Source organism: Gavia stellata, chromosome 3, assembly GCF_030936135.1.
Source record: "Gavia stellata isolate bGavSte3 chromosome 3, bGavSte3.hap2, whole genome shotgun sequence".
Taxonomy (NCBI): domain Eukaryota; kingdom Metazoa; phylum Chordata; class Aves; order Gaviiformes; family Gaviidae; genus Gavia; species Gavia stellata.
Window position 1 is genome coordinate 13355141 of NC_082596.1, and position 60948 is coordinate 13416088.

The 60948-nt window shown below is 43.6% G+C and overlaps 1 protein-coding gene and 1 pseudogene across 1 annotated transcript; both read right to left on the minus strand.

The window, feature by feature from the left end:
* Positions 1 to 8443: 8443 nt before the first annotated feature.
* LOC132322102 (protein N-terminal glutamine amidohydrolase-like) lies at positions 8444 to 23851 on the minus strand. Its single transcript, XM_059836325.1, has 5 exons — positions 23834 to 23851; positions 23049 to 23082; positions 19020 to 19191; positions 18559 to 18683; positions 8444 to 8744 (listed from the first exon to the last, which is right to left on the minus strand). The coding sequence occupies exons 1-5, from the start codon at positions 23849 to 23851 to the stop codon at positions 8611 to 8613; spliced, it is 483 nt and encodes a 160-aa protein (XP_059692308.1). The 3' UTR covers positions 8444 to 8610.
* Positions 23852 to 25280: 1429 nt separating this feature from the next.
* LOC132322103 (ATPase family AAA domain-containing protein 2-like) lies at positions 25281 to 58894 on the minus strand (annotated as a pseudogene).
* Positions 58895 to 60948: the final 2054 nt, after the last annotated feature.

Here is a 60948-nt window from a genome sequence, read left to right on the forward strand (position 1 = left end):
GATGGGAGTTAAAATCACTAGGACTGTGGTAAAACATTGGCCTAAGAGCCTCAGAAAGGAAAGGGCCTCGATTTATCCAGATTTACTTGCCCGTGCTCGTGCCAGCAAGGGAGGGAGCGGAGCCCTTGCAGCCCTTACACCCAGCCAGGTAGCAGCAGCCAAGGTGTGGGTCCTCCTCAGGAAAAGCCAACTGCTAACAGGAGCGGTGAGGATATAATTTAATGCCGCTCATTGCTAATGCCGAGGTGAGCTTAGCCAGCATGGGAGCCAATACCCACTGCAAAACATGCTGTTGTGAAAGAAGGCATCTATATACATATGCATAGAGAGACACACAGGCACGCAAGTGCAGACGTACAGACACAATTAACAAAAGCTGTCTTTCAGAAGCCTTGCTCTGTAGGGTAAGGAAGGTCAATAATTTTCTTGTCAGCAGCAGCTTTGCTTGAAGGAGAGGCTTTAGGACGTGGCTCATCCTGTGGTGGGGAAGGAATGTTTCTGCATTAATCACGAACCTCTTTTCTTTTTTACGTGAATATATTCTGCCTGATGTAAGTATAGCCTGCCTGCCTGTCTAACACAGCCAGAAACAGTGTTTGATTTATGGAGGAGGTGGAAATCCGAATAGAAAAGGATACAGATATCTCAAGGGTCCTCATTTTGGTCCCTCTCCATGAGCACACGTTACGCCTGAGGTCTCTTGGCATTGGAAACTGATGGAGGAACCCCAAAGCTCCTCTTGCTGGCCAGGATGGGTTGCTGTAGTACCCTCTCTGGTATCTCAGGAAGCCACTTTTACCTCCAGCCCATCCTCAGGTTACCAGATGAACTGTATCAGCTGGGATCTTGCATCCCACTTAATATTTAATTACCCTTTGCCCTCATTTTCTTAAGTTGGCAGTGAAACCCTAGCTAGCCTGCGTGCCACAGCACAGCAGTATTTTATTACAGAAAGTTCAAAACAAAGCTTCCACTTGCTAATCCAGCCATGCTAATGGTCGTACCACTGGAGCTCCATAGATCATTCTCCAAACAGCATTAAGCAGCAGCAGCAAGTAGTTAATAACGTTATTTGGGAGTATACTGCATACTGCAGTATGCAGGCAGGGCAGAGAACCTTACTGCGAGGCACAACGATGCCATGTCAGACAAGACCAAGTGACGGTGAAGACGGTAACGCCTCTTTTGGACCCCACGTGTGTGCTTTTGTCATTTGTCAGGCCTCAGATGTCCTCAAGGCTGGACAAGCTCCACGTGTGGGTTTTAGCCATGGCCTCCACCTGCTAAGGCAGGGCATTTGCTCATTGAATGAGCACAAATAATCCCCATTTCTGAGGATTTCAGTAAACCCAGCAAGCATCCTGAGTGGGGTGGTAAAGTCCTGCCACCTCCACCGCCTGCGTTGCCCCTGCAGGGAGCCAGTGACAGGGACATGGTGGCCCCTGGCAAGGACTGGGGACCTGCACCTGCGTGGCCAGGAGTGGGCTGAGCTGTTCCACAAGCGCTGGTTTCCACAGCAGTTCAAAGCAGCGAGGCCGCAGACAGCATCGGCAGAAAGGTTTCACTCGGGCTCTGCAGCTGTCAGGGAGGGTGACTGCTTCGCCCCTGCTCATGCAGCCTTTGGCAGCGGCTCAGAGGAGGCTGGGGCTTTGCCTCTGTGCATGGATCCAACCTCTGTGCATGATGTGAGCCTGCAGAGGCTGGCAAGCGACAGGCTGCTGGGACTGTGTGTAGGTCCTGTTTGCTGGGAACGGAGCCCCTCACTTGGCCATTCAGATAGCAAAAATACCCAACCTGTTTTTTTAATTGAATAATTATCAAATCAGTTAAATGAGAACAAGGATTAAGGAAACAATCTTCCCAGTAAAACACCTCTGACAAATACGGCAGGTAGGGCACTGCAAATCCCCTCCAAGTCCCTTCTTCCCAACCTATTGCTGGGAACAAGGTGGGGGGAACACCATGCTAGTGTCCCCCAGCCAGGAGAGAGGCTGGACCCCTGCAGCCTTTCCCATCACTGGTTATTTTGTGTCTCAGGACAGACCTGGTCGGGCTCCGTTATGTTGTAGCAACTCCATGGAACAATGCATTTGAAAACAACTTCTGGCCAGACACATACCATAGCATATTAAAAGGTATTTTTAGTACCTCTGGCAGAGTGAATCAAACTCTGCTTTGAGCTGTACTAAGACAACTCTATGGACTTTGCTGGCAGTGCCGCATATTCATACCAAGGTAGCAGCTGGTAGAAGCTACTTGACTAAATAGTCACATTTACTTCATGCAGGACAAAAAACCAAGCACAGATAAACACCAGTGGGATTCCTGACTTACAGCGGAAGTAACATTTTCTTCCTAGGAGTGTGAATTTGCCTGATAAAATTGAATTGCTGAAGAAACAGCATCACGTAGCAAGGAAAAAATACTCTGAATGTCGCCTCCTCGATTTGTGATGACTTTTTTGTTTTTGCACTGGTATAAATATAACTGTGACCATTTCATACAGTGAAGTGCTCTGTGATGAGTACAGCATAAATAGCTGAACTGATTACACTGGCTATAAACATGGACTGGAAACCCTTGCTTCACCCCAGCAGTTAGAAACAGTGGAAGCAGAGGGAGCTTTACAGCTAAATGGTTAAAAGCCGCAGCAGAACATTTTCTCAGGATGGCTCCAAGCATGGAGCTGGTGCACTGCCATTTCAGCAGCCAAGCTGAGATGGTGGGAAGCATGCTGCCACAATTGCATACTAAAAGGAAGGGAAGGCTGAGATAACTACCATCTTCCTACTGTGTAGGCTGTTTAAAAAAAATAACATATAATGATTCCTGCCTTATTGCAGTGTTTGGGTTCCAGATATAGCCTTTCATGGGAAGGCTGGTATGACACTGAACCAGGCCAAATAAGCATTTCCTGCTTTTAAGTAGTATCATGTTAGGAATCCAGCTCATCGGAAACACCCTGCTCATCTCCCTCTGCATCAGCACCAGACACTCAAAATGAGCTTCAGGTGAATAATGCCACTTCACTTGGACTTTGCGAGTGACAGTTCACAGCTCAGGTCCTTTGAATGCTTATTTTTATCGCTATAAAACAAAGCTTGGTATGCCTCATGCCTAGGAAGTGGCTTAGCTCACTCAGAAGCTCAGGGACTTGCCAGAGGCCTTAGATAACGAAGTAAGATTTGTTTTAGCTGCCCTCAGTATCCAAGGTATTTCCTACTGTAAGTATAAGGAAACATTGAGGATATTTAAGCAACCGTATTTGTTTATCTTAGGTCAATCTGGAGAGATTTTCCAGAACCACTACTGCAGCTGCACTTAACGTGTTGAAAGGCTGCATTTGTATGGAGTGATTCGCTTCTGACTCCATGATCACAAACGAAAACCTTCACCAAGAGCCGAGCTCCAGAGGGAAGGGTGCACACAGCTGCTGAGAAAACCTGAGCAGGTATCTCCAGACATTTCACTCTCTGGGTATGCTTCATTAACCTTGGCCTCAACTGGGCCAACTCCTGCATAAGGAGGAAGCCAGAAGGGAGACGAAAATCACCAGCATTCCCTCCCTCAAATTCCTGAGTTGGTAATTACCTGAAGAGAGACAGACATCCAGACAGGTTTCACCTCGAGAGGAGATGAGATTCTCCAAGCCTGCGAATCCAAAGTGTGTAAGGAGGGCAACCGCACCAAACCTGGAGCCATCTGCTCAGCCGGGTCATGTGTGAAGTGATGCTCTGCAGGTCCTCCCCTCTGGCAGTATGGCTCGTGCCAGTTGTGGGGGACAGCCACCACCTGGGTCATGGACGGTGTCTCAGCAATGGTTCTGCAAGGCACCCAGTGGGAGGTAACTGTGAGTACTGAAGGGACATGGTGGGATCTTCACACCTCCTTCCTATTCCCTGGTACAGCTTTCTCAGGTCATTCAGTCTACAACCCATGTTTGCTGAAAAGGCGGTGGAAAAAAATATGAAAAATGAGAAAATTTGGATCAAAGTAATTCTAACAAAAGAAAAGTGGACGCCAGAGATGGCCATTTTACAGTAGATGTTTGGAGAACGACAGTGCTTCAGAGCACACACGAGGCTCTGGCTGGATGATGAGGGGTTGAGGCGAGGAGGCCACGCAGCTCAAACTGTCCCGACCTGGGCTCTCATCCTGGAATCTGATTCAAAATGCATTCCGGTGCCTCCCTGCCTCCTTCATAGTCCAGATCAGATCACAGCATCCCAGGTACCTAAATTTAGCCTCTGAAGTCCATAAATTTGATAGCGAAGCAATTAGTTTGATGTCCTAAGGTGTCACACACCCATTTCGGTAGGGATTGTGAATGCTGAACAGATCCCCAAAAATTGGTAGGTTTGACGATGCTGGCATATAGCCCTTGATGCGCAGGAAGGACTTGCACTGACATCGGAGACCCAGGCAGCCAAGGGCAATATATAACCCATTAGCTGCAACCTTGCGAGATACGGCTCACCTCTGCACTGCTGTCAGATTTATTTTTTTGAGCTGTAACAGCTACTGGCAGGGCGGAGCGTGCATTAGAGTGCCTCTGGCCAAGTGTCCCAGCCTGCACGTCCACCGAATGCTGACTGCTCTCTCTGCTGGCCAACTGAGAAATGGTATTTTCTCAAGACAGACCTGGTTGTTTATGTTTGCAGAAATGTGCTGACCAAGCAAATGCATGCCAGAAAAATGGCCTTTTTTTTTCCTAAAGTCCCAAACAGGCAAATAAAAGAGGTTACTATTAAGTAAACTATATGATTAGCTAAAAAGCAGCAGCAAAGAGGAGAAAAAGTCAGGAGAGGTGTGGGTGTCCTATCTCATATTGCAGCTTCCTGCATCAATAGTCTCATGGAGGTGAGAAGATCTACCCATGAGTTAGGACGTCCCCCCCAGTGTGAATATAAGGCTCTCAGGGTCTTGCCCTAACATGTCTAGAGGTAAAAGTGTTGGAGAATTTCCAGTGACCAACAGAATACAGAAGCTGGGAGACCACAGGATAGCAAGGAATTGACCTGAGGGCAGGGGGGTTTCTCCTCTCTTTGTTCAATGCCAGACTCAAGGGCAACCTAGTCCAAAAAGCCACCACCCAGGGGCTCTGAGCACATAAATGCTGTAATAATAACTGGACAACAGAAAGCCTTCACTGTGGGAAGGGACAAGGTAAAGAAGGCTGAAAGGGAATGGAAAGCTAAGCTGTACTAGGAAATCATTGTACTGAAAGTGAGTAAGGAACACATCTTTGTGCTGGACAGATCGGGACATCATCTGGACACAGGGAAGATTAAAAATCTCAAGGGCTATCGACAGCAAGGAGTATAGGTGACCACATGCTGATCCTGCTGTGCCAGTGCACCCCTGCAAATCAGCCCTGCAGTAATGTCAAAGCTTTGGTATTATTTCGTATCTTATAGTAGCACAAGCCCAGCCCTCCTGCATCAAGGAGTGAGGCTCTCCCTAGAGCACCACTTTGGCTGGGTGGCTGTACCGGCCAGCTTGGAGCTGTACCTGAGGACCACCAAGTCGTGCCCTCCTCTATGGTGCACCCCATATGTATGTGTGCCCATCATATAAAGTTGCTTGAATATTAGGTGTTTAAACACATCAGTGATCACAGAGCTGATAATTAGTGATGTCCGCCAGTGAAGTTGCCTCCTCACCATCAGCTTTACAGTGGCAGTTCTTTGCTTGTACTTCTGACACACGCTGCTTCTGCAGGCGCTCGGCAAAGTGGCTCTCAACAAATGTGGCTTTTCTGTCTGTAGCTTACTGTGGTGCTCAGTGAGTAAACCACACTGGTGGGGCCACCTCACGCATCAGTCTGAGGTGACAGCAGGAAGGTTAAACACAGCAGGTTCACCAAAACAGTCGGGAGGAGGGTTAATTGGAGAGAGAAAGGAGCAAAGAGGGGAGGGGATTCACTTAGTCCCTCTGATGGGACACCAGGGTTAACCAGCATTAGAAAAAGGGCTGGTCTCCGCTAATCATGGTGAAGCAAGTAGCTCCTCCTTGTATTTGGGGCCCTAAATGAGCGCTTGGTGTTGACCTATCCCTCTGGAATGAAAACTTTTTACAAGAGCTACAGAAAGATTGTTAATTATAGAAAAGTTATCATCGCACACACCCAGCTTGCTACCTGTAAAATTAAGCATCTGTTCAGAATGATTAGAGAGAAAAAGGACTGTCTCTTCACATTGTTTTTTGAACTTGTATATTCTGAATAACGGTTGTGACTGTTCTCCTTCTTAACAGCCTCTATCCTGAAACTAGATTAAACCAGGCAAAGTCTTGTGTCTGAGCCTCACTAAAGGGAGTGTGTCATGGATTTCAGGCACTGGGAACCAGCTGAGGATGGCAGCTCAGTATTTAAATCACAGGACATACTCAAAGTAGGGAGGGATGAGAACCTAATGCTCTGCAACAGCTTAAAGGGTCGGTTGAGCAATGCACAGGAACTCTGTGTATGTATGATTCAGTCACCTACTTGAAGGGTAAAAAGTGCTTAACATAAGCCGTTCATCTAAAATGTGGATCTTTATATTCTCAGTTCTGCTATTGTCTAACCTGGGCAGTGCATGCGATGCCCTGGGCACTGGGTTAGCATCTATATAGAGGATGTTAGCAGGCAAATTTCTGCTGCTGTGCACATTCACCATCAGTCTTGACATCACTCAAAAATAGCAAGTAACGACATCTTCACTCACTCAAAGCATGCCTGCCACATCAGCATCATGCAGAAAGAGCTGGCATTTCATCCAAACACTGATAAATCAGACCTTTTACACAGGTGCATCTGGTTAAATCCAGAGCTGCCCCCTCTTCAGAGAACTCTGAGCACCAGTTTATCAGGAATCCCAAGTTCCATCATCTCTATCTCTTCTGGTGAAGCTGGTTCAGAGAGACGGAAACTACAGATCAACTCTCCCACTCTGCAGATGACTGCCCCGGCAACTGGCCTCCTATCCGTAGTCCATGCTGGCACCCAAGGAATCTGTGTGTTAGCAGCCTATCTGCATAACCAACCAGCTGTGCTGCATCTGGCAACAGAAAGTGTAAGTTTCTACATTCAGCCAGCCCTTACGACACAGAAAAAGAAATGTCTGGATGAAGTGAATCAATCCCACCGTTGTTCAACAGTCTGTCTCTGCTGTTAACATGCTGAGTAAATTCTCTGGAACTAATGGGAGATAGACTAATAGAATATGTATGTAACAATACACCTATGTAACAGTGATATACATGTAAGTATCTTTGAAGTTTTTATATTTTTCCATACATAACAAATAAAATGATTCCTTTATACTTAAAACCGTTACTGTGCTTTTCCTCACCAAGACTGAAGTCCATCACAAATGTTTATTGTAGTCTCAATCCCAGTAGGTTTCCAAGGCCTGGCTGCTGGATAAAGCCTTGAGCGGCCTGGTCTTACCTGATTTGAACAGGAGATTGGACTAGAGACTGCCTGACCCTTCTAACCTGAATTATTCTACCAGTCTGTGATTCTATGATGTGCTAGTATATAAAGTAGAACAGATCCAAAACCAGATAATTCCATATCCCATCTTAGTTTATTTCTGTAATCCCATGTTTAGGGCACTCTTCTAAGATGTGGGAGACTTTGCTCCAAACCCCCAATCAATGTGATGGCTTTCCTGGGTTCCCCTGCAAGGATGCAACTTGATACCACCTCTAAGGAAATTCAGCAGCAAGCCACCCTGTATGGGGGAGGCTTTCTCATTCCCTTCCCCCCAGCCGTATGTTCCTGCTGATTTCCTTATACCAGCAAGAGCAGCTGTCTGACCTTACAGCAAGCCAGTTCAAGGGGCCAAAAGGCAGGAAAAAAAACTCCACTTCACTTCTTTCTGTCAGTTTAGCTTCCTACCCTGGATTACCATGGGGCCAGACAAATGCCAAGTACAACCGCACAGGGGCAGGTGACAATGCGCAGCCAGCGTAAGAAGGAAAAGCAACTGCATCTTCCAGCAACCGCCAGCACCAGAACAGTTTAACTGAAATGGCAGGCATTTAGTTCTGCCCTCATACAGCACAGAAACCTATATACTTACCTGGTTTTACATAGTGCTTGGGAGTTCAAGATTGTACTAAGTCTATGATCCTTTTGTCTGTCTGGCCTTTAGGCTTCTGCCAAATAAGCGTAACTGATAAAATTAGTGACTAAACTGAGATGCACTGTCTGTTTATGTAAGTGATGACAGAAATCATAACATAAAGAATATCTCACTTCTAAAATGTGGTGACATTTAACAATTTGAGCTACATTGTTCAGCATTTTATGCAGGTATTTTTCCAAAAGCTTTTCTTGCAGCATGTAAATGCTCTTTTCAATTTGGGCACAGTAGATGGAAAAGTAATATGCTTAAGGTGGGACGTCTGCCTTTGATTTGACATATTAAAAAACAAGTTCATTCTTACATAATCAAAATAAAAGTTTTTATTCAGTTCATTATATTTCTGATTGGGTATTCTATTTGCCCAAATACTTACTCTGTGTAAAGAAATGTAAACCATAAATACAATGTAAGAGCAGCAAAACAAAACACACATACTCAAAACAAAAGCAGGGAGAACTTCTTTCTTCACTTCACTTCACTGTCCTTCCAAGGAATAGCTGTAATCAGTCTGTCTGCCAAATCGATGCACAAAGTCTGGAAGGGGGAACACTGAGCCCCATCCCACTTTGGGATTCATACTGATGAAATCCTCCAAGTTCATCTTGGAGTCTAAAAAAGGACCAGAAAAGAGAATAATATATTAAAGTTCCTGATGCAGCTTCCGTAGCACAGGTATGTATCTATAAAGAAAATGCCAGAAAAACCCTCTTTGATAGTTCAGTTCAAAATAGTGAAGAGTTCATAGCACACTTGCTGAGCAGCAGTCCAGCAAGATGCTGCAAGATTGTACGGTGCTACGGAAACATCTATTTCCAGTCTCTGAAATGTTGCTTTTGCCCCTGATCCCTCTCTCTGCCCATGGCAATAATCACATTACTGGATCAGTAAGCATCCTTAGTCATTAGAAACCAGCGTGTGTAGGAAAGGGTAACATGTTTCCCTGCAACAGCAGCCTAGAAGGGTTGACTAGTGTCGGAGAACTCGAGTGCAAGTAACAACCAACACAGGGAACTGCAATGCAGCAGGTGTTCGCAGTCATCTTGCATTTACACATATCTGATTACTCAAAGGCAGGGGAGATACTATTCCTCCATTAAGTTCTAAATCAAAGCCAACTGAGTCAGCTTTTGCACTGACTACAGAGGAACTGGATCAGAGCAGCAGTCAGAATTGGAAGTTGCTTAGTGTCTCTCAGAAGCGATGAGCCCCTTGGCAAACCTACAGTTTGTTACTCCCCAGACTGCAGTATTTGCTCTGTATCTGCTTTCCCTCCAGCCCTGAACTTTGCCCTCACACCAGCCCAACTGCAAGGCCAGAATATGCAGACTGGAGGAAACGTCTGATGTAACCCAGTCTACAGCTTAGAGGGATGCTCAGGTGAAGAAGGGCACAAACCTAGGCTGGGGGCAAGCACTTTTCTTTTGAATCCTGAACCACTGAATGAAGTCAGAGGGGGAAAAGGTTAACTGCCGTAGTTTCAAGAGAAAAGTAACCATGGCTGCTCTTTGCCAGGAGTCTGATCTGCTCTGACCCCTGTAGGAAAGGTAGAAACCATTCTGTCCCGTTCGTGGATCCCAGAGAGCTCAGTGGAAAGTGCTGGTCTGCAGTTTTAGGTTTAGGTGCCTTATGCATCCTTTTTCCGGAACTGGCCCGGTACAAGCTTTGCTGACTCAGAACCATGCTGATCAGAGGTTTCCGATTCCTCAGCCTATTCAGCTCTGACTACAAACATCCGTGGGCTTGTTGTTTTATGTTCTCACTGACGATCTGCACAAATAATCTTTTTAAATGTCCATTTCAAGAAAACTGGAAGAGAATGAGTTTAAAGAACAGAGTGGGAGAACCATTGGATTTACCGTGACAGCTTTCCTGCTGTACTTAAGTATTTATTTTAATACAGATTATTCATGTGCGCATTTAAGGATAAAGAACCAAACAAGAGTAGGCTCTAATGAATGGATTATAAAATCCATAGGATGGAATTTGCTTCAGCTGCAAAAAGCTTGTGTAATTAGGCTTACCATTATGGACAGCGTAAGTGAGGAAGGGAAGATGATGTCTGGGAATCCCAGACCCAGGAGTCCCAGCCATAACCCAGCCCCCAAAGCCCTCTGTTTGCACCACACCTACACTATGGCACAGCTTTGTGATTTGCCTAATCCCAGCTCTCGCCACTTCTGAGGTCTAGCCCCTAACTCTTTTCTTGTTAACCTGTTTGGGCCCTGCACATGGAAAATCCTTATGTCCAGCCAAGCATGGTCCTACTGCTGAAGTGGGTCTGGCAGAACGGGGCCAATTCCTATCTGTGTGGGAATTTAATATAGCACAAGCCCAGCAATTTGCTGTTGTAGCTCAAGAACAATTAGTAGCGCATAACAGCACTTGCTTACTGCTAGACTGGTAAGCCTGTTCTCCAGTTCCCAACTTGTCTTTTCCTCCCAGATGCTTTTGTTTTAAAATTAATGTTCATATAGTTTAAGATTTGAAAGATACATAATTCCCTGCTTTATGTGCACTGAGTGTAGCAGAATAATAATTTCATAAAACTGTTCTGTGAATGGTAAAGAAGCCCAAAGTGGGTTGTTCCAGTAGAGTTACAAACACAGCTGCTGCTGTTAACAACTTCAAGTTGCTGTCACAATGTCTGTAGGAAGTGAAATATTCTCTTAAATTCAGAAAGATTGTGGCAGAGCATAACACAGTCCATCAGAGAGGTTTAATGAAAGGAAAAATTGTTTCAACAAAGCAAACAGGAACATTCCTGTGAAGAGCGGATGGTCTAAGAACCGGTCAGTAGGTGGCACTGAAGCAGTATGAGAGCTATCCATCGGAAAAAACAGTGAGACCTCTCCCGTTTTATTCAATTCAGGAGATAACAAGTCTCTCTATGCCTCTCTTCTTACTCATGCGCTGTATCTGAATGCCATTCATGTTATGTTAGACCTTGCAGCTTTAGGAAACAGCTCAGCAAAATGCATGAGAACACCACGAAGCCCTCGTCCTGAAGCAGATGAAGAATGACAAACAGCAGAATTTACAAAAGAGACATTTGGATGCTTCAGTTGACAATCCAGGAGGATTTCTCCACAAAAGCAAGGAGGAGCATACTTTATAAAACATTTATACAAGGTCAAGAGCACCAGAATTTTTTTTTTTCTTTTTAAAGATTTACATTACACTTGCAGTCCTCCTCAGGTGCTGCGGCTATTATACTAGCTTGCATTTGTGCATGCTCAGAGCCAATGCTTCCTCTTCGATGAAACCCACTTTGTTACACACACACACACACACACAGAGCCAATGAGACCTAGCTGGCACATTCTGGGATATTCCCGCATAATTTTATTTTTTTAATCAAGTCTGACATCCCAAGCAGGGATGGAATAAAAGGCCACGCACTATCAGATGGCATTGTTAGCCATGATACTTGTGGCTTCTGCCAACAGCAGCTCGAAAGCAACGTTTCAGCCAAGCCTCAGCTTGGCTCACAAACCTTGGACTAATTCTGCATAACGACAGCTGCCGAAGGGCTGCTGGAGGTGAGCAAGTCCGAAACAAAGTCTCCAAGATCAGCTCTGCTGCTGCCTAACCTTGGGGGCACCTAAAATACTTAGAAAGTTGGGCTCTTCACAGACTTGCATAGGTGTCTACAGTTCTCTGTAGATCCCCCTCCCTTGCCTGAGGAGAGAGAGAAGTGTTTGGGCAGGCGGAGTCGGAAAGGCTATTAGCACACTCAGCCGGAAGGTGCTGTCCCCACAGCTGAGACATAACCGACTGTGCAAACCACCTTGGTCCATCTCGGTGTAAAACAAAAGCTGGTCACCTTAAATTATCTTTCACAGAAAGCGGCGTAAATTTCAGTGAGCCACTCACGGAATTTAAATACTTCTATCCTTAGTTGTACCTTTATTGCCTCTACCCCGACTTGATTCTTTACTTCCACAAAAGCTCATGAAGTAAGGACCTAACCTGACAGACTGGAGTTTTATTCTCAAATGAGAAGAGCAGAAGTTTCCCATGAAGTGCATATGAGCTACTTGGATCTGTATCAGTGCTTCTTTTTTGCTTTCACTAGGATCCTACCACCACCTCAGAGAGGAGATACAGAAAGAAACTGCAGACATCTGCCCGGCCTCTGCCTAGCAGCTTGCCTGTTACATAGATGTGTCACAGACAGCGCCTCCAGAATTTCTCAGATGTCCTACTCATGCTCTTCAAAACAAAAAAAACACCAAGTAAACCCCCATCATTTATGACTACCAGGGATTTTAATAATACTAAAAAAGAACAAAAAGCCTTTACAAATCAGTCCTGTCAGTGTGCTCCCAAAGACCTAGGGAGAACTGAAATTCAAACCAATGCTTTTAAGTGTTAGACCTGATGCTAACAGTTGTATATAAGCAGTAAGAGCATCTGTTCTGAGTAATTTTGAAATGCACTGTGCAAGCTGTATTTTACACAGGCTTGCAGTACGGAGGGCTGATCTCATCAGGACTCATGAAGTAAGGGGACTTAAAAGAAACCCCCCTGCTGGGCTCACCAGCCCTAGAATGATGAATCCGTGCACCAAATTGCATCTTCTTAATTTTTATTATTTGAACAAAATACCAGACTGGCCCCTGTTTTCTTTCAACTGGCAACCAGGTGGGACCAGGCAAGTCTGCTGCAGCTCAGGTATGCTTATTCCAGCAGAGCTGCTTTGAGAATAGGGCTAGGTGAGAAAGCACCGTGCACACAGTTAGGTTAGCCAGCTTCTCCTGGCACGCATGGCAGCAGAGCAGAACAGAGGCCCAAGCAATGCCAGAAAGAAACACAGAGGCCTAGCTCTGGAAAACGGCTAGAGCAGAGCCAGTTGCAAAAGGCTAACGCTTGGCATGTGAGTTCTGATAAGATATTGAGGAGTTTCAGGTTTTTTTATTCAGTCAGTTAGTTTGGTGTTGTTTGTGGGGGTTTTTTGTCTTAAAATAATGCTAAGGTTCTTAAAAAAAAAAAAAAATCACGTGGTTCCAACTTCAATTTTTTTAAGCATGGACTAGAATTTATAACTGAAGCTTATTTTAGAAGGTTTATTTTGCAACTCCATGACCAGCACAAAAACAGTTTAAGAATTATTCCTTTTGAGTTAATATTAAAAAAAAAAAAAAAAAAAAAGCTGAACTGGTTACTGATAGAGATTCCTTGATTCCATTCCAAAAGGAATGTCACAGTCATTAAACATTTCCTGGTATATTTCATAAAAAAAACCCCTATCACTGGTCCCAGCATCCTGTCCCAGCTCAACACTGGGTAATTACATTATTCTACCTATGGTCTTGTTTAACTCACATTTGACTTGGATACTATGGAATTTCCTTTTCCAAAGTGCTATATTCAGACTTAACAGCTGTCCTGCTCTGGAAGAGGCAATATTTTAGTATCGAGAGTAAACATTCTTGTCTTTTTAAGTTTATTAAAAGCTTTAAAACCCTGTGGGATAAGAAGAGCAGTGTATATAAATGTAACTAATATGCTTTAACACAGCAAATTGTAGCAACACAATAGTACCAGAGCACCGATTACCTTTAAATAACAGGAGTTCATGGACACATTTAACAGCACAATGCTCATACGTTAAAAAAGACGGACACATTTTTATTGCACTTTTTCAGCCTTCACGCTTTTTTTTTAAACATCAAAGAAGACATATAGCACACAGAAGTAACAGAAGAACCTTGTATGCTTTTGTATTGGGTTTGCCTGGCAAGGTTTTGGTAGCAGGGGGGCTACAGGGGTGGCTTCTGTCAGAAGCTGCTAGAAGCTTCCCCTATGTCCGATAGAGCCTATGCCAGCTGGCTCCAAGACAGACCCACCACTGGCCAAGACTGAGCTAATCAGTGACGGTTGGTAGCACCTCTGGGATAACATAGTTAAGAAGGGGGAAAAAAACCTGCGCACCACCAGCAGCAGTCAGAAGAGAGGCATGAGAACATGTGAGAGAACCAACTCTGCAGACCCCAAGGTCAGTGAAGAAGGAGGGGGAGGAGATGCTCCAGGTGCTGGAGCAGAGATTCCCCTGCAGCCCCTGGTGAAGACCATGATGAGGCAGGCTGTGCCCCTGCAGCCCATGGAGGTTAATGGTGGAGCACATATCCACCTGCAGCCCCTGGAGTACCCCATGCCAGAGCAGGCAGATGCTCGAAGGAGGCTGTGACCCCATGGAAAGCCCACGCTGGAGCAGGCTCCTGGCAGGACCTGTGGACCCGTGGAGAGAGGAGCCCATGCTGGAGCAGGTTTGCTGGCAGGACTTGGGACCCCGCAGGGGACCCACGCTGGAGCAGTCTGTTCCTGAAGGACTGCACCCCGTGGAAAGGACCCATGCTGGAGCAGTTCGTGAAGAACTGCAGCCTGTGAGAAGGACCCATGTTGGAGAAGTTTGTGGAGGACTGTCTCCCATGGGAGGGACCCCACACTGGAGCAGGGGAAGAGTGTGAGGAGTCCTCCCCCTGAGGAGGAAGGAGCAGCAGAGACAAAGTGTGATGAACTGACTGCAACCCACATTCCCCGTCCCCCTGTGCCACTGGCAGGGAGGAGGTAGAGAATTTGAGAGTAAAGTTAAGCCCGAGAAAAGGGGAGGGGTGGGGGGAAGGTGTTTTAAGATTTAGTTTTTATTTCTCATTGTTCTACTCTGATTTGATTGGTAATAAATTAAATTAATTTTCACCAAGTCAAGTCTGTTTTGCTTGTGACGGTAACTGCCAAGTGATGTCCCTGTCTTTATCTCGACCCATGAGCCTTTCGTTATATTTTCTCTCCCCTGTCCTGCCGAGGAGGGGAGTGATAGAGCGGCTTCGGTGGGCACCTGGCGTCCAGCCAGGGTCAACCCACCACAGCTTTTGTAATCATCTTCTCAAGAGCTTAGGAATTTGGCTACTCTAAATTACAGCAAAATAATAATAAATAACAATATAAATTAATATAATGCTATGATCTAAATGTGCCTCACAAACAAATTGATACTAAAACAATATGTGGTCAATTCTGTCAGCCATTAAATTGCAGTCACCTCTAACATGAAATATGTAAGCAATTTAATCTTGTGCAAACACAAATTAACATGGAAAGCAGAGTACTCTATCTAAGTGAAACAACAGGGAGAAAACAGTTATCTGCAATGGAATTTGGCATAGATGTGAACATTAATACCCCAAGCTCTTGGATGATAACAAAAGGTCTGCCACCCAGTTTTCCATCAAGTTTAAAATAAGGCGCTTTTATGCCTGATAAAACTGTGCTGAGACACTACTTTACCAGTCTCTAAAGGAATAGAATTACCAGTTCCACTTGTTGACAGCAATGTTTTCTAAACCTGTATGTTGGCCTGCAAGGATAAGTGGTCATGTACAGAACTGCATCACTGAAACACAGGGCTTAGATTCAGCTAAAAGTTAAAGCACGTGCTTGTTCCACAACAGTTAAACCTAGACTCCTCACTGACTTACAGCACTGTGCGCACTGAAGCATGCATCATTGTAAGATATCTCAAGTGAATACAGGGAAGAAAAAAAACAAAGCTGGAGAAACTGGTACTGAATGGAAGTTGAACTAAACATCCTGGATCTAATACGATTTATTCCTGTTCTGACCCAGATCTTGAAGCTACCAAGTGAATGACCTTCCACCTTCAGTGGGTGCAGGGTAACGAGTTTCCTTCGTCTGCAACATTCAGCCAACTGACCAGGAGACCAGGGCACATCAGTACAGAGCTGGAATACTGTGTCCAGTGTGGAGCTCCTCAGTACAAGATAACCCCCAAAACAGTGACATACTGGACTGAGCCCAGAAGACGAACATCAAGTTGTTTGGGGCGGGAGAAGATGGTATTCAAGGAGAGGCTGAGGGAACTGCACCTGTTCAGTCTTAAACAGAGAAGGTGAAGGGGAGACGTTTCTGCTGTCTACATCTACCTGATCAGAGAACACAGAGAAGATGGAGCCAGAGCCTTCTTGGAGGAGCATGGCAACAGGACAAGAAGCAAAGAACAGAGTTGGAACATGGGAAATTCTGATTAGATACAAGGAAAATATTTTATTTTTTTTTTACCATGACAGTGGTCAAATATTGGAACAGACTGCCCAGAGAGACGGTGGAATCTCCATCCCTGGAGGTGTTCAAGGCGAGACTGACCAGAGCCCTAAGGAACCCCTGTTTTGAGCAGGGGTTGGACTCGATGACCTATGGATGTGCCTTTCAGCATGGCAAGGTACAGAGCAAAGAAATAGAGCATGGCAGAAACTGAAGAGCTATGTATCTTTCACTATCTATTAACATTGCAGAGACAATCTGGAGGTTAGTTGAGACCCTGTGGCTGCTACTCAACAGTGAGGTAAAGCTCAGCCAAGCAAGAAAGATCAGGGGAGAGTTACAGGGTTTGCAGTGATGGAGTCATTCACTGCAGCTGGAGGTACATGTACACATCTGAAACTGTCCGAGTCATTCTGTAACTTGCTATCTGCAAGTAATGTTTCCTACCATTCTGATTTGAGTAGAAGTTTTCACTCCTGGTCTGGCCTGATCTATATTCCTCATACTTTCATTAGCTCTCAACTATCACAAGAATAAGGTTTCCCCAGGCAGAAAGTCCTCAGCAACCAGGAGGCCCCAGCTAACACTGAACCGGCCACTGCAGTCCAGGCATCCTCCACTCGCTGCACTACCTTTGTGTGCTGGTTTCGGCTGGGATAGAGTTAATTTTCTTCATAGTAGCTAGTATAGGGCTGTGTTTTGGATTTGTACTAAAACCAGTATTGATACACAGGGATGTTTTAGTTACTGCTGAGCAGTGCTTACACAGAGACAAGGCCTTTTCTGCTTCTCACACCGCCCCGCCAGCAAGTAGGCTGGGGGTGCACAAGAAGTTGGGAAGGGATACAGCCGGGACAGCTGACCACAACTGACCAAAGGGATATTCCATACCATATGATGTCACGCTCAGTATATAAACTAGGGGGAAGGCTGGCCGGGGGACCGCTGCTTGGGCTGGGCATCGGTCGGAGGGTGGTGAGCAATTGTTTTCATTTGCATCACTTGCCTTTCTTGTTTGTTGTTGTTTTCATTACAATTTTTTTTATTATTATTATTATTATTATTATTTTTATTATTATTTTACTTCATTTCATTTATTAAACTGTTTTTATCTCAACCCACGAGTTTTCTCGCTTTTACTTTTCCTATTCTCTCCCCCATCCCACTGGGGCAGGGGAGGAGTGAGCGAGCGGCTGTGTGGTGCTTAGTTGCCAGCTGGGCTTAAACCACGACACTTTGTATAAACCTTTACTGGAGATAAGGACCAAGACATAGAATTTAAGGTGCTTCATAACCTGGACTGTCTAGAGAACACCTAAAGCTTCACAATGAAGACTACTACACCTGTGCTCCTGCCCGCATTCATCATTCATTTCTACTCTAGTGTGAAACACCAAGCTTCCTTAGAAGCCAAAGCAAAGATTAAGAATTTACTTCCCAGCAATTTAAAACCACGATAAACTTGGACCTAAACACAAAACATGTTTCTTTGACCCTGCCTTCTCTAACATAAATACATAGCAGTACTGCATTATTAAAAAAGCAACAAAACCAAACATGCAGAGCAGTAACATGAAAACTCTTTCAAAGCAAAACTTCACCACACTTTTTTCCATCTGCGAAGAAAATGAGAGAACAAACAAACACACACAAGGCAAGTATTAGCCAGCTTGCCAAACACATGACTAGAATAAGCTGAAACACTGTGTGGTAAGAATGGTTTAAGGAGCTCTACAGAATAGAAGAGATGGCAAGTCTTTACTTCACTCTCTGCTTGGCCCAGAGGCTATTATCTAGACTATCACTGAAAAGAGGCTTAAGGCTTGGGGACAAGTTTGCTCACTTGCCAGTTTGCCTTAAAGTGTCCTCAGGTCCACACACCTGGTAGAGAAACCTCAGACATCTCATGCAGGCAAACCCAGCATGCTGAGCGGAGCCTGAAAACTTCCTCCTGTCCAAATAACCTGCTCTGGCAGGATGGGACCTGCCAGCTAAAGTGTGGTATCATCAGTGCGTTAAAAATTCACTTGGTGCCCCCTAAGCAAGTTAGTTGGCCTCTTTGCTTCAGTTCCCTGCTGTAACGAGAGAACAGTATTCCCCACCTCTCATTCTCTGCTCAGTTTACGAAGATCAGTAATTAATGTTTGATAATGGTAAATGCCAGGAGGCATGCTAGACTTTACACGCTCAGAAAAGGAAGCGCCAAATGCTTCATAGCCCTACCTTTTTTTCCACAGGAAATAATAAGCTAGCTGGATGTGCTTCCAGACACGTGCTATGGAAGCATATTTATTTCTTGTGTGCATCTTTGACTAGGTCACTCAACACCGTTAAGCAGGAAAAAGGAGCTCTGGCAGCTTACCTGCAGTTTCAATGCAAGGGTATGAAGGAGGAGGTTTCTGCCATTTCCCGTTTGCATCTTTCATATGAGATCTGTCTGAAGCAAACGTCTTCAAATACAAATCTGCCCGAAACATTCTGATTTTCCTAAATAATAATGCAACACTGTATCAAAAGATCCATGTATACAATACTGTATTAGTCACTCAGAACAAGAGACCCTTCCTCCCACCAAGGAGCATTAATTTCATTAAATACATAAATCAGCAATATTATGCCAAGCAGTTAACTAGTTAACAAGAAACTAGAGTGGGAAAGAAAAGGGCTTTTGATGACTAAGGTAAAGAGCTTTAGAAAAATAACACAGTGCATCTATTTTACTGGAGCATAGCAGAAAACCTCTGTCACTATGCAGCCACAAAGAGACCTTCAGCTTTGATTTCATGAAATAACATTCATGGTCTTTGTATTTTGTGTCATCACCTGCGAAATTCTGGATGAAGGCTGTCATCCAACCTAAAGGCCTCCACACTGTACACGTCAAAAGGACATGGAAACGGCAACACTGTGTCAAGGTCACAAATGAAGTTCTGCTCTCCGCCGGAAACATGAAGTAGAATAACATGGTAGTCCTGGGAAGAAGGGTAATTGCCGTTAGTTAAACAGCTGCTAGTGAGAAACTGGCAAAGGGAGTGAAAAACAAAATGCTTCCTAAAAGCAGAAGCTATAGATCCTTTCTTTAAATCCTGCTTTCTGCCCTTGAAGTATTAAGCCTGTTACACTTCTGGCAGCAGGAGAGAGATTTCCTAACGCCTGTCTCGCCCATCGTGCCTTTCAAGAAACCTTGGTACTCTCCCCATTCCTTTGCGGCCTCCTTTGGTTTAAGCCTGGACAGCTAAACTAAAGTGTACCCTACTCCTAAGAAAACAGCAAGTCTCTTTCATGTCCCACACCAAAGGTTGAGCGGGATAAGCATTTTTGTCTCAGACCCAGTCCTAAATAAAAGCTCACAACGCTATATGATGACGTAACATTAAAACTACCTAGTGATCTCTTCTAATAAGAGATGTTGTACCTGTTGCAGTAACACGGTCTGTGAATTTGAGTGCCGAGTGTTCAGCTGCCAGAAGCAGCTGAAAAAGCAGCAAATGGCTCAGATCAAGAGGGCCGTAGGAGTAAGACGAATTCCTGTAGTAGCTCTTGAAGCTGGGAAAAAAGGCCTATGGGCACTCTATCACACTTTTTCAAGGTAACTGTTTTGTCTTGACACTTGGGTTCTGAGGTGCAGTTTTACTCCTTAACGTTTAAGAAACATGGGTGTGGTGGAGGTTTGGAGAAATTGGAGTTCCTTATGTTAGGTGTCAGGTACGTACACAGCAGACTCAGGATTTCTAAAAACTGGAAACCATAAAAACACTGAATTTGACACCGTGTAATTCTTGACTAGATCTCAGCTTGACAGGTAAAGAGAAACTGATCGCCCAAATAAAGATTAGCCATAGCTTAGCTACAAGTGATTGTGCCTTGGTTACATTTATTACGTGCAAACAGAATTAAACCCCCTTTATATGTACTTGGTGCTTTAAAAGTTCCAGTTTCATAAAGCTGGAAAAAATCCTGAACTCAAACTTGAGGAAGGAATCTGACTTCAAAGCTATATGACCACTTTTTAAATAAGACTCTTCTAAAGTCACTTCTGAACAAAAGGGTCACCAGTGTTAATCACAGCTGGATGAAAACGTTAACCGAAATTTAACCCCTTCCCTCACGCTACATCTAGAGAAATGAGGGGAAAAAAACAGGGGGAAAGCCCAAGGAGAGCAATAAGCTTAAGTGAAATGCTATAGACTGCTCAGTGAAGCAAAAGACGCAAGAAACAGTCCTGCCGGTACATTAGGAACAAAATGAATCCTATCAATAGTACCAAGTCCATTAGTTGATAGAAATTCTTCAGTACTGAGAATCTACAAACGGCAGAACTGTTCAATACACGGCAGTAACAGTCTCCAATGATAGATCAGTAGGCAGTGATAAATATCGTCTATTCCAATAATAACCAACAGTGACAAATGACAGCAATTAAGGCTGGACACCAGGACACTGGATCCAGCTAAAGCACGCACAGGTCATCAAGGGTGTTGCAAGAGAGGACATAATCCAGAAGAGAGTCATAAGAAACATTAAGAGAGTAGAAAAGTATGCCTCACAAGGAAAAGCTCTACCTCAAACCACTGCTTTACAAAGACAAGTTTGGGGACAATCGTAGCATACACACACATTACCCAAATGTGATAGCAGAAGGCTCTTCAGTCTAGCAAAGATACAAGAGCCACTAGCCTTAAGTTAAAAGCAAATAATTTCAGTTACAAAAAATGGCATCTGCTTCTCATCGGCTTAGGGGAATTCATTTAGCAACACAAGTGAAACAGACTGCCTTGCTGGCAATATTTAAAGACAGCAACAAAACGGTTTTCTGAACGATGCGTGCTCGCTCAAACAGGTCGTAATTCAGGGCAGTCCTATAGTTTGCATCATGCAGGTTGTTTTAAACAGGGTTTCTTTAAGCAGAAGCTTTCTTTTTTTTGTGTGAAATCCTTCTAAGCAAAACCAAGCAAAAACCAGACTGCTGGTCAAAACCAACAGCACAGCTTTTAAAATTCCCCTCTTGTTCCTATATTTAATGGAATATTTGTTTTCACGTTACAAGTTTCGTAACAAAATCCACTTTTTATTTACGTAATGTTCATACGCACTCTGACATCCCCAGCATGCCCTCTGTACATCTCTATTTCAAAAACAAGTGGCACCTACTCCAGCTTGCGGACCAAGAGACATCTCAGCCTTCGCTGTTTTACATGACGACGCTTTGTGCAAAGTAAACTTCTCCATCCTTCTGTTAACTATTTAACCTTCCACAAAGTCCAAGCAGCTCAGAAATAAAGCACAAGTACCTACCAGACAGCGTTCACTACTGCAGATACTCTGAGCCCTTGTAGAGATCCAGAACTGCCTCCATTACGTGGTTTATTGAACTCGGTGTTGATCTCCAGTGCTGCACATCCTGATCTAGGGGAGAGCCGAGCATCAGAGCGCACCCCAAAACCCAGACACCCCCGGAAGAGTAAACCAGACACCTTCCCCAACTTTGCCTGCACATACACCGTACTGTTCCTCCACGCTCGCCCCACTCTGCAACGCCACGGGATGCGAGACAACTCCGGAGCCAGAACTTCATGGCTCGTCGGCTGCTGTCAGTCTGTCCGTCCGTCCGTCCGTCCGTCCGTCAGCCCGAGCGCCAGCGCGGGCAGCCCGGTGGCAGCGGACGGGAACTCGCCAGCTCCTCCGGGCGCACCGGGACTGAACTTCTTGACTCTCCCTTCCTTCCGACGGAGGAGTCAGACGGGTCTTCCTCCGCCCTGTGGCGAGCAAAGCCACGCCCCGGCTCCCGGCTTCACCGCTGGCGCAGGGCGGAGGAGGAAGGAACGGGGAGAGGAGATCGTCCTCGGACTCGGAGGGGTTCAGCCCCCCTGCGGGCCAGGGGAGGGGGGGCACGCTGCAGTCCGCTTCGAAGTGACGCCCCGGCTCCCCCCCGCCCTGGCTCCCCCAGGCAGCCCGAAGCCCGCCGCCCCCGGCAGGCGATGCCCCCCGGCCGCGGGGACAGCGCCGGCCGCTCACACGCCGCCGCCAGACAATAGGGAGGCGGGCGGGGCGCGGCCGGCCCACCGCACCCACCCCGCGGGCGGCAGCTGGGCGGCCGCCCCCGCCGGGCCCGGCTCGGCCCGCCCGCCCCCGCCGGCCAGGAGCCGCCCTTGCCCCGGGGAGGCACGGGGCGACGGGCGCGCTGGCGCTGCCCCGTCGCCGCCGGGAGAGCACCTGGCCCGCTCCCCGGGGGGGAAGCGGAGGCGTGCGGGGGGCACGCCTCCCCGGTGGGGGTCGCCTTCCCGCCTCCCGGCGCCGAGAGCCCCCTCTCCGCCCGCGCCAGCGGCGGCGGGAGACGCGAGCCCCTACCTGACGGCGCCGCTCCGCCTCGCCCCCTCAGCCCGCGCCGCCCGCCTGCCCGCCTGCCGCCTTCGCTCACGGCCGCGCCGCCATCTTGCGTTTCACAAACTACTGCACTTCTTTTGGGGCGGGGGGGCGGCGGGTGAGCCGGGAACTCCCAAGGCCGCCGGCCGCCCGGGCCCTCGCCTCGCCGCCGCCCGCAGCGCCCACTCGCATCCTCCCGGCGCCTCGCTGCCCCGGGGCGGGTGCGCGGGGAGGCCGGGCAGCGGCGGCCGGTGCCTCAGCCTCCCTGGCAGGGAGCGGGGGCGGAGCCGCTCCGCCGCCGCCGCCCCGCCCGTCAGGCGGTGGACAGCAGCCGGAGGGCGGCCCGGCCCCGCCGAGGCAGCGGCGGGGGACTGCCTTGGCGCCGCAGGCCGGTGGCCGCCGGCCTCTCCTCGCCCTTCGGCCCGGCGAGGTGCCGGCGCGCAGCGGTTGCGCAGGCGGCAGTTCTCGGGTGGCAGGGGCGCCCTCACAGCCCGCTCCTTCGCCGCCAAACTTCGGCTCCGCGCTAGACCCTCCCGCCACGCACCCAGACGGCTTTTAGAGACAGCGTCGTCTCTGGCCCCGTGAGGGGTTTTTCCGACGCCAGCCCCGAGTTTCTCTCAGGCGCCCTGAGCTGTCGCTGAGGGAGGACATGGCCGCAGGGTCCAGAGCCCCAAACCAGGGGCGAATGAGCACAAAGTGACGGCTCTGAGGGGAAAACCCCCACACCAGATCACCCCCCCTTTTTTTTTTTGGTTTAGTTACGGAACTTGGAGAACGGGGACCTTTTCCTTTAGTACATAACCTAGCTGTTGAGGCAATATTTAGTTTTGACTCCCGCTGCCTACTTGTCAAAAACGTTGCGTTTCTACATACTATTTCTTTGATCGCTGCTTGCCATTTTGGTTCAGACACTAGAATACGATTGTTTCCCCGAGGAAGAAAAATACAGGTGTGCCTCGTGGGAACCGTTAACAGTTGGTCATGGAAGCTCAAGATACACACAGCTACAATTTTTCTAAAAAACTGTATAGGTACAGTATCCTGTCGAGACTACTGCCAGGAAAGAGTTTGGTCAAAGCTTTGAAAAGCAAAAGTTTTGATTGCAGGAATGTTTCTGCTTCCTCATTTCCACACTGCCACTCCTGTTCAGTTTTTCAAACAGTCATCTTGGGGAACGTGGTCAGCAAACCACCCCCACAGTCCCATCGAAAATCGCTGACAGCAGTCAAGGTGGAGATCAAGTTGAGGAAAACTTAGGTTAATTCCTTTATTACCTTTCCAATGTAATACATTACATTAAAATGTAAATTTTCAATATAATTTTTCATCCTCCTGTGCTTGCCTTGGCCACATAAGCAATACACCTAGAGTGGGGTGTAGCTAGCTACACCTAGCTCATGGACAGTTCTTATTTTAAAGTCTTAAGGCTCATGCTGTTTTTTAAGTGTAAGATTGTTAATGATCAAAATTATTCTGTGCTTAAAATAGAGCAGACAAAAAAACCCAAAAAGGTGATTCATTTTTTATTAATACCCATCCAAACAATACAGATAAAAGAAAAAATTCTGCATAGTACACAGATGTTTGCACAAACACACTAGAAAGAAACAAACAAAGGAAACTAAAACATACGTAAGAAACTAAGAACAGAGGGATTGCACAGTTAGGCATTCAGCATCACCAGACGTTGTGTGTGTGAGGTGACATAACAGCAATGTATCATGCCACATACTCTATCACAACTGATATAAACTTTTATTCTCATAAACTTACACTTTGCCTATCCTCAATTTTTTGAAAAATAGCTGTCAAATTAACAGAAACATTTTCTCTGCTGGTTTGAAGAGGCATACATCTTCAAAATGGGGTATTGCTTTGCTTTTACTTAAATATACTTATCAGTAACAATATATTCACTTTTATGTAATAAACAGATGTAATTCTCCCCAGGTAACTAGAAAACTATTTACAATTTAATTCAACTACAAGCCACCTGACCTGCAACTAAGAATTTATATTAAAATGCAATTCTCTGGTATCAAGATTGTCATTATTACAAGCAAGACCCAACTTTACCTTAGAAAGTTACAGCAGTACATCTTGCTTTGTTTCAAGTTAGGTTTTTCTGACAGGCAAACATATGCCATAGCAAAAGTTCTTATGTTTGTGGAAAGAGTGTTTCTCCTACATACTTTCTTTAGGTTGTTAATTCTATGAAATCCACTTGAGGTGCTATCAGGTAATTAAAAAAAATTACCTCTGAACTGCATTAAGAGGTTTCTAAAGGATTTACTTTCCATATACCAAAATGAGATTTGGTTTAAAACCTTTATGTAATATGCAATTGACTGTACAGCACCACAAGCTACTTTAGAAAAATGTATTGCCACAAGCTGGAAAACGATGATAAAAGTGTATCAAGTTTTCAATTGTTTTCTTTTAAAGAGAGGTACTGAAATTATCTGGGAGATGTTCGTATCTGCAGCATTCCAAAGGCAATCACAGCAGTATGTCACATAAAAAAATATATATATAGGAGAAAAATATAAAATAAAAGCAGTTAAAGGACTTTATTTCAGCTTTCTTAAATTTCAAGGTATATTTGTTTAATGTATGTATAAATATATATGTAGAAGTAATCTTTATTGAATTATGCACAGGTAACAGCATGCAATGAAAAGAAAACATTAGAGTAGAAGTCAAGTACGCTGAAATCAAGTATCACTGAGCATAACTGAAGGCTGTAATTTCTTTCTTCATTTCCTAATAAGAAAAAAAGACAAACTAGCAGTCAGCATAAATATAAGCTTAAGAACCCTGTTTATTTCTTCATAAAAAGAATGAAGAATCTGTACATACATACAATTGTCAGTAATATTTAGCAAATACATGTGCTACCACCACCACCACATCTTTCTATACCCACTAGCTTCAAACGCATCCTTATGCATCCAAAACAGAGAGTAGGCTAGAGAGACTGTGTGGATCCGTATCAAGAGACTATGGATCTGTATCAACAGTGGTTTCAACAACTAGAAAGAGGAGACAGTTCCTGAAAAGCCACAACTAAAAGCTGGAAATGTTGTTTTCTGCACTCTGAATAATGACTTGTCGAAGTCTCTCTCTTCATACAGTAGAGCTTGCTCCTGACTGACCTACACAGTCGCTCTGAATAGGAGATTTTTTTTTTTTTGTTAAAGCTAAAGGTAGAAGTAGAAAACAAAGAAATCAAGTCCCTTTTCATTTAAGCATTAAAAGTTAAGTCACAAAAGCTCACAAACCCTGGGATAACAAACAAATCCCTTCTCATGCTAAAACACATCATTATCCTAGATGAGAGAAGGGCGCATTTTTCAGGAATGGCCTCCCCGAAGCCAAATAATCCTCACTGTTGCACAATCGGAACAGAGCATCTGTTCTAACTCTTCATCAGATGTGGAAGAAGAGATCGAGGTGACCAGGGCTGCAAAGAAGAGGCTTCCCCTTTTTTAAGGCAGACTGAGAGGCATAAAAAATTTTATCTATTCTCAGGCACAAGCGTCTCAAAGACAAATGGATTCAAGGATATTGAATCTGAAGACTGAATATCCAACCTATCTAAATCGACTCAATACTGGGAATGCCTGACTGGGACCACGGGTGCTTCTGGAAGATTTCTGCTGAGTTCTGACAGCTCAGAAATCTTCTCTTACAGGAAGAGATCACAGAATCTCACTCATTAGCATGAAACTGGCATAGGCAGAAATCTCCCCTATGTCAAATTAAAGATCATAGAATCGTTTAGGTTGGAAAAGACCTTTAAGATCATCAAGTCCAACCGTTGACCTAACACTGCTAAGTCCACCACTAAACCATGTCCCTAAGAGCCTCGTCCACATGTCCTTTAAATACTTGCAGGGATGGTGCCTCAACCACCTCCCTGGGCAGCCTGTTCCAGGGTCTGACAACCTTTTCAGTGAAGAATTTTCTCCTAATACCCTATCAAAACCTCCCCTGATGCAATTCGAGGTCATTTCCTCTTGTCCTGCCACTTGTCACTTGGGAGAAGAGACCAGCACCCACCTCCCTGCAACTACCTGAAAAGAGGTTGTAGAGAGCAATAAGGTCTCCCCTGAGCCTCCTCCAGGCTAAAAAACCCCAGCTCCCTCAGCCGCTCCTCATAAGACTCGAGATGCTCGAGCCATGCTAGTTAAAAAGAGATTCTGGTGAGACTAGAGAAAAACCTCAATGTCTTGTTATATTTCCTACTTAATTTCTTTTCAAGACTAGAACGACTACTATACCAAGTATTACCATGTCTGACTGCCTGTAAGGGGAGAAAGAGGAAGCAACAGACTGTGAAAAGCACCCTCCTTTCATAGCCCCCCACACCTAAAAAGGTTCTGGAGAAGGACTGTTTGCAGACTGAGGTTTACTGCTTTGAGAGGGCTGTGTGGATGGACCCACTGTCTTCAAGTTCAAGCCTTTTCCTGCTGAAACTGCCAACAATTATGCCAAATACAACAATGGTTTTGCAATATGGATAAATGTCTTCCAGACTGAAATGAAAAAGTCTTGTGACACAGGCGACTAAGCAGTAAAGAGTAATGCTACATAAGCGTGATGTCCAGCGTGCGCACATACATACGCATAACACACACATGCATAACAGTGGTAGAAAGTGCTATAAGACAAAAAAATTTACCTTCACTAATTCGGTTTTGTCGTAATCTTCCCGATGTTGGTAAATGCACTGACTAAGAACAGCATATAGTTTTTCCAAGTGAAATATATTGAAGTTCTTGGTTATCACAGTGACAAAATGCAACAGTTGCTGAGGAAAAAAATGGGAACTACAAGTTTAGAAGCGCGCAAGATCCTTTGAATAGGCTCGTTAGGTTTTCAGAAGCTAAACAATAACAATGCAACCAAGTGACATCTTGCTTTCTTATAATTTTAAATAAAATATGAGTGACACTTCAGAGAACAGATTAAATATCTCGCAAGATTTAACTGGAGAAAATGAGTTAATTTTTCATACTTCAGAAAAAAGGAAGGCTTACCTTTCAGACAATATTACTAATCAATCTATCACATCAACTATCATAATTGCAAATCAACTGCTTCCAGAACAGCAGGGAATGACACAATCCACTTTGTCGTAGAGTTGCTGCCGCAGCAAAGCCACTGTTGCATTTCATTAGAGAAACTGTTGCTGCAATGCAGGGCACCGTAAAATGGATCTTTGGAAGGCGGGCTACAGGTCTTCTAGATACAGCTGTCCCAGCTGGAAACAGAAGCATCCTTAGGTGCTCGCCTTTGCCCATTAGCTGAACGTGTACTGTGCCTACAACTCTGAACACACTGCTCAAGTGTCTAAAGCAGACCGGGAAGCAAAGTTAGATCACTTAGCTCCTACCTGTAAACTGAAGAGTGGATAAACTAGCAGAGTGACTCTGCCTGGAGCAGATTACTAATCTCTCACACAGTCGTTTCTGTTACCAAAGATGTAAATGTGATAATCTCTGGGAAAACAGCAGTAACAAGCTAGTGGCAGCACCTTCTTCCCCTGCTGCGCTGTTCAGTATCTGTGTTGTGTGAGGCTGTGTAGCTTAAAAGAGCAGCCACACCAAATGAAAATATTACTGCCTCACAAGTGCCCGTCATCAAGCTCTGCCTCCCTCAGATCAGCTAGCACAAAATTTGAGTATTCCCCTCAACTTCACTCTATACAACGTGCAGTTAAGACGCACAAAACCCATGCAGTGTGCTTTCAGCTGCTGCAAACAGAAAAGGTAGGATGTGACAGAGGTGTATGGTCAACATCCCATGTGAAACTGTTTCTCATTGCTGCCACGTAGATGATGGCATGCTCTTCTGTATGTTCATAAAGTTCTAGGACTGTTACCGAGCCAAGAAACGAACAACAACAACAACAAAACCCAAACAAAACCAAGCAGCTACATTTTGGAGGTTCACCTAGCTTATTCGCTGCCGGTGAGTTCCAAAGAGGCTCTCTGGTATGAGCGGCTAGTTCCAATGGCACCCGTGTTAATGAAACAAGTTTTCTAAAAGATGCATTTCATGACTGTAGCTCTCCTCATAGCTGAAACATATATAAGCTGAAACATATATATAAGGTCTCTACTGTACCATTTCTCCAGTGGACAATAACTTCATAGCAGCCTGACTCTATGAAAAACCTGTGTGGCTTCTCTATATACAGAGGCAGACATGAACAACAACCCCCCCTGAAATCTGCTTCCTTAGGAACCCAGCTTTAAAAAGTTAGTTTCACCTCTACAAATTAGGTCACAGCTTAAAAATGTGATGGAAATTGTGTTGACAAGCCCTTTCACCAAAGGGGATTCCTATCTGGTCACATTCTCCCCACACCAGGGAAACATCCATGTAATACTCCCTTTCTCATCATGGCAGGTAAACAGTAGCCCTGCTCTGCACTGGCCAACTTCCCGGACTCCAGCCTAGCAATTTTCCTAAGTTTGCTCACTGCAGTATCCCCTGAAGATCAGGTCCTTGTTCTACTCTCTCCAATTCATGGGAAGGAACCTCTTTTACCCCCTGCAGCTGGGCCCATTTTTAACCCTTTCCCCAACTGTAGACTGGGATAGCAACTTCTCTCCTACGAGGGACGCAAAAACCCTTATCACACTGTAACTGTATGAATGCAAAATTCTAACACTAGGTTTTGAAAGAATTTCAGAAAAGTAGGTATTAGTATTTTATCCATGATGAGCTTTACGTCAAGCTGTGAACTTCAGGTTTAAGGTCATCGCTGCTAGAAATAAAGGTCCTTTTCAGGTTCCTAATAAATGAAAACATGCAAAAGACAAAACAAAACCCCCAAATACATCATAAAAACTCTTAAGACATCAACAACCAACAGTGCTAGCAGGTTGTCAGTGGGCTGTTTTAAAAGTCACAGAATCACAGAATCACTAAGGTTGGAAAAGACCTATAAGATCATCAAGTCCAACCTAAAAAAAAAAAAAAAAAAACCCAAAAACAAAAACCACACAAAAACAACAAAAAAACCACACACCAAAAACCAACCCACGCAACACCACACAGCACCATGCCCATCAAGCCACATCCCACAATGCCACATCCACACGCTCCTTGAATACCTCCAGGGAGGGTGACTCTACCACCTCCCTGGGCAGCCTGTTCCAATGTTTCACTACTCTCTCAGTAAAGAACTTTTTCCTAATATCTAGCCTGAACCTCCCCTGGCGCAACTTGAGGCCATTTCCTCTAGTCCTGTCACTAGTCACTTGGGACAAGAGACCAACACCCACCTCTCTGCAACCCCCTTTCAGGTAGTTGTAGAGAGCGATGAGGTCTCCCCTCAGCCTCCTCTTCTCCAGGCTAAACAACCCCAGTTCCCTCAGCCGCTCCTCATAAGACTTGTGCTCCAGACCCCTCACCAGCTTCGTCGCCCTTCTCTGGACACGCTCCAGCACCTCAATGTCCTTCTTGTAGTGAGGGGCCCAAAACTGAACACAGGATTCGAGGTGCGGCCTCACCAGTGCCAAGTACAGAGGTATGATCACCTCCCTGCTCCTGCTGGCCACACCATTTCTGATACATGCCAGGATGCCGTTGGCCTTCTTGGCCACTGGGGCACACTGCTGGCTTATATTCAGCCGGCTGTCAATCAACACCCGCAGGTCCTTTTCTGCGGGGGAGCTTTCCAGCCACTCGTCCCCAAGCCTGTAGCGTTGCCTGGGGTTGTTGTGGCCAAAGTGTAGAACCCGGCACTTGGCCTTATTGAATTTCATCCGGTTGGCCTCAGCCCATCGATCCAGCCTGTCCAGATCCCTCTGCAGAGCCTTCCGACCCTCGAGCAGATCAACACTCCCTCCCAACTTGGTGTCGTCTGCAAACTTGCTGAGGGAGCACTCTATCCCCTCATCCAGATCATCAATAAAGACATTAAACAAGACCGGTCCCAAAACGGAGCCCTGGGGGACTCCACTTGTGACCAGCCGCCAACTGGATTTCACCCCATTCACCACAACTCTCTGGGCTCGGCCATCCAGCCAGTTTTTTACCCAGCGAAGAGTGTACCTGTCTAAACCACGAGCCGCCAGCTTCTCTAGGAGAATACTGTGGGGAACAGTGTCAAAGGCTTTGCTGAAGTCCAGGTAGACAACATCAACAGCCTCTCCCTCATCCACTAGGCGGGTCACCTGGTCATAGAAGGAGATCAGGTTGGTCAAGCAGGACCTGCCTTTCATGAACCTGTGCTGGCTGGGCCTGATCCCTTGGTTATCCTGCACGTGTCCCGTGAGCGCCCTCAAGATGAGCCTCTCCATAACCTTCCCCGGCACTGAGGTCAGGCTGACAGGCCTGTAGTTCCCCGGATCCTCCTTCCGACCCTTCTTGTAGATGGGTGTCACGTTGGCAAGCCTCCAGTCATCCGGGACCTCCCCCGTTAACCAGGACTGTTGACAAATGATGGAGAGCGGCTTGGCAAGCTCCTCCGCCAGCTCCCTCAGCACCCTTGGGTGGATGCCATCAGGCCCCATAGACTTATGAGTGTCCAGGTGGCATAGCAGGTCTTCCTCCTGCTTCCTCCTGGATCATAGGGAGCCTATTTTGCTCTCCATCCCTGTCATCCAGCTCAGGGAGATGGATACCCTGAGGATACCTGGTGTGGCTGTTAAAGACTGAGGCAAAGAAGGCATTAAGTACCTCAGCCTTTTCCTCATCCTTTGTGACAATGTTCCCCGCCGCATCCAGTAGAGGATGGAGATCCTCCTTGGCTCTCTTTTTGTTGTTAATGTATTTATAGAAGCTTTTTTTGTTGTCTCTCACGACCGTGGCCAGGTTGAGCTCTAGCTGGGCTTTTGCCTTCCTAATTCCCTCTCTGCATGACCTAACGAGGTCCTTGTATTCTTCTTCACTTGCCTGCCCCTTCTTCCAGAGGTCATAAGTTCTCTTTTTTTCCCTGAGCCTCAGCAAAAGCTCCTTGTTCAGCCAGGCCGGTCGTCTTCCCCGCCAGCTCTTCTTACGGCACATGGGGACTGCCTGCTCCTGCGCCTTCAGGCGTCAACAAGCCCTTTTAAATTAAAAATTAGGAAGAGAACCCAGTCTCCTAAAATTTAGTTCGCCAAAAGCAAGAACAGCAGTCTACACCAGACGTGGAAACACAACAGTCATAGTCCATTACAGGCTGAATTATTTCACAAGCTATGTATCCTTCCCGTAAATTGTTTTAATTGACATTGGTTAACAACTGACTTAATTTACAACTGTACATGTAGCAAGAAAAGGTCCTACTTCAGTATTAACAAAATTGAAGTTAGACTTACTTTGAGCTCACAGTCATCCACAATCACTGGCTGTGTGAGAATTTCCTTTGATTTCTAAACTCCTATCACCTGTTCTTCTTCTACCCGAGAACGTCTCGCACGAGTCATATGGTGTGCCCACGAATCTGGCATGACAAAAATTTCTTAAGTCAGGATTTCTGTTTACCGGGAATACAGTATCAGTGAAGTGTCCTGTACCTGGAATACAGTCTCTCTCTGCAATGACAGAGACAGACCCATTACCATTTTTTCACTGAGAAATGCTTGACTTTTACTTTCTTTCTGGCAAAAGCCAGTGCTCCATAAAAAACAGAAATTCAGGCACACAGAAAAGCACTAGAGAAAAAGGCAGGGTAAAAACAGGAAAAAAAATATAGTCACGTTGCCATTACAGCACTGCACGGTAAAACTCCAAAGTAATTTAGGTTAGGAAACACATCCTGCATTGCAAACGTTAGGACAGAAGTCTTCTATTCCGCATGTGACTCTGGGTCCACATTGCTTGAAGTACAGCTTTTTAACTGAGGCTGCTCCTTAGTGGAACAATACTCATGCAAGAAAAGAAAGTCAATGACTGTTTTTCAATTAGGTACCATTTGGAAAAACAAACTTCAGAATCAAAAGAACAGCAGCTGCAGAAAAACATGAGTTTGGCTGCTATAACTAGAGGGGCAGCACCATTACGCAAGAAACACTGTGTGCTGATTTTAGGGAGGTGCAACAGAAATAGCAGAATGGACTTAAAGAAGGCTAAAACCTAATAAATAGTGTAATCCTCCTCAGGAAGAAAAAGGAGCTAAAGCATCTGCTTGACCTTTCACTTACCATTTGAATCTCCGTCTTCAGAACTTTCTGCTATTTGGCAATCTGGCATTTCACTGTCCTTTCTTAGGTCTGAATGTTCAGAAAGCATGACACTCTTCTTTTCAGAAGCAGATTTAGCCACAAGGAGAACCCTCTCTCTTTCATTTTCTGACCCAGATTTATTTTCATTCCCATTTTTCTGTCGTTCTTGAAGTACGCTTCCATTTTCTTCCATAGAAGAATCCTGTGTGGACTCAACTTCCGTGCAATCTGTGTTAGAGACAGGTTTTTCTGGAGACTCTTCCTCACTCTCTACTTCATTTTGGTCTTCTGGAACTCTGTTCTCTTTATTGAACTAAAATTTCCTCCTCTTTGCTGGGGTACTTGAAGACGCTTTGTTCTTTCTGCGTTTCCTTTTTGACATCTCTACAAAGAGATATCAGAAAAAGTAAGCCAAAACATTACCAAAACAGTTCTTCCTTCAAAATCCAGCATCCTCATCTTACTTGACTTACAAGGAAAATTATCAAAGGAGCTCAGGTAACATTGTCTGTCTCCCTACATATGTCTAGAGAAAGAGTTGCAAGTTAATGAGGTCAATTTGCTATTAGATTTTAAAAAGCCAGCTACAGAATTTCATTCACAAAACCATCAGCTTCAAGATTTTATGAGCAGAAAATTCTTACTTTAGATAGGAAGTATTACCACAAAGCAAAGTTAGTAGGTGAAGTTGCTTACTGTCTTACTACGTGAACTAATATAGAGGAACAGAAAAGCATTTGGAGACAAGCCCTTCTTCAAATCTGTTATAAAGCTGTAAACTTCAGAAGCTAAACACATGTTGGGCAGAGTTAAAGAGACAATTTTAAGGGAATATTTGCTGGAGAAAAATTTGCCTGTGAAGACTTACACCTCATACGCTTTCTGATTCAGTTAACCTTGCTTAAAACAAACTTAGCATTTTTGCCTTCCAGAAGAACCCACCGTTCTTTGTATTGACGGAATACTGCACAAAGCGTATGGGTGAAGCCAATGGCAAAATTCCTAGTCCTGTTATGGAGACCAGGAAAGTTCACACCATGTCATGCGTTTTAGCCGAAAGAGACCCAAGTCCCTTTGTTCCTTCATGTCCTTTTCGCAGGAAAAGTGAGGAAATAATTGTCTTTCCTTTACATATCTATTATTATTATTGCTCCCCTATTTTTCTCCCCTTTCCCCCTTCAATTGGAAGTCACAGTAAGAGGTGGCATAGATTTTAGCATTTGAGGGCAGGGAAGGGAAAAATACTGTTTCTCATAAGTAAAAGCTAGTTGAGTATTCAGAAACTGCCACGTACAACATTTTTGTCTTCAAGAGAGAGCAATTTAGGAGCCGTTAAATGTCAGTTGGGTCATCAAGTCCAGTGTCTTACAATGTAAACCATCCACTGTACTTGAACTTCATAACTATATCGAATGAATGACCTCTGGATTTATCTCACGTTTTGAAGCAAATTAAAAACATTGAACGCCTCTGGCACGAAGAACCAGGCATCACAGAAACCTGTTATGTCACAAAACCAGAGAAGGCATCAGTGACTTTAGCACCTTCTCCAAGAAAGTCTGAATAAAATGCAACTTGCCTTTAGAGCACGGTGTACTGGAATCTACAGGCGCTGCTGGCATCTTCATCTTTTCGTTACACTTTGGGTCTGTTTTCTCACACCCAGGAACATAGTTCTGCTTTGGCGTTACACGGTAGTAAGGCGGAGCATACTTTGAAGAGCTACAACCTTGCAATGAAGAACAGATAGCAAAGAATTGTGTCTTGCATTGTTGGTTACAAATACTGAGGCAAGTCTTAAAATCATTAGCGTCAAAAACCATACCTCTTTTCTTGCGAGATTCTTGAATTTCTTCACAGCGTTGTTCAAAATCTTCATCCATTTCCTCCCTCACGATGCCATATGCAGTATCTCTCAAAGCACAAGCTCTGTGCCGAATGAGACGATCTGAAATTTTACAGTCAGAACTGAGTATTTTCTACCAGCCGATGAAATCCTTTATTTTGATTACTTATCGAAAGAGTTTGCTCTTTTCACAGATAGGTTCTGAAGGGTTATCTCAGTGAATATTTTCAGCATAACAACATAAAAGTTAATCATTAAAACAAAAGCACTAGTCACTGATCAACACTTCTATCACAATTTCATGTCCAATAGTTTAATGCTACAACATTTACAACCTGGCAAGAAATGCTCTCTGTGGATGTTTAAAATTATCTAATCCCAAGTCTACTGTCCACAGATGACATTTATCAATTTATACATTTTTAATTTTTCCAAATTAGGGATAAAAACACATTCTCACCTCCAGGGTCTTTATCTGGGTTGTACTGTAAAGCATTGCTGCAGATTAGATCGATGTCTTTTAGAAAATCTCCTGCAGTTAGGTACTGGTGCAAGTCAATCTTCGAGAGAACTGCCGAAAGGTCCATGGGCTGTTTAATAACTGCGTCATAATCAGGTACCTACAAATGAAATATGCGTGTTCAGAGATTTAACACAGTATCTACCAAAATTAATGATTTTAATAGCGTAAAATAAAGGACTTCTTAAAAACCCCAAATATTTATGACACATCCAAAGATACGGAAATTAACCAGTTGTTAGTTGCTTGAAAATAGAAGGGCTATTTCAACTGGCTTTGAAGAGACAGACCAGAAGGGGGAAAAACAAGAAGCAGGGAGGTCTGTGGGGCAGAGAAGGGAGCAGACACCCAGAGTGGGATTCATTTCACTTCGCTTCAGAAAATCACAGCAAAGAAAGCTTTCTCAGTAGAGTCACCCGAGATTCTCTTTGCTGTTGGCGGGAAGAAAAAGGTGCAGGAATGCACCTTTGAAGTATCTGTCCTAGGCATCTACTTTCGCATGAGACAACTGGACCGAGAGGTGCTGATTTCTTTACTCAGACCATAAAAGGAGCCTAATGACTAGTATAGATGAGGACATCTAGGTTTGTTTAGGTTATTCACATCTCAGAAACGAGAAGTAAAGGGAAAGACAAGTCAGTGGATGTTTAGGGGAACAGGACTTTGCTGAAATGCAAAGCTCTATTAAAACGACAGCTGACTTTGAAGTATATGCCCCTGGCTTAGACTTATTCAATACATTAAATGAGGAAAAAAAAAAAGACAGAAGAAGCGTATGGGAGGAAGAAGAAACCACACAGCCCTTATGGTTGATCTTATACTGAGGAGCCCCAGACAAAACAGAGAACAGAATCTTAGAATTTATTTTAAAAGCTGCTGTTCTTACTCCTGTTCTCACAGAAACTACTGACAGTCAATTAAAGAGCTTTAGGCTTTATTAAGACAGTCCTATAGATACTGTTTATAATTATAAAGAAAGAGATCTCTCTGCTTTTCAGTGCTGTAACCTGCCTGCATGTCAAAGCCTTTTCATGAGTGAACTGTGTTGGCAGTTGGTCTAACTGGCAGTTGGTCTAGATGATCGTTATAGGTCCCTTCCAACTGAAATATTCTAAAGTCCTGAAGGCATTTCAGAAGGAACCCAGGGCTTTCAGTGAAACTCAAACAACAGACATTTGAGAGCCTCAAGGAGTCAGCAAAAGGAAAAGCAAACTTCCTGCTTCTTGAAAAATCAGAATAGTACGGTCCTAAAAACAAAGACAAACCTTCCTCTAAAGAGCACACAAACTCTGAGAAATAGAAACACGCAGAAATTATGAATACACGCAGATAAAATGGTATTACAGATCAACACTAATTTACCTCCTCTGGGTCGACAGGCTTTGTAAATGCTCTGAAACGTCTGTCACCGGCAAGTCTATGAGTCACATCCCTTAGGAAAATCCTAAGTTCACGCAATACATCCTCCTCCTGCTCCTCCAGCTGTCTTATTTCTTCCTCTGTCAGCTGTGGAGGCTTAGGCGGTGGTGCTACAGGCAGTACTTCCAATGTCTGCCAAGCTTAAAAGAATCAGAAACTTTTAGTCAATTTACGGTACTCAAATACAAGCATATGAAAAACTATTGATAGAAAATTACCACCAAAGCAAATGCTGTATAGCTGTTAACTTACAGTTAGCAAAGTTTTCTGTGTGGAATATCCTCACCTGTCTTAGTTTTTGATGCAGGACATTTAGCAGTTTGATTTACAATTAAGTCCTCAAAAAATGTTCTTCTTTCTTCCTCATTAGGCAACTGGATTTTGAACACTTCATCATCATTAATAAACAATTCTTTTATCTAAAGCATGAGGAGAAAAGATATTTCAGATGTAAGGTCACACAAATTCATGTTCTGTTCCAAAAAGATGAGTACCTTCCCAAATTAAACTGAATAATCACCTTGATAAGACAAACTGTGAAAAGGTACCTTCTTGGCCTTAACAGGCTGGATTTTCATAGGTTAGCATGGCAAATTAAAGTATCTTCTCTAAGGAACACCTCTAGAGTTAAAGCTCAATGAAGGGACCCTATGAGACACTGATAAAAAGTGGTGACATTCGCCACCTCCTAGACTGCTTATTTTGTATTTACCTGCCTTGCTGTCCTTTAGTTTGAATCTTTATGGCAGCTATAGAAGGAACAGGCAGGATTCAGGAGACAAGGGTGGGCTTTTTTGGTAAGGTGCTGTGGTGTTTTTTAAAATTAATTTAAATGAGGTGTCTAAAGCTGCACACTTCCAAGTTTTACTCCATTTTTCAATCTCTACTACCAGAAAGTATGGAAGGAATTTCAATACTTATTTTAGAAAGAATTTATTAACCGTAGAAAAACTTCTATAGAAAGTTAAGCCCTTTCAAAGCGTTTGATGATAAACACGTCTAGGCAACCCCCTCTCCCCCCCCCCCAGTAAATGAGACAAAATAATCAGAGCAGCATATTCACATTTTGAACACCTTCCTTTAATGCACGCTCTCAGATACCTAGAAAGCTAAGCATATACCCTTACTGAATTTTGTTAAGAAATACAACTAACAATAGATTTCCAAGTTACTTAAACAGAAGTTGGAACTTAGCTTTCTGATTTGTAAAGCTTTCACCGATATGAAGAAAGAAATTGAAATTTTTAATAAAGAATTGAAATTTGAAGTTACATTCCATCATTAAGAGTGTGACCATCGTACTTTCTCTGTAAAAATATCTTTCACTTTTCAGCAAAAATGTTTTCAGTAAAAGTATCTTTTTCCCATGTACATTTCAAGCACCGTATATTCTTGACTGAGTACATACCTAACAATCTTGAAGTCACTGGAATTATTGTCTGAAGTAAATGTTTATGTCTGCCTAATAAGCATGAGTGTGTGAGAAGGGGGAAAAGTTGGGTCAAAGTCAATCTCTTTACTCAGAAAACACTTTAGGCAAATGCTTTCAAGCATTCTTTTGTCTAAGCAAATTTTAAGAGACCTGGTTAGGGTGCCTGAGTAGTAACAGTGTGAATTTGCTTAAGAGTGCACAGTACTCCAATGCTTCAAGGATTTATAAATTAACAAAAAACTGAATAAAAAAAGTAAGGAAAGTATCAACAGAAATACCTCTTCTGGGAGATCTGCATGACACACATCAGATGTTGCAAGCAGCAAAACTGGAGCAAATGCTGGAATGTTCTGCAGTAGTGTTGTAAAAGTAGCTCTCAGTGTAGCTCCAGCAGCCTCCCACCACAAATGGATATGTGGAATATAAATGATACTTGGTGCTGTTCTTTGTGCTTCTCGCATCAACTGGTAAAATGAAAGCTTGGATAAGAAAACTAAACCACGTAGAACAGGCTAATAAATAACTACGTGTCAGTCAAACTATCTTATGAAATAGGAGTACATGCAGCCAGAACATCAAAACAATCCAACAAAAGAACAACTCCTTAACAATAAGGTAAAATTTTCACTTTACTCAAATATGGACATTGCTACGCAGACAGAAACTGACCTGAATCTCTGCCTGATTTCAAAACTACTTAGGTGTAAGGTAACGCCTAAAGAGCCTCACAACTCAGCTGGTGTGGTGGTGTGCCTGAGAAAACAAGACTAACCCTTGAGCAAGATGTATTAGCCTGGGTAAATCACTACACGACTCTGACTGCACCATTTTCAATTCAGAGCAGGCACATATCCAAGTCACTCTGAAGCACGGTTTGAACAAGCAAAGACCTATGTGAAAAGATGAGGGCTGACACTGTAAAAGAAGCCTGGTTACAATTCATAACGTCAAGTACATTTTATAAGAGGTGACCAGTCTGAATAGCTGCCTGAATAGCTAAATCGCTCACAGCCTCTCATTGTCAATCAGACCAGATTACGTGCTTTGGAAGACCACAAGCCATTGCCTACAGATGGAACCTCAATCACAGAAGAGGACGTGCATCTACCACCTGAGGGAAGCAGCAACAGTCCTTTCACATGACAAATTTCTCCGTGCACCCTTTCAGATTATCAATATTCAGGGAGTTCCTGTCACAAGATGGGAAGTGCACGTGGTATATCCGGGCAGTGACTAGACGTGCTAGTTACATGACCGCAGGTGCAACCATCACATAACACAAAAGGAATTGTTCCTCTTATGTGACAAATGAGTATCCGGTCATGTAACATGTCCATCCTTACTTGTAGAGCTCTCAAATGCTGCTACTAAAGGTGAAAATATTTCAATACAGTGATGCCAAACAACGAAACGGATTTCCTGCCTAAAAGTAAAAAGGAAAACAGCACTAAATCTGCTTATATTTAATTTATATTAGAAGAAAAACACACCGGTGTACAAACGTAAGCGTTCCATGAATTTTAACGCTTTTACTGCATATACTGCAGCAGTACAAGCTGTATATGTATATATAAGAAAAGAAACACTTCTTTTCCCCAAAAGCTTGATTGCCTTACAAATATAATGAAAATGAAGGCTACAAAAAGTGCATGACAGGCAGTCAGGCTGATGCAGAGCCATCTACTGGGAGCACAGATTCCTAAGCAGCAATGAAAACAACTTTCTGGATCCCACCGAGGTGGGGAGGACTTCTTGCTATAAAGAGGGGTTTATTAGCAGCACCTCCCAGCTTCCCGAGCTGCTAGCAACATCCTCACTTTCCATTCCTTTGGAATGAAAGATACGGCCACATGTGACATCCTCATTTGGTATCATTTGATCTAGCAGAAAAGTGGCTTTTCAGACAGAAGTAAACATAACAGCACATTCAAACCAGGCCACCTCCATTAACAATGAATTTTGCTTACGTTACTAGTTTATATACAGTTCATGAACCTATGAGATTAAAGAGGAAAAAAGGTACCTGTGCACATGTTTCTTCCGATGATGTGATGCTAACAAACAAAACAGATAGGTCTAGTGTATAGACTGGAAACTTTTCCAGGGCATGTATTACTGCAGGTGCCAAATGAGAAGCTTGCCCGTATCCTGGCTCTCCAACTAGTAAGAACCGTGGCCTGCAAGATGTTGGCTGGTAATAAGCATTTCTAGAACAGGAAGAAGAAAACAAGTTTAAAAATGAGGTGATGAATAGGCACACAGATAGATGATAAGGTTTTTTCCTAGACACCTGTCTGTCTGTTTTTTTTTCCTTTCGGTAAATACTCTCCATGTTCCAGCAAATAATAAGCTGGTCTGTGATCAGGAACACTACCAAAGCCCATTTTCTTTTTTAAAAACTTGTACCATACCTCCCCTAAGAAATCCTGCCAATCCCCAGCATGTCTGCTGTTCCTTTGGCTGGGTTAAGTAACGGCTCTTAAATCATACAGGGGGACTGTCCAGCTAAATACACACGTGACAACTCATCAGTAACCCGATATGGGGGAGAATAACAACTCTATCTCTCAGCACACGGCAATCTGGATCTCCTCACTGCCTGTAGACACTGATTTTGAGTAGGTCTTGAGTTTAAGTAACTGTGAGATCTCTACATCTGCCTAGTTGAGCTGAAATTTGGCCATAGTTACTGGAGATAATGGGAAGGAAGGAGTAGAACAACATTTCTAGAAAAAAATTAACGTGGGCACTGAAACACATTAGCTGTATCTGAAGAAGTACACAATTGGACTGGTTAAATTACAGCAGTACACTGAATATGTATTAAGATTTATATTTATTTTATTCAGTCATTCTAATGTTTCATCTTTGAATTGTGTATTAATTTCCTAGTAATCCTGCTTTACTAGCATGAAACACATTTGTGAAGAGCATTCGTTTTTTCCACCACAATACTGTTGTACCTTTACTGGCTGAAGTCAAAGATCTAGAGACCTAACCAAGCTCAGCAGGTCAGAAGATTTTCTGGACAGCACAGCAATAGAAAGTGAGAAAAATGACTGACCCACCAGTGACGACAATAATCTGTTTTTTCAACTGTTGGCTTATATGACTTCCACATTAAAATGTTAAAAACTTAACATAAACTTAGTCGGTTAAAGGTACAAAATGCAGACATTGTTTAAGTTTTTCTCACAGTGTTTTAACAAGCCATTTCTCAGTTCTGTTTCTGCTACATAATTGGCTACTGGTTTAACAATCCTGGAAATCAGAAGGGCAAAACATGTCTACACGAATCTGTAGGGGTTTTTAGCTGAAAGGACAGGCAGCACATTTCTTTGGTCTTGAGTCTTTCAAGGAATACCATGGATTAAATCAACACATTCTAACAGTCCGTGGACCACTTTGACTTAGGAGAAGAGGGCTGGGCCATTCAGTTTGATGGGTTATGGCAGTGTACTCCATTAGAACCTCAGTACCCAGCTGGATCTTCACGCATACTTCTTGCAAATATTGATCATCCCCCCCACACCCCTCCCCTCTACTTCTTCATCCACCACCCCTCACACCAAAACTGTTTACAGACACGGCCATCTTAATAATGCAAACATAAAGGGGACAAATATGTACCTGCTAAAATTGAGGAATTTTTCCTTTTGTCTACCAGGCATTTTAGGAGTTGGCTTATCTTCAAAGATTGATGGTGATTCCTCATCACTGTCAATCGCATAATTTCTTAAAATATGATTTAAACTGCCTGAAAGACAAGAGAGGTTTGTTAACTTTCCTGAATAGTCCATATCTTGCTCTCACATTAAGACAGCTTCTAAATCAGTGCTGGAGACCCCTTATATTGCATTTCTTCATTTGAGGGCACATGCAGAATGTTGTTTTCTGAAGAGTTTATCCTACCACAGATCTAAGGAGATTGCACAAGTCTCTACAAAGCTGTCCTACATCGCATGATTTGCATAAGGTATTATCTCTCTGTTGGTGAAAACAACAGGAGGTTTCTTCCTTAGAATAAAGATGATTAGGAACTTCTGTAGTTCCTAGACCCATGAAAAACCCAACAAGGCCACTTCTTTCTGGAGCAGGTTCCCCCACTGGATGTGGGGAAATTAAGTGAACGTGATGGCCACAGACTTCCCTTTGTCTAGGACTAGTGAGTCAGAATATACAGACCAACACATCTTCTAAATAAGGCTCCTCAAAGATCACCGAAGGAAGAGATAATGAAAGGCCGACAACGGAGACGGGATGCACTTACCAATCCCTTAGCCTCTCTGCTTTTATATTGTTGGTGGGTTTCTGCCTCTTCTACCAATGCAAACAATCTACCAGCTCTACTGGGAGTAATACGGGTAGGATATTCTCCAGGGATTAGGATAATAACTAACTATTCATGGATCTCCGTTAATCAGTAGTGCAGCGAGTAACAATATTTGTAACAATATTTAGCTTAAACCACTAAAATATATGTAACCACTTAAATATATGTAACCGCTTAAATATATGTAACAATATTTAGCTTAAACCACTTATACTTGTATTGTGGTTCTGACATTCTTCACAGGAATTAGAAGCATTCATGTAAAAATGCCCTCTCCCCCCATTTAAACATCTATTTTGAAAGAGGTGCCTCACACATTAAACCTTAAATCCATCTCTACAAATGATAAATACGATATTAGCTACTGTCAGAAACAGGGTGCTCTAGGAGAGACTGCATAGTTCTCTCCTATGTATTGCGAGTCATTCACAGCTCCCAGCCAGCACTTCAGTTTAGAATCCAGAACAAAAACGATGCACGATATTCCTGAAATAAAGGCGTGCATGTGCATATTATAAAATCCTACTGTCATTATGGCTGAGAGGTTTCTGTATGTTGATTGCACAAATCGGAAGTTTTTGCTTTGGCAGAATTTTAAAGAAGCGGGTACTGTTGTTATACCTTGCTGTTGGTCCTTCTTCAGAGCAAGCTCTGCGTGGGGAAATACTCTCTGCAAGGCTTGTAAAATTCTTGCTAGTGTGTTTTCAAGCAGTGGTTTTGAAATAGGTGATAGTGCTCGCCCAGGTGAAGCCACAGCCCTCCGTGAAGCTGGAACAGTCTTCTGCATAGCCATGACAAAATCCTTCGCTGTTATTTTAATAGAAGCAATATCTAACTGCAGTTTCTCACTGCTTTTGTATATTTGAGGATAGCGGCGGCGCAAAGCGCAGAGGGCAGCTTCAGCACATAAGCATTTGATATCAGCACCACAGTATCCTAATAAACAAAACAAGAATCAAACGTTATGTCAGTCTCAGGCAACAGAGAAGTCAAGGCCAAGGTTTCCAAAGTGCAACACTGAAAGACTTTGTATGCAGCTAAAAATTCACAGGCTAAGAGATAATCCAAAGCGTTACTGAACTGCAGAGAAGTTTTGTTATGTGGCTCACAGCCTGATACCCTGCGCTTATGAAGCGGCCTCCTAATCAGAACTTGACTCCTGAGGAAGATGCCCCAAAGCTATTTAATGTTCTGAGAGACAAGAAGAAAATTAAAAGAAAAGAAGCATCTAACTTTGTTTGCTCCCAAGGCGTGTCAGCTGCCTCCCTCTGCAGCAAGGCACAAGAGCTCGGGTGCTGCCTGGTACAAGCTCAGGTCCCTTAGGACTCAGTCACATGCAGTGACTGACTTTGTTTTCAAACTTACCAACACATTTTTCAGCTAGCTCTTCAAGAAACATGTCCAGTGGCTTAGGGGTCCAGTCTCGTGTGTGAATCTTGAAAATATCTTTTCTAGCCTGGAAACAAAATGGTTGCATTTTAGTTTGTCCTAAGTTTTCTCTTAAAAACAAAAAACAAAACACAAAACCCCCTCACACTAATAAAAATACTTTTCTTAGCTGCTAAACTTCAAAGTTATTTTGAAGTTCAGTTAATATGCTCTCTGCTTTTTCAAGGAGGAAATTTAATAATTCTAAATTTGTTACATTAAACTCTTTCTGGGGGCCTGCAGTGAAATAAAAGGCATGTATAGCTTCCATAAAAAGTAAGTTTTCCCAAGTATGACACCTCATGACCCTGTGGAAAAAGCTGTAGTAAAAAACTTAATCTGCAAACAGAGATTTTTTCATCAAAGACAGTTCTCTCCAATTCAGCAAAATTTCATGATGACAGGCTCATTAGTTCATCAAATTTGGTTTTCTGCCAGTTCATTCAAGGAAGACAGTCCTAGCACTACCTTTCAAATTGCTACAATTACTACAAAGAAGAACAATAATTATGACTCAAACTCCTGTCACTGATCCAGAAAATGTCAAATGTTGCCTATCTTCGTGTCTGATCTTAGCAAGACTTTCATTTAAGTATTTCCTGGTACACAGATTAATTATGGCAGGTTTCTAGGATTCTTCCACAGTAGGGAATCGTGTATTATATCTGTTTCATGGCACCTCCTCTCCTGTTCCTGAAAGCAGATAGAAACTGGAGGCAAATGTGTGTGTTAAATACACTGTTCAGTGCACTTCTGTTAGCCTTCAATCCAATAAGCATTTTATGCTTTTTCCAAAAAGTGCTACTAAAAGAAAAAGGAATATCAGTGGTAGCCAGAGAAAACCCACAAAAACAGGGTTCCAGTTTTGCACACTATCGTCCCCCCAGTATTTTTTGGTTGCTATATACCTATTTTTTCATTGCTTAGCTATTGCCATTGAACTAGAAGCTTCCCAAGCCCTGCACCTGTGCAGTGTACTTCACATCTTTGTCCAAGTCGCTGTTAACGAGTACCAGTAAGAATGTCAGATCCCCAAATACTTATCGGTAACTCCCAGGATACCCAGCCTGGGAACAGTCCAACACAGGTACGTCCACTATCCATTCATAAACCAAGAACTGAGAGCAAGAGCGCTTCAGGGTGAAAGTGCCTAATTGGATTAAATAAGTAAGCAAACGTGAACCACTTTGGGAATGAAAAATCTTAAGTTGCTCCAGCACCAGCTGTGATAAAAGTTGTTGTTAGCAAAAAGGAATTCTTGTGTGCACACCATTTCTTTCATTTTCCAGATGAGATAGCAGTAATTTATAGCTAATTCAGACATTGATCCTTACTTAAACATTTCAGTGACTAGCAGCATCCCCTCTTCTTGGCTAGTCACAGTGAAACCAAAATTAATTATAGAACTACCTACTTGTTGAAATCATCTTAGTCATATATATTCAGTACCAGATCTGCCCTCCACAGCACAACGCAGTCTCTCCAGACATCCCTCTTTTGTCCAAGTTGTACAACACTGATTTCGACTTCAACTGCTCCGTGATACTGCACTGTTATGTGATTTTGTTACAAAGACGGACTTTGCCACATTAGCATTAGGGTTGAGTTTAAGTTCTGACCTCTTTATTTGGCAGGCTGAAGAGGAACTCTCGATCAAACCGTCCGGGTCTTCGTAAAGCAGGATCTATAGAATCCAGTCTGTTGGTGGCTCCAATTACCACAATCTCTCCTCTGCTGTCTAACCCATCCATAAGTGCCAGAAGTGTTGATACAATAGAGCTAACAGAAAAATATAATTTTCATTCACTGGTTTAGTAAATTTTGTTACGTTTTACATGACCTTCTCCAGTGACCACTCAAAAAGGACAAGCTTTTATTGATGAGATGCTCCTTAGTGAAAGACTCGTTTTAAGACACAAAAAACCAGACAAGGTAACACAGGTCTTGTGCTGCTATCAAGCTTAGTGAATTGTTTTCAATTATTGTTTAAAAGCCATCTGAAGTTTAGTAGCATTGAATTACTAGTTTTCAGGACAAATGAATGTGTCACGTGAAGTGAAATAGGTTGTGGTCTTCTTTTCACAAAGATCAAGCAGCTTCTCTGTAGGTCCAAAAAATGTACTACCTATGAATTTCGTCTTGTTCACTGGACCGCACAGGAGCAAGGCCATCGATCTCATCAAAGAAAATAATTGAAGGTCGCATCTGGTAGGCCTAGAATGAAAACACAGGAATACCGACATAAGTAAACCAGCACAATTTTAAAGAGAAAATGCGTGAAAAACGTCATGGTTGGAAAGTCACTGGAACTAGATTTTTCCAACTAGCATCAGGGATCTCTACTAATTGAGCTAACGGAGTAAGTGGCACGAGTAACAGAAGACAGCAGCTATGTCAACCCACTGAGACTGGGTGACAGGAAACAAATCATACCAGTAGTTTTTACAGCTATTTGGCAACCACCGAGAACAGAGCCAGGACTTAATTCAATTACAGGTTCTGGAAGCAAGCTTCTGTTATGAATTTAAATGACCATGCTTTCAGCCTGCATCTGTTTCCCTCTGATCTAAAGCCACCGTCTCTTGCCTCTTGAAACCTTTTTTGTGGCTGTTTGATGTTTTTTTGAGGGGGTGTGTGTTGCTTTGCGAGGTTCTCTCATTTGTTTTATTAATCTTTCCCAATACATCTCAAGATTTCAAGCCCCTAAAAAACCCACTGAAAAAAGAAACACTGACAATCCCGTTTCAGTGGAAGGAACTGACAAAACCCAAAAAAGAGTGACTTCTTAAAAATATTGACCACAGAAAACTACAGTTACAACTCGGGCAGAACACGTGGCACGTTTCCACCTTACCTGATCAAATAATAACCGAAGCTGTCGTTCAGATTCCCCCGCCCATTTACTCAGGCAGTCGGCACCTTTTCTCATAAAAAAGGCTATTCTCCTGTCCCCTTGGCTACATTCATTAGCAAGTGCACGAGCAACCAGTGTCTTTCCAGTCCCTGGAGGGCCATAGAAGAGACAGCCTCTGCAATTAAAAATACCAAAGATTCACATAAGAAAAAAACATCATGGAAAAGTACCTATTACAACCCTCATCCCTACAACACACAACTCTTCTCTCTAGCTTACGCTTCACGTGTAAGAGAGCGGTAACAGCTGAAGCGTGAGACAAGTCAAACCAGATGGAAGGTTTGTGTTCCTACACAACTCAACAAGGCAGTAAACAAAATGAATAAAGAGGATAATGCAGATGTACAGAAGCTTGAGAAATGATCGTAGTGTCCCAGAACAACACCTCCAAAACTGCTGACAAACTAACAGGGGTGGTTACAGCACAGTGGAGCCAAACAAGAACAAACCTCAGCCCAGAATCTAAGACTGGGCTAACTTATGAATCACCAGTTCATTCTTCAATGATGCACGGCACATTCATTCTTGTTTTCACAAAAGGCAAGATTTGATAGTAAAGCATTTGATTCTCCCTTAAAAAGCTTTAAGTTAGTGGACTTGGTCTCCCATTGCTGATGATAAACGAGGAGGAAGCCTAAAGCTGGGATGGTATTCTGCATTTCCAGATAAATATAGCCATCAGCTAGAAAAGCCAATGCACTGCTGTTTCAAAAAGAATTTAAATGAATAAAGAAGCAAAACACAGATTTTGTTGTCGTTATTTGTAATACTTTTAAAGTTACTGAAAGCAAAGGATTAAAAGTCATATTTCAATATACCATGATTGAGTTTTGCTGACCAAGAATATGTAAAGCTAACAATTAATCTCTAATAATTTCATTTCATAGCTAAGTACAACAAACGCTGCAAGGTTCTCGTTGCAAGTCCTATCAATTGTAAAATTGATACTTGAGCACTTGAAAAAAAAGAGAGTCGGTGGGAGAGACAACTGGACTTCCAAGAAACAAATTACAGTTGACTACCAGTAGGTAATTCCTTCTTCCTGCTTATAAACTAATGAAGTTGACTTGTACGTAGAACTCAAAACAAAAACACTCCAACCCTGCCTTTTAAAGGCAAGACACTTTTAAAGTATATTCTCACCACACAGTAAATCTTTGAACCTACATATATCCTGGATTCTATCCCTTTTTAAGAAATTACTTTATACTACTGCTAAAAAACCCCATCAACACTCCTGAAAATTTTGAAGCATGGAAACTTATTGATACCTCAGTTGAATATTCTCATGAAAATGGGTGACCAGCAGGTCGAGGGAGGTGATTCTTCCCCTCTACTTCACTCTCATGAGACCCCACCTGGAGTACTGCATTCAGCTCTGGGGCCCCCCACGTAAGGACAGGGACCTGTTGGCGCAAGTCCAGAGGAGGGCCACAAAGATGATCAGAGGGCTGGAGCACCTCTCCTATGAAGACAGGCTGAGAGAGTTGGCGTTGTTCAGCCTGGAGAAGAGAAGGCTCCGGGGAGACCTTAGAGCAGCCTTCCAGTACCCGAAAGGGGCCTACAGGAAAGCTGGAGAGGGACTTTTTGCAAGGGCATGTAGTGACAGGACAAGGGGTAATGGCTTTAAAACTGAAGGAGGGTGGATTCAGATCAGATATAAGGAAGAAATTCTTCACCATGTGGGTGGTGAGGCACTGGAACAGGTTGCCCAGAGAAGCTGTGGACGCCCCAACCCTGGAAGCGTTCAAGGCCAGGCTGTATGGGGCTTTGAGCAACCTGGTCTAGTGGAAGGTGTCCCTGCCCATGGAAGATGGTTGGAACTGGATGATCTTTAAGGTCCCTTCCGACCCAAACCATTCTATGACTCTATGAAACAATGTCTGTTACCTTGGAGGTTGAATTTTGAATCTCTCAAAGACTTCTGGGTAAAGCAAAGGAAAAACGACCATCTCTTTTAAAGCTGAAATGTGGTCAGAAAGACCACCCACACCGTCAAACCGTACCTAAAGATAAATTCAAAAGAACACATTTTATATGTTAAAGAAAGCTGCAACCTTGATAAGGTTCCATCAGAAATTGTATGTCAGCACAAAGGAAATGCTGTGGGCAATTTTCAAACTGCTTGAGAGAAAACTGTAAACCAAGGTAGCTGTAGACAGCATGTTATTGAAAGCTTTCATAAACACTGGAAACATCTCACTGACACAATGAACTAAAAATACTTACTGAACAATCTGTTTGCATTGGATCAACGTCAGCCAGACTTGCTCCAATTTTCATTCGATCCTTGTGAATTCCCTTCAAATCATCTTTCCGAAAGTTTAGTGGAAGACACCTGATTTGAATTAAGGAGAAAGAGAAAAGCGCTTTCTAACTTACGATGCAGCTAGAAGGTTTTTGCTTTTATAATAATGGCAAGTGAACACAGAAAACCTTATAAATGAGCTTAAATTTCCTAAATAGTTAAACACTTGTTCAAATTGTTTTATATTTAATGTCTGTGAGTAAATAAAGGAAAAAGGTCACTGCAGGCATTAAACTGGGTTTATTTTAACAACTCTTAGCACTTACGAATATCCACACCAGTCAACACAGCACATAGATGAATGCAAGCTTCAAACAAGTTATTCCCTAGGTGGAGACTGTGAACTGACCTCGATTTGTGTGATGAAAGAACCCCCCAAAACACAGTGACATCTTTCAAAGATTTTTTGCTTCTACATTCAAAAAGTTACAGCCCAAGGGGATACTTATTTCAGTGCGGATTAACATTATAAAGGCTGCCCACCACTGCTGGTCCTTCCCAAGGACTTTGGGATGCGTGTGCCAGAAGACACACAGGTCTGAAAGACACTGGGCTGAAAACCTGTTTCTTAGATTGTTATCAAAATAGTTTTTCTAGACCAATTGTTAAGTAATAAAAGCTCCGTCATTTCCTCTATTTATAACATTTTCTGTGACGATGGTTTTCTTTCTGAATAAACTACTGTAAAGCTCAGGAGCAGTAGAGTTTTACATTAAAAAATTACATAAAAGTCTTCCTCCCCCCATTCCCACCTAGAAATCAAATTGCTTATTAAAAATCAATTCTAAAAATCCAATTCTAGAGAGTCCAGTTACAGTCGTCAGTACCAAGAGATACGATTAAATATTGCCACAATTTAGAAACTGTACAAGATGAAGAGGATAACAGTTCACGGTTAGACAGGTGCAAACTCCTCCCAAGTAGATTTCTCCCTCCCCTACGCTCCAACTTCATTAACCTTTTTGAATCTCCGTTACGGCTGCGCTTCCTACGCCTCTCAAAATGCTCTTCATCATCAGATGAGGAAGAGGATGTGGAATCTTTGTTGTGGACTGTGTGTCTCCGTCTGCAAACATTTAAACAAACAAGTGAAAAAAACTGAAGTCCAGACTAAGTGATATCAAAATTTACATGAATTGTATCTCAGAATTTACTTTGAGATCTATTAAGTTTCCAGATCACTGTACTCCTTATGAATCTGATTTCAAAGTACATTACATGATTTTCCTTGTGACAGCAAAATTCAATTTTTTTAGGAAGGGAAAATGTTTAACTCTTTTGCAAATAAATTTCATAAACAAATGACTCATTTTGTCCAATCTCTCTCTCTCACACACAAATAGAGTTTCACTTAACATTATGTACCCACTCTGTGAAACATAAACCTTTTTAACCGATTTAAAAATCTGGCTTCAGAAACCCTTCCTTCCATAACTGTCCGCTTTCAGGGATGCTAAGCAAAGTTCTCATATCTAGCAAGAGACAGCGTTCTCCATGCTTCAGCTGCTTACAGGACCCAAAACCCCTTTGTCATTACTATTGCCATTTATCATCTATAATTTCATTTAGTATTTTTCTTGTTTAATGATAGTTTCATACAGAAACATTAACTGATTCCAAAGAGAAACCAGAATCAGTATTTGAGTGATTAAAAAAAATTCCACTAAAACTTCCATACAGGCTCTCCCTCTAACTAAATTATCTTCAGTTTTAAGAAAATAATTGGTCTCCTTCAAGACTAAAGAGTCTAAAATTTTCAGAGTGAGATTCTGGCTTCAATTCCAGAACAAAAGAATTTCAGTTATACAATCTCAGCCACGACCTCCATAATCACCTCAGCAGTGACCACAAATACTGCATTTTAAAAAAAAATCTAACGACTAATAAAAAGTGTAGTCTCCCCCCCAATAGTTGTTTTCTTTATACCCTCAGACTACCACAGCAATAATCATACTACTAATCTGTAACTACCACCAATTCAAAACCCTTGCCCCTTGAAAGCATTATTCAGTAATGTGCCTGACAGCATTCTTGATAAATAAGAACTATCACTAACCATACACCAACCTGTTAGTTCTTTTGCAGCAAGAGCCTTGTGACTGAGCACTTCTAGATGAGTATCTCTGTCTGACAGGTGAAGACCGGCCCGAAGAATAGATCTTACGTTTCCTTGGTTCTGTTGAAAGCAAAGAATTTAGAATAACGTTACAAACAAGTTTAAGAGAAAGCAGGATAGGGAAAGAGGCAGAAAATGTGATGTGTTTCACCGATCTCTCATTTCAGGGGAAGTTTCAAGTGATTTGGGCGGGGGGGATTTATTTTTTTAAAATCAGCGCACAGTAGAAGTGGAAAAACACGCACCTACTTTTTAAGGAGGACTGAAAACCACAAGGGCAAGGTTATCAAGTCCGTTTAATTACCATTCTTTCAAGGATACATAGGTCATTTTTTACTGAAGATCAACAGGAAGCATGCCAAATGGCAAAGAAATATAATGTGCACAGGATACATACATTTAATAAAATTGAACTGCAGAATGAAGGTAATAAATTTAAATAGGAGTTGAGTGTGTGTATATATTTTCATTAAAAGAGTCACTCACTTATATGCAAGAAATCAGCTCTTAAGAGAAACTGTGCATATAACCTACTTTCCAGTGGAGCTTGATAGCGCTCAACAGTTTTCCTCTGTCGAAAGTCATAACGCTTTCGAGTGTCTTCGCTTTCTTCTGATGAAACTACTGTAAATCGACATAACGTTAAACTGTTTAAGTACTGTTGTAAATGATACTAAATTCCAAATGCACTGCACAGATGCCTATAGGTTTTACTATTACCTTCATGTTAATGACACAATAGATCTGAAAACCTGCAAAACTTTACGACCAATTTATGCAAGACACATTCCAGAAATTACAATACACAGAGGAACATACATATAGATATTGTTGTGTCCTCGCTGAAACTGCTGGGTGACGTCTCATCAGTCTTAGTAACAACAATACTGTCATCTTGCTTAGCCAAGATGCAGCTCCTATGAAAACCACTATTTCAGAGACTAATTTCTTGTTGTTTTGAGAACGCGTTTCACAGAAATGTTTTTAATACTCTACAGTGCTAAGACTAAGCATGGTAATCTAGCTCCCAAGTCCTAGCTCTGCCACAGATTACATGAGCAATAATGGGCAAGCCACAGGTGTGAACCTCCCCAATCGGAAAACAATGTCAAATGCATACAGTTTATGCCACTAGCTTCTGTAAAGTAACTTGAAGTTTCTTCATGAAAGACAGTATGAATGCAAAAACCAGAGTATAATTATCTAGCAGGTTCTTAATAATACCCTCTCACATTAAGAGCTGGACACCAGGTGAGGAATGTACATGCTCTGTTCACCTACCTGCTCACTAAAATTAAGTCAAATTTTATTCCTTGGAAAGCACTACCCGTTTTTTTCTTCCCCCCAAAAGGTCTCACTGCTTTCTGAATGCAAGATAAATTACACAAGATATATAGACAGCACATGGAAAACTGAAAAATTATTTTGGCACCACTACCATCCCAAGTCCTTGGTACTCCAACGCTCCTGTCACAAAGGCATGAATTTCTCTGCTTTTCTGCTCCTCTAGTCCTTCCCCTTGCTCCACTCATCTTCTTTACACCAACACTGACACACTTTCCTTTCCCCACTCCTTCCTGGCATGATTTCAATTATAGAAGTATATTTTAGGTTTTTCCTAATTTGAAATTCCAGAGTTTTCACTTTGATCACAAATGAATTGCCCCATACTCTTTCTTTCTCATTCAGCCTACGATTTATAATTACTTTCTACAAGTCTCTCCTGCCCAGCACCCCTACATCCGCACACTTGAACCAAGCCATATAGAGGAGGTCTGATCACCAAGGTGCGCACCTGGGAGCCACGGGTTCAATCATGAACAGGCCATGGACTGTTCTCTGAACAAGATCACCCCAGTGCTCACTAACACCTGGGCATCTAGCTTGAACCTTTTTGTAGGTCTCCATTGCCAGTGGTCAAGTCTTACACAGGCTGTGTAACATGTCCAAGATACTGCCCTCACTGCGTATTGCAGAAATCATCTCTTATTCAAGCTCTGATGGTCTGATGGTCAGACAGGTGGTCAGGCGCAGGGCACAGTCAGACAAGCGTACTGACCAGCCAACTATTTACACGTGACTGGCCCTTTTTATACCCTTGCCCCTCTACTTTCCCACTCTTGTTCCTCCCAGAATCACCTAAACCCCACCCTTGTCCCGCCTTTGGTTCCTGCCCTAAAGATCCCATAAGTCCTGGGTGACCTGCTTTTCCCCTGCATCCCACAGTATGTCCCACCCCTAGGCAGTAACCCCTTAGTCGGAAAGGTGATCTGGAGAGCTGCCCCCGATGACTCATCCAGATGGGTTTCACGCCTGGACGCTGGGGCGGATGGGGCGGATGGCTCCGCTGGGACAGCCCTGGGAGGGGCCCAGACAAGGTGGCTCTTCCTCCTTGACTGGAGTCCTTGGTTTGGGTCCCTGCCTACCGTCGTGCACCCCTGTGCTCCTCCGGGCTTGTGCAGATAGGACTTTGATGGGCTGATGGCCCTGGGAGTAGACCGGCGGGGTATTATTTGGGCTCCCCCTCCTGCCACTGTCTCTCTGAGCTCCTTTGTGGGTGTGCAGAGGAGGTCTACCACAAAACCTAGCACCCATCGGCTCAACTACCGCCACATCCTTTTCTGTCCTTAAGTACAGTCTCGACCCATTCTGTTCCATCCAGAAAGCTCCTACCAGGATCGTTGGACTGACTGCCTTAATCACAACTATCATTCTCCTTAAAACCTTAAAGTTTTTCCCCCTCACTTCAAACATAAAGTTAATATGGCCTTTTACGATTTAACCTGATTCCTCGTGTTATTTCCCGATGAGTACCGGGATGACAGCTCCTAATTACAGGACCAGACAGCAGCTTTCACTGACTACCTGCTAAACACAGAAATGAACAACACTATCCTCTCCCCTGCTGATCTTCATGCTCCGGAGGAGCTTTCCATACACGCCTGGCAGCGTCCCTTACTTCCTGAAAACTCTTGCCGTGCTGCTCAAAACCGTGAAAACTGTCATGCTGCTGCTGTAGCAAGATCCCTCTTTCTCATTCTGAGTAATAACGTCCATTCCTTTGTATTCCCACCTGTCCACAGCCATCTCTTGCCTTTTATCTTGTAAGCATTTTGGAAAAGCACTGGGTTTTTTTTTCTCTGAATATCTGTCCTGAGCTCACTACAGTACTGCCCTAAAGTCCGTGACTTGTAATGTCAACAGCAATATAGATTTTTTAAGAGATGAAAAATACCGAGTAGTTCAGCTCATCTCAGTTGGTTAAGACAAGGCTTTTGGCTACAGCGTAGTAAAGAAAATTTAAAACAGAACTAATCTACAGTGCCACCTTGATTATCAGCTAATTCTTCAGCAGCTCTTTGGATTTCTTTCTCTCCTCGGGAGTACATATCGAGGTTTTCCTAATCAAAAGAAAAGAGAAAGATCAGTGACAAATATGCAGAAAACCCGACATAGGCATATTTCCTGCCTACAGAGTAATATTATCAAGGCACTCCATAGACAGAAAAGATTAAATTAAGGTACGGGAAGAGAGAACAGGAACATCATTCTGGCATCCAGAATTAGTAACAAGAATTTCTGCTCTAAAATAGGGTTTAATACATGTGAGAGTTAAATACTTATCCAGATACAAAACTGAGGGTATCAGTTAATTACAGGTTAATAATCCAAGAGTGTGGCAGAGCCCAGGACAAAGCAATCCCTAGCAGACAAAATAAAATTCGTACAGGAATTTGAGAGATGATATACAAAGTACTATGGACAATTCCGGTTTCATTAAAAAAAAGGAATTCAGATCTAAACAAAAAAAACTCTGAAAGCAGGCTATGAAGATGTTTAAAAAATGAAGTGCTTGTCATTCAACAAGACAGCAGAAGAACTTAATTTAATAGAGCAAAACTAAGACAGAGGAAATATGACTGCTGTATATAATTTTAACGTAAGTTCCTCTAAGGACAGCGGACTATTTAAGCTCACAGGCAAGGCTGGCACAAGAACAAACAGATAAAGCAGGCACCAATGAATTCAGCTTTCAGTAAGACCTGAAGTGAAAACCCAAGCCCTGCAACAGCTGTTTGTAAACAGTGTCCATTCAAAAATCGTACGGCAATTCAGAAAGCATAGTATAAGACATGTATTTCAGCATATCGCTGCTATTTCATGTCTTCTGAAGAAGGTATTTCCTTCACCCTTAGAGCGTATCTGTAGCATGATCATACCAGTAAGATGTTAAATTATAATTAGAGAGCAAAACCAAATGTTATTTTAGACTATGCTATTCTTTGGAAGAACTTATTTCAGCTCAATTAAAATTACAACTACGTAACTCCCCTACGTGAAGTACACTACTTATATAAAAATAGTAAAATAAATTAGTATCTACTTCTTCTGCATCGTGGAACACCCCAAGGTCTTCCATCATTCGTCGCCTACGCATTTCCTCCATGTCATCCATTTTTTGCAAGACTGCTTCTGCAGTACTAAGACAAAAAGTTAACATGTAAGAGCAAAGATAGGGAAGAACAAAAAAAAACATTTAAAACAGTACACATACTCAATATGATATTTTAATACAGTATTCATTAAGCAAGAATCATTGACAGCCAAGTTTTTAAACACTACTTAAAAATTAGATCCAATGTTTAGGGTTTTTATAGATTTAAGAACAAGCGTTTGAGATTTGCAAAAATACACTGTTTTCAGGTTTATTTTCCCTCTCGGGGAGCACAGTGAAAAAAATCCATTTAAGCAAGAGAAAAATCAGAATTCTGAAGATCATAGTAAGACAATAAAGAAATTATGGCAGTTTTTAATAGCACTTAAGTTGTTCTGCATGATAGCATTAAGTAATTTTCAGTTCACAGCCTTCCTCAGACAACAGGCTGCTTCTTCTTCTCTTAACTGTAATCTAAGTTTTGTGCTGGTTTTCCATGACTATACATGCTGGAAAAAACATGCCACTGCTGTTACACTTTGCAAACCTTTCCGAAAACAATGGCCATTTGGGCTTCACAAAGAGAATTAAGCCATGGACAGACAGGCAGAAACACTAGGACTACTTCACTTGGGCTTTATCCAACTTGCCTCAGTATCTTAACTCAACCAAGCATTATAAGAACATTCATAAGCATGGAAGAAAAGTTAATTAGAAATGAAGGCACTTCTGATGCTAAGAAAATTCATTTAGAGGGCAAGTTAAATCTACTGAAAGTCACAACGTAAAGTGATCTTCTTGGCTCACAAGACAACACATAAACCCACCGAGCCCATACATAAAAGATGCTCTCGTATGAAGAAGCCACAAGCACCTATTTCCAAAAAACAGGTTAAACAGTTTTGCTGCCAAGTACAAAGGCCCACACCTTACACAAATCAATGTAGTAACAATAATTACAGGACATACCAGTGCAGGCAGAGGAAGAGGAGGAGACCCTACCTGATCAATGACCACGGAATGTTAGCAGAGGTTGCCAGTAACAACCTGGAAGTTCCAAGAAGCACCACCCTGGTGGAACTCTACTATGGAAGGCACCTGCAGCCCAGCAGTTGTCACACGGATGTACCGTATACGTAAGGGCACGTAGGGAAGTCTCAGCCTGACCACTGAATACATTTAGCTCTTGCTGCCAGGAATAACAATACCTTTTTCTGTTGTCAAAAGAAGGAGAAAGTCCCTAGCCAATATTATGCCATAGTAGAAAGGCTTGCTAGTAAGGCTCATTTTAGTAGCTTTGTAAGATCATGAAAAAAAACCACCTACTTTGTTATAAGTTTGTTGAACAAAACAGATTGATTTGTAGTGGTGTAACGACTTTGTTGAAGTCTGCAGCTTCGGCGGACCTCCAAATCCCCATTTTCTTCATGGACTTGTTCTGCAGCTTTTGCATCAGCTCTGGCCTTCAGTGTTCTCGTGACTACAATGCATTAATGTGTAAAATATTTTGAGACAGAAAATACGTCATTCCCTTTATTTCACTGTTGCTCTAGTAAAATGTAAAAAAATCTGCAGTGGCTTGATTTTTTCTTTAAATACCGAATTGGAAGTTATTGTCATGGCCACAGCATTCAACTTAAATTAATTATGTTTAAACTACCTACCTAAAAGCATGACTTGTATAGCAACTTTTTAAGAGACTGGGAAGCCAATCTGATGAAAACAAACACGCAACTTTAGTTCCATGCAGGAAGCAAGTTCATTCCAGTTACTTCTTTCTGGAAAAGTGGAAACAACAAATACCTCTCTCTAAGGTGTTTTTACTCCATCCATGTAAAATTGTATGGAATAGTTTTTAAAAAAAATTATTTATGTGGGAAGGCTCTTCTTAAGATGCGTGGGTTTAGTCCATTGTTTAAGCATGCACCACTCATTTTCTGCATCCTGACACAAAAGCTCTAGAAGATAAGAAACGTCTCAAGATAAACTCCCAAATACCAAAGAACTCAAACGCTTGCCTGCTTTAAAAACGATCTGCCCAGTATTTACCACACAGCATCCTTTGCCACGGGCCTGTTACTTGCACTATCATTAAAACAGTTAAGAGAGGTCAGTGAGGAAGTAGTGCACAATGAGAACTTGAATTACTACCCACAAAGCGCATTTCAGGCCCCTTCCGGCGTTCAGCCCATCCATGGCTGGCAGGACACTGCCTGGAAATAACGGATTTTCCCAGCTGCCAGCAAGCAGCCTCACAGCACCAAGCCTGCTTGTGTACTCAGCACAGTGATTCAGTTCCAAGGCAAATCACTGAACTTCAGTGACACCTTCCCCACATCAGCGGGTTTGTGCGCCTCATGACTGAATTACTTTTTAACTCAAATATTGCCTCCTATTTGCAAGAACGATTTTCAATTAATTTGTGCCCTGCAGACTCCAGGAAATCCGTGTCACAAAGAAACCTGAGCTAAGGAACAGATTCTCAGGCACTAGTGCCTAAGAGCAGGCTGGAATTCACGCCGTGTTCTCCCCAAGCCTGACAGGAATTAATAGCATATCCTCCTATTCTCACCCACCTCTTTTCGTAAAACTCATAGGAAATTCACTGTCTTTTCACTATCTATTTTCACAACTTCAGCTGCTTTGCGTTGATGAGTTCAGAAGTTTTTGTGGCCAAGTTAAATAGATGGAGTGACCAAACGCAATCCTTCTCAGAAACCAGACTAAAGAGGAATCCTAGGGAGTTACCACTACTTACCTTCTTTATAGTCTTCTTTTTTTTGGTCTGACTTTGGCTTTGCCAACCGCCTACATTAAGAAAGAGAACAGAGGAGAGAAAGAAGAAACGAATTCTTGTATTAGAATATTGTATAGAAGTATTGTATTGTCCTGTTCCCCATCAAGACTAGGGAACCTGACCAAGTTTATAATCCAGTGCTCCACATCATGCAAAGAAAAGCCTGTGGACCACACTGAGGATTCAGATCCCAAGTCTGCTGCGTACCATATGCAGACAGTTCGGTAAGGACGCAAGTTTCCTAACGGGCTAATCTGGAAGTCTCAATAGTGCAAATAACATCTCAGTAACCAAAGCGGAGGAGAGATCTCAAAGGAGTTGGGAAAAGATGCACGTTTTTTATACAAGCAGAAGACTTTTACTAAGAAGAGGGATTCTGGTTCTAAGACACTGACACTGACATTAACATAATCATACTCCCCCGCAGATTTTTAGCTGTCGATTTATCATGACGTGACTCATTGTGCATCCTTCCACTTTTCCTTTTAATTCTATGAATTGAACAGAGATTGGACACCTAGAAATACAATACCTCGTAAAGTGTCTTCGATTGACATTGTCACTTAATATTTCCATGCTTCTCTCAAAGCTAGAGTCTGAACAGGGCGGCATGTTTTTTCTCATTGATCTCAAACAGTGTCCATTGAAGCATTCAATTTTGCCAGATCCTAGGGAAAGAAGGAAATAAGAACATATTAATCTGAACCGTGTATGTTGAGCTGAGAAGGGAATTCTCCCTCATTTAGGCAAGTTTATTCTGTAAGTCTCATGACTTGGTAGTGGTGCAGCTCACGGCAGGTAAGCCTTGAACCACTTTGGCACCAAGAAGTAGCTCTCGGAAAAAACCCAACCAACCAACCAACCAGCTTTCAAAGCTAAAGCTCCTCTCCGCCACACTCTTCTTGTGGACAGCTTGAGCTTAATAGCCTGTGAAAAAATTATTGCGGCAAAACCTTTCAGATAAACTTAGTGTTTCATGAAAAAAACCCCACCGTTGATTTCAAAACTGGTTCAGAGAAGCAGCCAAGCTTGACCTTGCGTGTCCTGGGATTAAACTCTAGTTAGGAGAGTTTTTCTCCTCTCTCCGTTCCATTTGTGACTGACTGCGTTTGGAGGGATATTAAAAGATTTCCTTCAGGAGGACGGCATTTATCCACAGGAAGCCAAAGGGAACTCAAGATGCGCTTCTTCTATTACTGTTGATCTTGTTCACACTGGTATTTCTGCCAGGAGGATGACTACTATCCCTTCTACTGTGTGAGGCAAGCTGCGATGACCGTGAGAGGTGGCTTGTTCAATTTACAACCCAAGCTTTCATGAGGAATACCCCAACCTACATGCGCGAAGGCGGCAGGCGGGCAGGCGGGCGGCGCGGGCTGAGGGGGCGAGGCGGAGCGGCGCCGTCAGGTAGGGGCTCGCGTCTCCCGCCGCCGCTGGCGCGGGCGGAGAGGGGGCTCTCGGCGCCGGGAGGCGGGAAGGCGACCCCCACCGGGGAGGCGTGCCCCCCGCACGCCTCCGCTTCCCCCCCGGGGAGCGGGCCAGGTGCTCTCCCGGCGGCGACGGGGCAGCGCCAGCGCGCCCGTCGCCCCGTGCCTCCCCGGGGCAAGGGCGGCTCCTGGCCGGCGGGGGCGGGCGGGCCGAGCCGGGCCCGGCGGGGGCGGCCGCCCAGCTGCCGCCCGCGGGGTGGGTGCGGTGGGCCGGCCGCGCCCCGCCCGCCTCCCTATTGTCTGGCGGCGGCGTGTGAGCGGCCGGCGCTGTCCCCGCGGCCGGGGGGCATCGCCTGCCGGGGGCGGCGGGCTTCGGGCTGCCTGGGGGAGCCAGGGCGGGGGGGAGCCGGGGCGTCACTTCGAAGCGGACTGCAGCGTGCCCCCCCTCCCCTGGCCCGCAGGGGGGCTGAACCCCTCCGAGTCCGAGGACGATCTCCTCTCCCCGTTCCTTCCTCCTCCGCCCTGCGCCAGCGGTGAAGCCGGGAGCCGGGGCGTGGCTTTGCTCGCCACAGGGCGGAGGAAGACCCGTCTGACTCCTCCGTCGGAAGGAAGGGAGAGTCAAGAAGTTCAGTCCCGGTGCGCCCGGAGGAGCTGGCGAGTTCCCGTCCGCTGCCACCGGGCTGCCCGCGCTGGCGCTCGGGCTGACGGACTGACGGACGGACGGACGGACGGACGGACAGACTGACAGCAGCCGACGAGCCATGAAGTTCTGGCTCCGGAGTTGTCTCGCATCCCGTGGCGTTGCAGAGTGGGGGCGAGCGTGGAGGAACAGTACGGTGTATGTGCAGGCAAAGTTGGGGAAGGTGTCTGGTTTACTCTTCCGGGGGTGTCTGGGTTTTGGGGTGCGCTCTGATGCTCGGCTCTCCCCTAGATCAGGATGTGCAGCACTGGAGATCAACACCGAGTTCAATAAACCACGTAATGGAGGCAGTTCTGGATCTCTACAAGGGCTCAGAGTATCTGCAGTAGTGAACGCTGTCTGGTAGGTACTTGTGCTTTATTTCTGAGCTGCTTGGACTTTGTGGAAGGTTAAATAGTTAACAGAAGGACGGAGAAGTTTACTTTGCACAAAGCGTCGTCATGTAAAACAGCGAAGGCTGAGATGTCTCTTGGTCCGCAAGCTGGAGTAGGTGCCACTTGTTTTTGAAATAGAGATGTACAGAGGGCATGCTGGGGATGTCAGAGTGCGTA

Bases quoted from the DNA above. Each gene is read 5' to 3' on its own strand.
- LOC132322102 (XM_059836325.1), bottom strand. The intron at 19,192-23,048 runs TGTGAGGGCGCC...GCTGTTTAACTA, and splicing joins TTGGCGGCGAAGGAGCGGGC to ACGGCAATTACCCTTCTTCC. The intron at 18,684-19,019 runs GTGATGACACAA...ATTATTATTTAG, and splicing joins CTTCATCCAGAATTTCGCAG to GAAAATCAGAATGTTTCGGG.